This window comes from Salmo salar, chromosome ssa18 (genome assembly GCF_905237065.1).
Source record: "Salmo salar chromosome ssa18, Ssal_v3.1, whole genome shotgun sequence".
Lineage (NCBI taxonomy): Eukaryota > Metazoa > Chordata > Actinopteri > Salmoniformes > Salmonidae > Salmo > Salmo salar.
The window spans coordinates 66,656,230-66,728,318 of record NC_059459.1 but is presented as its reverse complement, the minus strand read 5'-3'; the positions used below and the strand labels follow the sequence as shown (position 1 = coordinate 66,728,318).

The 72,089-nt window shown below is 46.5% G+C and overlaps 1 protein-coding gene across 3 annotated transcripts; it reads left to right on the top strand.

The window, feature by feature from the left end:
• The first annotated feature begins 22,676 nt into the window (after positions 1-22,676).
• Positions 22,677-41,098, top strand: LOC106577772 (T-complex protein 1 subunit theta). Of its 3 annotated transcripts, none has more exons than XM_014156103.2 (4): positions 23,065-23,148; positions 23,670-23,772; positions 38,837-38,933; positions 39,024-41,098. In XM_014156103.2, exon 4 carries the CDS (start codon positions 39,031-39,033, stop codon positions 40,996-40,998), a length of 1,968 nt encoding a protein of 655 aa, XP_014011578.1. In that variant the 5' UTR covers positions 23,065-23,148; positions 23,670-23,772; positions 38,837-38,933; positions 39,024-39,030; the 3' UTR covers positions 40,999-41,098. The 3 variants fall into 3 exon arrangements, with proteins under 3 accessions (XP_014011577.1, XP_014011578.1, XP_014011579.1); XM_014156104.2 differs by having other exon boundaries at positions 23,079-23,161; XM_014156102.2 differs by lacking the exons at positions 23,670-23,772; positions 38,837-38,933 and having other exon boundaries at positions 22,677-23,148.
• The last annotated feature ends 30,991 nt before the right edge of the window (positions 41,099-72,089 follow it).

The following is a 72,089-nucleotide window of genomic DNA, read 5'->3' as shown; positions in this document are numbered from 1 at the left end:
GATCAGGAACTAAGCACCATCTTTAATTGGGTGGATGGGGTCGATCGCCCATATGGACAGCAGGGGCCCTGAGAAGTATTGGAGATGTGTGTGTGTGTGTGTAAGTATATTAGAATCATTTGGCCTCTGCGCTACCAGTGAAATGAGCTGGGCCAGGGGCTCTCAGAGCAATCACACATCACACACCCTGCCGGTCATAATGAAGTGACGCTAGCCTAGTCTGGTGTGTGCGTACATACAGCATGCATGGGTGTACAGTGTGTGTGAGCGTACGTACAGCATACAGTTGAAGTCTGACGTCTACATACACCTTTGCCAAATACATTTCAACTCAATTCCTGACATTATCCTAGTAAAAATTCCCTGTTTTAGGTCAGTTAGGATCACAACTTTAGGATGATTTATTTCAGCTTTTATTTCTTTCATCACATTCCCAGCGGGTCAGAAGTTTACATACACTCAATTAGTATTTGGTAGCATTGCCTTTAAATTGTTTAACTTGGGTCAAACGTTTTGGGTAGCCTTCCACAAGCTTCCCACAATAAGTTGGGTGAATTTTGGCACATTCCTCCTGACAGAGCAGGTGTAACTGAGTCAGGTTTGTAGGCCTCCTGGCTCGCACACACACGTTTTCAGTTCTGCCCACAAATTTTCTATAGGATTTAGGTCAGGGCTTTGTGATGGTCACTCCAATACCTTGACATTGTTGTTCTTAAGCCATTTTGCCACAACTTTGGAACTATGCTTGGGGTCATTGTCCATTTGGAAGACCCCATTTGCGAACAAGCTTTAACTTCCTGACTGATGTCTTGCGAAGTTGCTTCAATATATCAAAATAATTTTCCTGCCTCAAGATGCCATCTATTTCATAATTTTCCTGCCTCAAGATGCCATCTATTTTGTGAAGTGCACCAGTCCCTCCTGCAGCAAAGCACCCCCACAACATGATGTTGCCACCCCCGTGCCTCACAGTTGGGATCGTGTTCTTCGGTTTGCAAGCCTCCCCCTTTTTCCTCCAAACATAACGATGGTCATTATGGCCAACCTGTTCTATTTTTGTTTCATCAGACCAGAGGACATTTCTCCAAAAAGTACAATCTTTGTCCTTATGTGCAGTTGCAAACTGTAGTCTGGCTTTTTTATGGTGGTTTTGGAGCAGTGGCTTCTTCCTTGCTTTCAGGTTATGTCGATATAGGACTCGTTTTACTGTGGATATAGATTCTTTTGCACCTGTTTCCTCCAGCATCTTCACAAGGTCCTTTGCTGTTGTTCTGGGATTGATTTGCACTTTTCGCACCAATGTACGTTCATCTCTAGGAGACAGAACGCGTCTCCTTCCTGAGCGGTATGACGGCTGCGTGGTCCCATGGTGTTTATACTTGCGTACAATTGTTTGTACAGATGAACGTGGTACCTTCAGGTGTTTGGAAATTGCTCCCGAGGATGAACCAGACTTGTGGAGGTCTACAATTTGTTTCTGAGGTCTTGGCTGATTTCTTTTGATTTTCCCATGATGTCAAGCAAAGAGGCACTGAGTTTGAAGGTAGGCCTTGAAATACATACACAGGTACACCTACAATTGACTCAAATTATGCAAATTAGCCTATCCGAAGCTTCTAAAGCCATGACATCATTTTCTGGAATTTTCCAAGCTGTTTAAAAGCACAGTCAACTCAGTGTATGTAAACTTCTGACTCACTGGAATTGTGATACAGTGAATTATAAGTGAAATAATCTATCTGTAAACAATTGTTGGAAAAATTACTTGTGTCCTGCACAAAGTAGATGTCCTAACAGACTTGCCAAAGTTTGTTAACAAGAGATTTGTGGAGTGCTTGAAAAACGAGTTTTAATTACTACAACCTAAGTGTATGTAAACTTCCGACTTCAACTGTATGTGTGCGCATGCGTGCGAGTAGACATCATGTATATGAGTATATCTAGCAAGCCAAGGTGTGTGTGTGTGTGTGTGTGTGTGTGTGTGTGTGTGTGTGTGTGTGTGTGTGTGTGTGTGTGTGTGTGTGTGTGTGTGTGCCTGTCCTACTCCTAACTTGTGGTGCAGCTGTGAGGCATGCAGGTAAAGCTCCTTCCAGGCCAGACAGCGCTGGATGCAGTCGTTGAGGGTCTACTTGCTGGAGACCACGTATCACTGGAAGATCCTGCCCAGGGAGATCTCTCGGCAGCACAGCCGAATGGTCGCATTGCTCATCAGTCATAACAATAACACAGAAAATATCGACAACAACAACAGAGAAAACATGCAAGACAACACATTACTAGAAGGGCTTGTGTAACACAGTGCATTCGGAACAGTTTGTTACGTTACGACCGTATTCTAAAATGGATTAAATTGTCCCACCCATCAATCTACACACAATACCCCATAATTACAAAGGGAAAACAGGTTTTTAGACAAATCACATTTACATAAGTATTCAGAACCTTTGCTCAGTACTTTGTTGAAGCACATTTGGCAGCAATTACAGCCTTGAGTCTTCTTGGGTATGATGCTACAAGCTTGGCACACCTGTATTTGGGGAGTTTCTCCCATTCTTCTCTGCAGATCCTCTCAAGCTCTGTCAGGTTGGATGGGGACCGTTGCTGCACAGCTATTTTCAGGTCACACCAGAGATGTTGAATCAGGTTCACGTCCGGGCTCTGGCTGGGCCGCTCAAGGACATTCAGAGACTTGTCCCAAAGTCAATCCTGCATTGTCTTGGTTGTGTGCTTAGGTCATTGGAAGGACCTAAGTGCTCTGCAGCAGGTTTTCATCAGGGATCTATCTGCACATTAATCTTTCCCTCAATCCTGACTAGTCTCCCAGTCCCTGCTGCTGAAAAACATCCCCAAAGCATGATGCTGCAACCACAATGCCTCACTGTAGGGATGGTGCCAGGTTTCCTCCAGACTTGACTCTTGGCATTCAGGCCAAAGAATTCACTCTTGGTTTCATCATCTTGTTTCTCATGGTATGAGTTCTATTGGTGCCTTTTGGCAAACTCCAAACGGGCTGTCATGTGCATTTTACTGAGGAGTGGCTTCCGTCTGGCCACTCTACCATGATTGGAGGAGTGCTAGAGATGGTTGTCCTTCTGGAAGGTTCTCCCATCTCCACAGGGGAACTCTGGAGCTCTGTGATCATCGAGTTCTTGGTCACCTCTCTGACCAAGGCCATTCTCCCCTGATTGCTCAGTTCGACCGGGTGGCCAGCTCTAGGAAGAGTCTTGGTGGTTCTAAACTTCTTCCATTTAAGAATGTTGGAGGCCACTGTGATCTTTGGGACCATCAATGCTGCAATAATGTTTTGGTACCTTTCCCCAGATCTATTCCTTGACAAAATCCTGTCTCGGAACTCTACGGACAATTCCTTCGACCTCATGGCTTTGTTTTTCCTCTGACATGCACTGTGAACTGTGGGGCAGTATATATACAGGTTTGTGCCTTTCCAAATCATGTCCAATCAATAGAATTTACCACAGGTGGACTCCAATCAGGTTGTAGAAACATCTCAAGGATGATCAATGGAAACAGAATGCACCTGAGCTCAATTTCGAGTCTCATAGCAAAGGGTTTGAATACTTATGGAAATAAGGTATTTCTGTTTTTACATTTTTATACATTTGCAAAAATGTAATGTAACAAATGTGGAAAAAGTCAAGGGGTCTGAATACTTTCCGAATGCACTAAATTAACATTTTATAATGTATTTAACCTTTATTTAACTAGGCAAGTCAGTTAAGAACAAATTCTTATTTACAATGACGGCCAACCCCAGCCAAACCCTCCCCTAACCGGGACGACGCTGGGCCAAATTGTGTGCCGCCCTATTGGACTGAGTACACGTGTGTTATGTATACAGGACCTTCAAATCTGTCTTGGTCAGGTGATTACTAGACCTACAGGGCCACTACTACAATGAAGTAGCCTCAGCAGGAGAAACTCAGGGCCCCTACCACCATGACGTAGCCTCACCAGGAGAAACTCAGGGCCTCTACTACCATGAAGTACCCTCACCAGGAGAAACTCAGGGCCCCTACCACCATGACGTAGCCTCACCAGGAGAAACTCAGGACCTCTACTACAATGAAGAAGCATCACCAGGAGAAACTCAGGGCCCCTACTACCATGATGTAGCCTCACCAGGAGAAACTCAGGGCCCCTACTACCATGAAGTAGGATCACCAGGAGAAACTCAGGGGCCTAGTTACCATGATGTAGCCTCACCAGGAGAAACTCAAGGCCCCGACTACCATGACGTAGCCTCACCAGGAGAAACTCAGGGCCCCTACTACCATGAAGTAGCATCACCAGGAGAAACTCAGGGCCCTAGTTACCATGATGTAGCCTCACCAGGAGAAACTCAGGGCCCCGACTACCATGACGTAGCCTCACCAGGAGAAACTCAGGGTACTAGTTACCATGACGTAGACTCACCAGGAGAAACTCAGGGGCCCTACCACCATGAAGTAGCCTCACCAGGAGAAACTCAGGGCCCTAGTTACCATGACGTAGCCTCACCAGCAGAAACTCAGGGCCCTACTAACCTTGACGTAGCCTCACCAGGAGAAACTCAAGGCCCCTACTACCATGACGTAGACTCACCAGGAAAAACTCAGGGGCCCCGACTACCATGAGATAGCCTCACCAGGAGAAACTCAGGGCCCTAGTTACCATGACATAGCCTCACCAGGAGAATCTCAGTGCCCTAGATACAATGACGTAGCCTCACCAGGAGAAACTCAGGGCCCCTACAACTATGACGAATCCTCACCAGGAGAAACTCAGGGCCCTAGATACCATGGCGTAGCATCACCAGGAGAAACTCAGGGCCCCTACAACTATGACGTAGACTTACCAGGAGAAACTCAGGGCCCTAGTAACCATGACGAAGCCTCACCAGGAGAAACTCAGGGCCCCTACTACCATGACGTAGCCTCACCAGGAGAAACTCAGGGCCCCTACTACCATGACGTAGCCTCACCAGGAGAAACTCAGGGCCCCTACCACCATGACGTAGCCTCACCAGGAGAAACTCAGGACCTCTACTACAATGAAGAAGCATCACCAGGAGAAACTCAGGGCCCCTACTACCATGAAGTAGCTTCACCAGGAGAAACTCAGGGCCCCAACTATCATGAAGTAGCCTCACCAGGAGAAACTCAGGGCCCCGACTACCATGAAGTACCCTCACCAGGAGAAACTCAGGGCCCCTACTACCATGAAGTAGCCTCACCAGGAGAAACTCAGGGCCCTAGTTACCATGATGTAGCCTCACAAGGAGAAACTCAGGGCCCCAGTTACCATGACGTAGCCTAACCAGGAGAAACTCAGGGCCCTAGATACCATGACGTAGCCTCACCAGGAGAAACTCAGGGGCCCTAGTTACCATGAAGTAGCCTTACCAGGAGAAACTCAGGGCCCTAGTTACCATGATGTAGCCTCACCAGGAGAAACTCAGGGCCCTAGTTACCATGACGTAGCCTCACCAGGAGAAACTCAGGGCCCTAGTTACCATGATGTACTCTCACCAGGAGAAACTCAGGGCCCTAGGTACCATGATGTACTCTCACCAGGAGAAACTCAGGGCCCCTACTACCATGAAGTAGCTTCACCAGGAGAAACTCAGGGCCCCAACTATCATGAAGTAGCCTCACCAGGAGAAACTCAGGGCCCCGACTACCATGAAGTAGCCTCACCAGGAGAAACTCAGGGCCCCTACTACCATGAAGTAGACTCACCAGGAGAAACTCAGGGCCCCTACTACCATGATGTAGCCTCACCAGGAGAAACTCAGGGCCCTAGTTACCATGATGTAGCCTCACCAGCAGAAACTCAGGGGCCATACAAACCTTGAAGTAGCCTCACCAGGAGAAACTCAGGGCCCCTACTACCATGATGTAGCCTCACCAGGAGAAACTCAGGGGCCCCGACTACAATGACATAGCCTCACCAGGAGAAACTCAGGGGCCCTACCACCATGAAGTAGCCTCACCAGGAGAAACTCAGGGCCCTAGTTACCATGAAGTAGCCTCACCAGGAGAAACACAGGGGCCCTACTAACCTTGACGTAGCCTCACCAGGAGAAACTCAGTGCCCTAGATACCATGACGTAGCCTCACCAGGAGAAACTCAGGGGCCCTAGTTACCATGACGTAGCCTTACCAGGAGAAACTCAGGGCCCTAGTTACCATGATGTAGCCTCACAAGGAGAAACTCAGGGCCCTAGTTACCATGACGTAGCCTCACCAGGAGAAACTCAGGGCCCTAGTTACCATGACGTAGCCTCACCAGGAGAAACTCAGGGCCCTAGTTACCATGACGTAGCCTTACCAGGAGAAACTCAGGGCCCTAGTTACCATGATGTAGCCTCACCAGGAGAAACTCAGGGCCCTAGTTACCATGACGTAGCCTCACCAGGAGAAACTCAGGGCCCTAGTTCCCATGACGTAGCCTCACCAGGAGAAACTCAGGGGCCCTAGGTACCATGATGTACTCTCACCAGGAGAAACTCAGGGCCCTAGTTACCATGATGTACTCTCACCAGGAGAAACTCAGGGCCCTAGTTACCATGATGTAGCCTCACAAGGAGAAACTCAGGGCCCTAGTTACCATGATGTAGCCTCACCAGGAGAAACTCAGGGCCCTAGTTACCATGACGTAGCCTCACCAGGAGAAACTCAGGGCCCTATTTACCATAACGTAGCCTCACCAGGAGAAACTCAGGGCCCTAGATACCATGACGTAGCCTCACCAGGAGAAACTCAGGGGCCCTAGTTACCATGACCTAGCCTTACCAGGAGAAACTCAGGGCCCTAGTTACCATGATGTAGCCTCACCAGGAGAAACTCCGGGCCCTAGTTACCATGACGTAGCCTCACCAGGAGAAACTCAGGGCCCTAGTTACCATGATGTACTCTCACCAGGAGAAACTCAGGGCCCTAGTTACAATGATGTAGTCTAACCAGGAGAAATTCAGGGCCCTAGTTACCATGACGTAGCCTCACCAGGAGAAACTCAGGGCCCTAGTTACCATGATGTAGCCTCACCAGGAGAAACTCAGGGCCCTAGTTACCATGACGTAGCCTCACCAGGAGAAACTCAGGGCCCTAGTTACCATGATGTAGCCTCACCAGGAGAAACTCCGGGCCCTAGTTACCATGACGTAGCCTCACCAGGAGAAACTCAGGGCCCTAGTTACCATGACGTAGCCTCACCAGGAGAAACTCAGGGCCCTAGTTACCATGATGTACTCTCACCAGGAGAAACTCAGGGCCCTAGTTACCATGACGTAGCCTCACCAGGAGAAACTCAGGGCCCCAACTACCATGACGTAGCCTCACCAGGAGAAACTCAGGGTACTAGTTACCATGACGTAGACTCACCAGGAGAAACTCAGTGCCCTAGATACCATGTCGTAGACTCACCAGGAGAAACTCAGGGGCCCTACCACCATGAAGTAGCCTCACCAGGAGAAACTCAGGGCCCTAGTTACCATGACGTAGCCTCACCAGCAGAAACTCAGGGCCCTACTAACCTTGACGTAGCCTCACCAGGAGAAACTCAAGGCCCCTACTACCATGACGTAGCCTCACCAGGAAAAACTCAGGGGCCCCGACTACCATGAGATAGCCTCACCAGGAGAAACTCAGGGCCCTAGTTACCATGACATAGCCTCACCAGGAGAAACTCAGGGCCCTAGTTACCATGACGTAGCCTCACCAGGAGAAACTCACGGCCCTAGTTACCATGATGTAGCCTCACCAGGAGAAACTCAGGGTCCTAGTTACCATGATGTAGCTTCACCAGGAGAAACTCAGGGGCCCTAGTTAACCATGATGTAGCATCACCAGGAGAAACTCAGGCCCCCTACTACCATGACGTAGCTTCACCAGGAGAAACTCAGGGCCCCTTCTACCATGAAGTAGCCTCACCAGGAGAAACTCAGGGCCCCTACTACCATGAAGTAGCCTCACCAGGAGAAACTCAGGGCCCCTACTACAATGAAGTAGCCTCACCAGGAGAAACTCAGGGCCCCTACTACAATGAAGTAGCCTCACCAGGAGAAACTCAGGGCCCCTACTACCATGACGTAGCCTCACCAGGAGAAACTCAGGGCCCCTACCACCATGACGTAGCCTCACCAGGAGAAACTCAGGGCCCCTACTTACCATGACGTAGCCTCACCAGCAGAAACTCAGGGCCCCTACTACCATGACGTAGCCTCACCAGAAGAAACTCAGGGCCCCTACCACCATGACGTAGCCTCACCAGAAGAAACTCAGGGCCCCTACAACTATGACGTAGCCTCACCACGAGAAACTCAGGGCCCTAGTTACCATGATGTAGCCTCACCAGGAGAAACTCAGGGGCCCTAGTTACCATGATGTAGCCTCACCAGGAGAAACTCAGGGCCCTAGGTACCATGATGTACTCTCACCAGGAGAAACTCAGGGCCCTAGTTACCATGATGTACTCTCACCAGGAGAAACTCAGGGCCCTAGTTACCATGACGTAGCCTCACCAGGAGAAACTCAGGGGCCCTAGTTACCATGATGTAGCCTCACCAGGAGAAACTCAGGGCCCTAGTTACCATAATGTATTCTCACCAGGAGAAACTCAGGGCCCTAGTTACCATGATATATCCTCACCAGGAGAAACTCAGGGCCCTAGTTACCATGATGTAGCCTCACCAGGAGAAACTCAGGGCCCTAGTTACCATGATGTAGCCTCACCAGGAGAAACTCAGGGCCCTAGTTACCATGATGTAGCCTCACCAGGAGAAACTCAGGGCCCTAGTTACCATGATGTAGCCTCACCAGAAGAAACTCAGGGCCCCTACAACTATGACGTAGCCTCACCAGGAGAAACTCAGGGCCCCTACTACCATGACGTAGCCTCACCAGGAGAAACTCAGGGCCCCGACTACCATGACGTAGCCTCACCAGGAGAAACTCAGGGCCCTAGTTACCATGATGTAGCCTCACCAGGAGAAACTCAGGGGCCCTAGTTACCATGATGTAGCCTCACCAGGAGAAACTCAGGGCCCTAGGTACCATGATGTACTCTCACCAGGAGAAACTCAGGGCCCTAGTTACCATGACGTAGCCTCACCAGGAGAAACTCAGGGGCCCTAGTTACCATGATGTACTCTCACCAGGAGAAACTCAGGGCCCTAGTTACCATGATGTACTCTCACCAGGAGAAACTCAGGGCCCTAGTTACCATGACGTAGCCTCACCAGGAGAAACTCAGGGGCCCTAGTTACCATGATGTAGCCTCACCAGGAGAAACTCAGGGCCCTAGATACCATGATGTAGCCTCACCAGGAGAAACTCAGGGCCCTAGTTACCATGATATATCCTCACCAGGAGAAACTCAGGGCCCTAGTTACCATGATGTAGCCTCACCAGGAGAAACTCAGGGCCCTAGTTACCATGACGTAGCCTCACCAGGAGAAACTCACGGCCCTAGTTACCATGATGTAGCCTCACCAGGAGAAACTCAGGGCCCTAGTTACCATGATGTAGCCTCACCAGGAGAAACTCAGGGCCCTAGTTACCATGACGTAGCCTCACCAGGAGAAACTCAGGGCCCTAGTTACCATGACGTAGCCTCACCAGGAGAAACTCACGGCCCTAGTTACCATGATGTAGCCTCACCAGGAGAAACTCAGGGTCCTAGTTACCATGATGTAGCTTCACCAGGAGAAACTCAGGGGCCCTAGTTAACCATGATGTAGCATCACCAGGAGAAACTCAGGCCCCCTACTACCATGACGTAGCTTCACCAGGAGAAACTCAGGGCCCCTTCTACCATGAAGTAGCCTCACCAGGAGAAACTCAGGGCCCCTATTACCATGAAGTAACCTCACCAGGAGAAACTCAGGGCCCCTACTACAATGAAGTAACCTCACCAGGAGAAACTCAGGGCCCCTACTACAATGAAGTAGCCTCACCAGGAGAAACTCAGGGCCCCTACTACCATGACGTAGCCTCACCAGGAGAAACTCAGGGGCCCTACCACCATGAAGTAGCCTAACCAGGAGAAACTCAGGGCCCTAGTTACCATGACGTAGCCTCACCAGCAGAAACTCAGGGCCCCTACTACCATGACGTAGCCTCACCAGAAGAAACTCAGGGCCCCTACCACCATGACGTAGCCTCACCAGAAGAAACTCAGGGCCCCTACAACTATGACGTAGCCTCACCAGGAGAAACTCAGGGCCCCTACTACCATGACGTAGCCTCACCAGGAGAAACTCAGGGCCCCTACTACCATGACGTAGCCTCACCACGAGAAACTCAGGGCCCTAGTTACCATGATGTAGCCTCACCAGGAGAAACTCAGGGGCCCTAGTTACCATGATGTAGCCTCACCAGGAGAAACTCAGGGCCCTAGGTACCATGATGTACTCTCACCAGGAGAAACTCAGGGCCCTAGTTACCATGATGTACTCTCACCAGGAGAAACTCAGGGCCCTAGTTACCATGACGTAGCCTCACCAGGAGAAACTCAGGGGCCCTAGTTACCATGATGTAGCCTCACCAGGAGAAACTCAGGGCCCTAGTTACCATGACGTAGCCTCACCAGGAGAAACTCAGGGGCCCTAGTTACCATGATATATCCTCACCAGGAGAAACTCAGGGCCCTAGTTACCATGATGTAGCCTCAAGGCTCCTAGTTGTAGACTACATATATTCCTGGTCAAGTAATTTTGTCAAGAAAAACCCACACCTCATGGTTTTCATCAAAAAGCTCAGCAGTGGAATTGATCAAAAAAAATATACAGATGTAGCTCCCCCCTCTCCCCCCCTCCTCCTCCTCCCCCCCTCCTCCCATCCTCCCCTCCCTTTCAACTCCAAGCCTCCAGTCCAAGTGTAACATTTTCTTCTGCTTGGTGTATGTACTGTATGGTTTTAATATTCATAATGTTAAAACGCCAGGTTGAAGTGTTTAGTCCCTGGTATCCCCCTCCAGGGGTGGATCACACCAGATGTATGCACATCTACATCTGTTCAGGCTGCATCCTAAATGCCCATAGGGCTCTGGTTAAAAGTAGTGCTCTATATAGGCAATAGGGTGCCATTTGGGTCTCAGCCTCAGACTCCTAATGCAGGTGTGGTTGGCATTATAACCAAGCAGAGAGAGAGAAGAATTCCCTAGGCTTTAGAGGGGTAGAGTTTAATTCAACCAGGCTCACATTTCAATTTTTAATAAATCCCCCAATATAATGACATGTGCTGGGTGTCAGTCGACCATCGCCATCCTGTCTGTCACACAGATAAACACAGGTAGGATAGAGGGAGAGAGAGAGGGAGAGGAGAGGGAGATAAGAAACAGGAGAAAGAGAGAGAGAAATATAGAGACAGAGCGAGTCAAAGGGAGGACCGTGTCATTATTGGGGATGATGTAATGTATATAGTGGGATATGTGAAATGACAGCTTCCCTTTCATTCCTCTGATCAGTGGTTTAATCCTGACAGAGGAACAGCGGGCTGGGGAGCTGAGCCGCCCTGCTCTGCCTCACTGATATGTGTGTGTCTCTCCTTTACCTCTTCTTCCTTGTTTTGTGTGTGTGTCTGTGCGTGCAAATGGATGTGATTGCGCAAGACAAGTGTGTGTGTGTGTGTGTGTGTGTGTGTGTGTGTGTGTGTGTGTGTGTGTGTGTGTGTGTGTGTGTGTGTGTGTGTGTGTGTGTGTGTGTGTGTGTGTGTGCGTGTGTGCGTGTGTGTGCGTGTGCGTGTGTGTGCGTGTGCATGAGTGTGCGTGTGTGCTCGAGTGCTCACGGCACCAGGAAAAAGTGTTCTACAGGCTGATTACACCGCCAAGCAAATGCCGCTTTTAATGAAGGAGGGGGAGAGAGAGAAAAACACAGGACATTTAATTGATATGTAAATGACAGAAATTCGCATTTGGGCTGAAGGTGGAGAGTGCTACAGCATTAACCAGCTTATGAGTTAATACATACAACATCTCTCTCTCTCTCTCTCTCTCTCTGAGAAGAAGAAGAAAGATGAATACAACATATGTCTCTTGAATCTTAACTGATTTCCTGAGTTCTTGTGTAATCAGGCAGTTTCCTGAGAATCTGCAGCTCTTCAAACCCCCGGCGCGGCGCTGAGACGAAGAGGCACGTCTTGACTTAAGAGTAAAATCCACTGGCCTTTTCTTCTGTCTTCCAGACAGACAGAGACTGGGAGGCTTTGTGAAATACACCAGATGGTGTTGAATATCTGGGAAGGACGGGGAGAGAGCCTGAGTGTGCGTGTGCGCGTTGGAGTTTGTGTTGGAGAGTGTCCGACAGCTTGTTGTAACAGTGTATCTCTATGTACCATATAAAATTGCAGAGTAGGTCGACAGAAGACAACAGCTGCCGCTAAAGGGCTCGCTATGCTTGAATAGAAACGCACTTTGTGACAACTGCCGATGTGTGAACATAAACCAAGGTTCTGTAACGCCTTCCACCACTACTTCATTTCACCCATCACTGGCAGCGGCTCGGCAGATATACTATTCAACATGAAGATCACTTTATTGATCAATTTAAACACAAGGTGCAACCCAAATTTGACTTCCGCTTTTAACCCAACACCTCCGAAAGACACACAAACGCATAAATATACAGGTTTTTGGAGAGGAGTGGGGCGCTGCCACACTGGGCGCCCCGGGGAGCTGTTGTTGTAGGGGGTTAAGCGCCTTGCTCAAGGGCTAAACGACAGGCAATGGAATCTAAGATTTGATACCAGCAACCCTCCTGGTGCCAGATCACTTCCTGATGGATTTTTTCCCGTCAGACCTGGGATTCGAACGGGCAACCCTCCGGTGGCCGGCTCACTTCCTGATGGATTTTTTCCCATCAGACCTGGGATTCGAACGAGCAACCCTCCTGGTGCCAGCTCACTTCCTGATGGATTTTTTCCCGTCAGACCTGGGATTCGAACGGGCAACCCTCCTGGTGCCAGCTCACTTCCTGATGGATTTTTCCCCGTCAGACCTGGGATTCGAACGGGCAACCCTCCGGTGGCCGGCTTACCTCTCTAACAGCTCGACTACCTGCCGCCCCAGTTGGAAAGGTAAGAAAATGTTGGTTGCAAAGAGAAAGTTCTAACAGTTTGCATGTTCTGTTCACTTCCTTTTGTCTGCCTGAACTGGAGACATATCGCTACATACCAGGGACAATTATCATTTTCACTACGGCCAATTCTTTTTTGGCTTAATCCAAAATGGCAACCTGTTCACTACTGTACTACTTGACCTGTGTCCATTGGGATACATTGTAAATACTAGTAAATCATGAGAATGTGTATATTCAACAACAACTGCTCCCCGCATCTCTCTGATTCAGAGGGGTTGGGTTAAATGCAGAAGACACATTTCAGTTGAATGCATTCAGTTGTACAACTGACTAGGTATCCCCCTTCCCTTCCACATTATTATCACTAGGCTATATTAAGGGGTTTATTGTTATGTTATTTTTCGCTCTGGGCATTGGATGGAACAGGGTCTGTTTGATTGGAAAATGATATTAAACAAGTTGTTGTGTTGTGTTCTCTCTCCAGCACGAAGCAAATAAAAGCCAAAACAAATGGTTGGTTAGGCCCCTGCAACGCGGAGGCAATGGTAGACACACACACACACACACACACACACACACACTGCTGCTACCGTGAATCAAATGGACTCTGATTAGAAATGATTGGCCCAAAAATCACACACAGCGGAAACCACATTAGACAGAGCTGGTTCTGCTCCAGCTTTCAGAGGGAGAAAAAACAGATCGAATCTTGAATCCTTCTCTTACCAAAATAAACACAAGATGTTTCTTTTTTTGATTATTTTACGCCACTGGAGGGAGAAAAGCCTCTCAACTATGAGACCAGAGAAAATGTACTGAGAGTAGTGGTGGACACAGTAGTAGCAACACACACACACACACACACACACACACACACACACACACTGGTGGCCATTGGAGTTACATAAAACCAATGACTGTATATATGAATGGACAAAACCATCAATCACATGACCATTAATTCATAATATGAAGATTCAATAACGCATTGAAGACAACTGAGCTACTCCGGGAAATGACGTTGCAGACTAGCTCAGTGCTGCCCCCTCTCATTGAGTAAGTCAAGTTGAAGGCCGACTGAGGACTGCAGGTTGCCATTAGCAACTAATCTATCCTTATAACCTCTTCTGTGTGCGATTAAAAAATAATTGGTTCAAGGACATACATCTGGTGTATTAGAAGCAATTACTGGTACCATGATTTGTCTTCAAAACATTTTTTTTAATTAACACGAAGATTACAATTTTTCCATTGACTATAATGGAGATTCTCTTTTCTGCTAACAATGCCTGCAGTACCGCGGTCGGCCTTGAACTTCCGTGGCTTCAAATGAGAAGGGGCAGTGGTTCTCCGCTGCGTAAAACAATCATACTTTCCCTGTTCCTCCTCAGCCAATTACAACAGTGGTGGTTGGGGTTGCTGAGCGGTTGCCGAGCCAGGTCTATGAACCAGGTAGTGTGATCCAGGTCACTGGTCACAAACGATGCCTTCAGACTCCTGGCCTGCTCTACACAGAGTGCTTTTATGCACACTGTACAGTCAGCACTGAGCAGCAAAACAGTTGTAAAAACCCTGCTATCCATTCACAGGTGTTTAGAGGAATAATAAACAGGAAAATAAACAGCGAGGCTTGGAGGGCAGATAAAAAGCCAAAACACACAGTGAAATCACAGAGAACTAGTGGGAAAAGAAGCCAAAAGGGCGCGTGGACATAAAAGCCCACCTGTGATACTTGGAAAGAGGCACTGCTCCAGTCAGTGTATGAACTGATGACAGTTATGCTGTTCCTCAGCATATTATACTACAGCAAACAGAGAACAATCCTGCTCAAACAAACTGCTATTGAAAAATAGGCACTCATTTTCCCAAAAGTGATTGAATAGAAGGTCCACTACTCCTGCTTTGTAACACTAGGAAGAGTAGCTGCTGCATGGGGATCCTGATCAACTCAATTCAACTTCATTTCTAGATGGTGAAACCGTGAGAACAGAACAGACTTGGGGTTGAATAAGCCATGGCCTACTCTGTCTCTCTCTCTAGGACTCTCTCTAACTCTCTCTGAGCAGACGTGACAGGAGCTATAATGAATGGAGAGAAGAGAGAGAGCAAGGGCGAGGGAGTGAGAGAATTAGAGCAAGAGAGACCCAGTCCTTTTGGCTGAGGCTGCGGAGGTGTTGGATGAAGGAGCTTGATCCGACCCAAGCGCAGTACCCTTTGAGCGGGTTAAAGGTGTCTTTGGACCCTGTGTGTGTGTGTGTGTGTGTGTGTGTGTGTGTGTGTGTGTGTGTGTGTGTGTGTGTGTGTGTGTGTGTGTGTGTGTGTGTGGAGCTGAAGGATGAAGGAAGAAGTGAGAGAGGGAGGAGAGATAGAAAGGGTCTCCTTTGAAAGCTCCGTGGCTGGAAGGCCTTTGAGCTAGGTTACGTTGCTCCCCTCCCCACACCGCCACTAACCCAGAGGAAACAATTAGACCAAATGTTTTGTGCCAGTCAGTCTCTTTCCCTGATGTATTATCAAAGGGCCGGAGAGAGAGACAAGAAAAGAAGGGAGAGAAAAAAAAATGAACTAGAAAAGGAATACAGTTGGTGGGACGGCAACAAACGATTCCAGCGACGAGAGGGGAAGGTCAGAGCGTAATTATGAGAGGTTAAACGCTTTTCCCGGCTTCGCCTCTCGAGGAGATTGAAATAAAAACGACTGGATAATAAAACGAGTGTGGTCCTCACTGCTCAGCTAACATAGAAGGGGTGTTGTGGCTGTGATCTCTCTCTCTCTCTCTGTTACTACAAGCTGATGCCTTATCAGAGGAACAGAGGAGCAGTAGTACACTCTGATTGGAGTGCAGAGATACCTGAAAGAAGACCTGAGGGCCAGCTGATAGGCTGAATATTGAGCAGGGGGAGACAAGATTGGTTGGAAATAAATTCTTAGAAGGAGAGGTAAGCGGTAAGAGCTGAGTTGATAGGGAGGGATATGAGTGGGTGGCTCAGTGAAGCAGAGTTAGGGTCAATTCCATTTCAATTCGTCAGTCAATTGACTCAAGAATTGAAAAGTGGCATTCATTCATTTTCAATGGCAATTATCCCATTGTAATTCAACTTTCAATTCCACTCCCAAATTTACTGAATCAAAATGAAATTGACCCCAACCTTTCACCAGAGTGAATTTGACAGAGAGAGGGTCCAGTCCCATACAATACAATCTGGTAAAACACATTCTCTTCCTTTCTGAAGAGTGCAGTGAGCCTCTCATGGGTGTTGTAGAAGACAAGTAGTTGACCAAGCTGAGGCAGATGAGGTTGAGGATAAGGGTGAGGATGTGGGCCTGCTTGGGAGACACCTCTGGGCTCGAGCTAGGCCATCGCTGCACAAGGCTCCCTGAGCAGGGAGGACAGGATGGGCTCGGAGAGAGCCGTCCCGGAGGGGACACAACAGATGGATGGGTGAGTGAGTGAGTAGCAGTGGGGGAGAGAGGGGGTGGGGTGGGAGCGAAGAGGACAGCAGAGGGTAAGGCAGTTAGATGAACAAGGATAACAGAGGACAACAGAGTCAGGAACATTTTAGGGTAACGTGAATTTCGCTCATGAATTGGAACATGAAGATGCTGCGATATTTATGACAATAGACCACCATCACCAGCTTCACACACCCCTACACCCCAGGCTTACTCGCCAGTCTCTGCACCAGCTCCTTGTTCTTACTGGTCACCTCCGGGCTGTGCTGCAGGGCCTCCATAGGGATACAGCACTGTGTTGTCCACCAGCTTGAAACTGGTTTCTGCATGCACACACATACGACTACATTAAACACCACATAATCATATTATGAAGCATTTGTATTATTTTTATATATTATTTTTTATACTGCAAATACAGCCAAATGTATCCAGTTGTTCAACAAAGGTAGATAAGTAAAGATTGATTTGTGTAACATATTCCCCTACACCTGTCACGCCCTGGCCATAGAGAGGGTTTTGTTCTCTATTTTGGTTAGGCCAGGGTGTGACTAGGGTGGGCATTCTATGTGCCCTTTTCTATGTTTTGTGTATTTCTTTGTTTTGGCCGGGTATGGTTCTCAATCAGGGACAGCTGTCTATCGTTGTCTCTGATTGGGAACCATACTTAGGTAGCCTTTTCCCACAGGGTTTTTGTGGGTAGTTAATTTCTGTTTAGTGTTTGCACCTTACGGAACTGTTTCAGTATTCTCTTTGTTATTTTTGTTTTAGTGTTCAGTTATTAAAATAATCATGAACACTTACCGTGCTGCGTTTTGGTCCGATGATTCATCTTCTTCAGATGACAAATTTTGTTACAACACCATTCAGATGAAATACAATAATATTGACTATATGCACACCAGGGGAAACCAATGTTCACTACTCTACTGTAGGCCACTGATTAACACAGAGTGAAAATAGTTCTCAGCTTCTCTCCAACCTACTGCACCATTCACCTCAAACATTACCCACCACTTGAGTGAGAAGTGCAGGAATGAAAACTATAATACAGAGCAACATGAAAGAGAAATGGTTTGAATGAAAGAAGAAGAGGTGGAAGGAGGAAGGGGAAAAGCGGATCCAAACAGAGTGTATTGGGCTGATGAGAAATGAAGAGATGAAAGAGAACAAGGTCAGAGTATCAGTGAGAACCAGAGACTCTGGTGGCACTGCCTCTGACTGGGAGGCTAGTTAGGAGACAGAGACACACACACACACACACACACACACACACACACACACACACACACACACACACACACACACACACACAGAGACACACACAGATAAACACAGAGCAAAGAGAGAGTGAAATAGAGTGACACAGAGGGAGACGGAGAGAGAAAGACAGAGAGGAGAGAGAAAGACAGAGAGGAGAGAGAAAAACAGACACACAGACACAGCCAGACGGGAGACACAACAAAGAGACTCTGACCTTTATGGGAAGAGAAATAACACAAGGACAGAAAGAGAGATAATGAGACAACTCCGAGCAGCAAAGCTGAGCAAAACAGCTGAAGCGCAATGTTGTTTTAGGTGGTTGTGTCTGCTTGCATCCGTATGCATGTTTGAGTGTAAACCTTTTCTGTATAAATATCTATACATATGTACGTTTATGTGTATGTACTTTGTGTGTATTTGCGTATCCAGGGAGCAGTTAGTTAACCTTCGGCAGATTGAAGTGAACGGATGAATAAGCAGTGGATGAGGTAAGCCTTTGCCTTCCAGCCAAATGGATCCGCTCCTTTATGACTGCAACTGCAGAAGGCCAGGCGTGGGTGAAACCTGTGTACCAGAGGCCCTATTACTTGGGCTGCCTGCCCTCCGCTTGCAACTTACTTACACATTTATGTAGTCACTGTAGTAAAGGCCTCAAACACACACACACTGCAGTCACAGTGGACGTATAATGACTTCATTGTTTTTGCCACAGTGAGTTCAGAATAAAGTTTCAATATCTCGCAGAAAGAAGAATGCTGTTCAGTTTACCCTGGAGGCATGGTGATGTGCCTTTCTTAAAAAGTTCTGTATCCTTGAAATGTTTCGTTTTTTTTCTTAAGATGGCGTGCACATAATTGACTGAATATGATCCACAAAATGAGAGGGGGAAACAAAGAACGTAAAGTGCTACTGTCACTATTTAGAATTACCCAAATCGTTGGCTGATTATCCCACGAGTCTGACTGAGCTGCTGCTTCAGGTGAAGAGTGTGTGTGTGTGTGTGTGTTTGTGTGTTCTGATTGTGCAGTTTATGTTTACCGACAGAGTGTAAAAAGTGGCATACTCTGTGGTGATTGAGCAATTAGCATAAATGAACCATCACAGCGCACAATTGACTGCACAGTACTGGTGTGTGTGTATGTATGTGTGACTGAGTGACTGCATGATTATGACTACGTGTCTCATCAAAGGTCGCTTTTTCTGAGAACTTCTACCTTTTTAAAGGAGAAGAAGAGGGTAGGAATAGCACAATAACACTGTGTAGTCTGCTAGAATTTTCTCCAAAAGCCTCAACAACAGTGAAGCATGAAACAGATCAATGGTTTTCTGTCAAAGCTGCCGTTTTGTCAACTGTGTAACCTTCATTGTTGTTGGGTTTCTCTCTCAGAAAATAGTTTTTCAGGTCTGAGCCTGGCAGCTTTTTAGACAGCTACGTGTAATTGATATCAGAGGTTGTTCATGAAGGGTTGTGGTTAGTAAATGGGACCTCATGGGGAGGGAGAGGGGGATGAAGAAGACGGGAAGCGGATGTGAAGGAGAGGTGGGATGAGGAGTGGAGGGTTTACAAGATGAGAGAAAGAGGGACTCCTGCTGAGTTGGGGAGGGAGAAGGGCAGGAACTGTGCACCTATTCTGGGTGGCGGTGCTGTGCAGAATGGATTTAAGGCTAGCACTAGGTGGCGCTGTGACGATCCGAGGAGCCTACCTGCGAGGTTGGTAAGGAAGCGGTGCATGTGGGTAGAGTAGTTTTTCTTGATGCTGTCGGGCCAGGCGGTGCTGAGGGTGAACTGGGGGCCTGCACACCGTACATCATCCTCAACAGTTTCTCGGTGGCGTTGCCCCACACCATGCCAAACTGCACAACGCTCTCAAACAGCACCTCACCGCCATCAGAGCGGACGAAAAAAGCCAGCTGGTCTACCACCATAGGGAAGAAGGGGACACTTATGCAGGGCCTTCTCGTTCTCTTCTGACCAAGGCAGCTCAGACATGTCGGTCAGAGCCACACAACTTTTTAACAGCACCCTCTGGATGGAGGGAGGGAAAGGAAGGGGAAAACCTTAAAATCAATCAATCAAATGTTCTCATGAAGATGGGAGTTTGGAGCCGATGGGAGATTGCAAGAAAAGCATTGACATTAAGACTTTTAGCCCTTTTGACATGTTTATTTTGTTGTCTAAATGCTCACGGATTTAAGTTTGTATTAACTGATACAGTATGTTAGTATAATAAAACTTGAACATCAACAGTTGTCACAAAGGCGCTAACTAATTCCACATACCATCCCCCCATCTGACCTCCCTTTACATGCAATTCTAAACTCACAGTCTTTCAGATAATACACAGTATTCTACCTCCATTTCTTTATGGAGGACAGAGAATAAAGAGTTTATTATTACCCAAATATGTCTTAGTCATATTACTATGCAGATATATACAGGGCTGAGGTGCTCTGCTCTGCTGTCTGGTAATGTAGAATATGTTAGCAGGCAGAGTGTGTAGCGGATGGGAGTCTGATTACAAACACTGTAGTTACACCACCCACCACCAGCTCTGCTCGACAGCTGCTGCCATCTTCCACAGGATGACACTGTGGGGGGTATGGGTCACTGCATGGAAATGCCAGCTCTCTGTGTGTGTGTGTGTGTGTGTGTGTGTGTGTGTGTGTGTGTGTGTGTGTGTGTGTGTGTGTGTGTGTGTGTTGCTACTGCTGTGTTCTTCCCTGGGCTTCAGAGTGGTAATAAATTATATTAATTCATTTGATGAGAGGGACAGTGACTGCGCAGGTACACTGACCAGCCGCTCTATAACCTCCTCCTCCTGCTCTCCACATTTAGACCATTGTGTCCGCCAGACTTTTGCACAATAAAAGTTTTCTACTTGGATTATGGATAGAACAGAAAATGGGCTTTTGACTTTTTCTGGAGTGTTGTTTGTGTGTTCATCTGCAATGGAGATACAGTGTCATTTGATCCCATCATTTGTATGTCTGCTGGTGGTATATTGAGTTTGACAATCAATTCATTACTGTTGACAGGACTATAAGGAAATATCATGATATTTTTACCAGGCCTATCATCAGGGGCATTCCTCGGCTGCTTTCCTCTTGAATCTCCTCTGTGAGTCACACACACACACACACACACAAAAGTATTAATAATTACAGTGATAGACACTAAAATGTTCATAATTACATTTTATTCACTGCGTTGTCAAGATAATCTCTGCCATTCTCTTTTCTGTCATTTTGTGAGAGCAGGGGGGGTCGTCATTGCTTTCCGCAGTGGTTATGAGTTCAATGCTGATATGATATAATTATGCTGAGTACCACTGAATGCTATGAAGTTACAAGAGGACTGGAAACTCCAGTCCCTAGAGAACCCATGGGTAGGACTATTTGTCAAACGTCTGCTCGTGTAATAACTTAATTACATCATTTTGACATTTTGGATAAAAGTATTGTTCATAAAGTCTAATTTATGCCTTGTCAATTGAATAGCTTTTTGGCAACTGAATCAAAGAGAGTATAAAAAGCTAATTTAGTCATTTGAACTATGACGAAAATAAGCTGAATGATGTCAGTCTCAGGGTGAGGTTTGCTGGGTCATGACATGTTCAGCAGGACACAAGCTTATCAGATAGAAATACATTATGGAGAACAGACATGCTTCCAGATCATGAAGAGTAAAGGAGGCATGTCAGCTCTATACATAATATTTCTATCTGCAACTATCAGAACATTAATTAGGCCTCCTTAACACATACCCTGGTGGTGTGACAGTATTTAGAGCTAAGGTTTGCTTATGTTAGCCTGGTCCCAGATCTGTTTGTGCTATCATGCCAACTCCATTACTGAGCCTTTAGTTCCCTCCATACCTTATTCCACAGGATAGTCTAGTAGCCCAGGGAATAAATGCTTGCAAATTAGTTTGAGACAGTCCTGATGTCTGGAGGACATATCTGCAAAAAAAGTTATAAAATCAAAAAGGCAACAGGTTCGTGAACTATTTTTTTAATGTATTTTTTTTTATCTCAGGCTGATATCTGCTCGTCAGCCACCTCACTTGTCAAAGCTGGCAGGGGGACCTGCTTTATTGAAACTTTGATTTAGTTCCCAAGTTGTCCGTTTCTAAGGACTGTATGTAATAAAGGAGACATGTTATTAAAGAAAGGGAGTAATAAAGAGAAAGTTAAAAGAAAACCCTTCGAAATGCCCCCTCACTTGAGATCAGAGATGGGAGGCAGCAGGTTGACAGTGAAGGTTGACAGTGAACAATAACATTAATATGGTCTGGAGAACAGTCCGCTTCAGGCAGAGATGAACTGTTAGAGGGTCACTTGCTTTGAATGTCGGACGGTTTGTTTTTGCAGAGGATAGCCACCAATAATTGTTCCAGTTGGAGTGAAGTGGGAATTAAAAAAGGCTAATAAATTATTGAACATAGCTAGCTAACGTGATACACATTTTTCTGTATAATTTATTTAACATACAGTAACGTTAGCTAGCTAACGTAATACACTTTTTTTTCGTTAAAAGTTTGGCGTTATAACGCCTCTGAAGGAGTGCATAATTTCCTTTCCAAAATTGTATATTTGTACATCAGAGGTACTTAGCAACCCCATTTGACTAGCTAACGTTAGCTAGCTACTGGGAGCTGCAGACCAAATATCTTAGCTAACTAGCATGCAAGTTAAGCATTGCACTGTACTTGTGCATGTAACAATATAACTTGAACTAGTTGACAACCACCTTCCCTTTCGTAAGGTAATAATACTGTTGTAAATCCACGTTTGTAATGATTTAGCAGTTTATTCTTACATACTCTAAAACCACTAGATATAAAACGGTTTGAGTAAACTGGCTAGTAACTGTTAAGTTTCTTCTGTGTTGTTGCCCCCACTCTCGTGATTTGTAGAGGCACGCCTGTAAGACACGTCTCCATGCAAACGGCGCTTGCACCATTTTCAACTCCCTTTCTCGGTTGCACTCGGGTCCCACGAGAAGGCAAGCCGTCTACAATAATGTGAGCCTAATTCGCTCATAAAGCAAAAAGACTGATTGCCAATTGCGAAAATTAGGCCACCCCGATTTTGATGGGGAGGAAGAAAAGTTCATGAAAAAAAAGCTGGAAGCAGGTTGGCACATTTGTCATGTGCGTACACATTTTACACTCCCACATTGATGCATCAAGTTCCCTAGCTATAAGTGATAAATTCCATATAAATAATACAAAATAAACAGTAGTCAGAAATGCAGCACGTGAACACAGCTGGGTCCCCGAGTCCGCGTGCCAGGTTTGAGCGAATACAACCAACTGTCATCTACACAATTTACAAAATCATTCTTAACCGAGGACTACGGTAAGTCAACAAAGTGAGTGATATTGCGAAAATTATAAGCATATGTTACACATTCTGCACTGAAATTGACATATTACATTCCTGCTGAAAAATATCTTAATTATAAAAAAAATATGGATTTAAAAGAGCGTCCCTGACTCACTGCAGAGTGCCTGAGCCTGGATGAGTAGGATTAGGTCAATGAAACGTTCGCATTATGAATGTGAAACTAAACTGGACATGTCATTAGTAAACACTTAACAAACTCGAGAAAATCAAGGCCATGGGACAATTTTGCATTTACTCATTTAAATATTAACAAAATACATCCTTAGTAAGCCTATTCACTATTGCATCCCTCAGTTAGCTCTCCTCCAAATGATGGCGGAGCATGAACAAACTGTAGGCCAAACGTTACCTACAGAGGTCCCTCACATGTCGACATGACTAAGAGGCTGAAACAATTTTGAAACATCAAACATTTTCTAACCTAACACATCTCTTTCACTTTTCACCATTTCCACTTCTCATGCTTTTAAAAGAGACAAGGCGAAAATGGACAGGCACCTGTAAGATTCCTATCTGCCCGTTGACCCTTGAGGATCACACAGCCATAGTGAGCAATTGGCCTTTTTACTCAAAAGGGTAAGTACCGCGGCTGGGATTCTCCTCGACTAGGAGAGGAGAGAGTGCACTCTTTCAACTCTCTGTTGTGCATCCGATGGCACAGGCCGCTCAGAGCTGAACCTTGACAAACGGCAGCAGGGGAGATTTAGTTCAAGGCCAGCTTTTTGTAAACTTTTATTTAAAAACAGAGATGCAACCAGAGATTCCCTTAACCCCTTTATATGGTGGAAGCTATATTGGAAGCTTTTGGCTGTGATAATGTAGCTCTGTCATTCAACCCCTAGCCCCCATAATGTATTCAACTCAATTACCTGTCTATTCCATAGACAGACTGTGTGTGTGTGTGTGTGTGTGTGTGTGTGCGTGCATGTGCGCATTGACCTTCAGGGAGAGAGTAAACTTTACTCTTCATGCCATCTTGTAAACATCTACACAAAATGTTCTTGAGTGTGTAATGTATCTATTGGTTAATAGTTCTGTAGCCGAGGACCAGAGTAAATGGTGGAGTAAAATCTCAAGACACGTCGACATAAACAGAATGATATAGAGATACATTTAGAGCTGTGTTTGTATTTCACTCTGTCTTGAGATTTGACTGCGTCTCAGAAGGAAAGTAAATACTCTCTTTTGCAAAGCTCTCTGCTAGCTGCTTTTGAGCTAAATAGAAAATGAATGTGAGTCAGCAGGAGGGCTGATGCTGTGAGCAAGATTGATGTATGCACACACAGAACAGCAACAGCCTGCATGCTCATCAGTCTGCTGTCAATGGGGCTTTGTGTTTACTCAGCCACTACTCTTTATACCTTATACTGTACATTACTACTGCAGTATGGCTTAGTCAGCACACACACAGCCAGAACAACAGCATATTGTTACCTAGTTCACTAGCTGATCTAGTACTGTGTAGTCCTGTACTTTGGGATTAGTGTTTTAGTAGCAATGCTGCTTATTAAATAATAATAATAAATAGTGTTGTGATAGTTGGTACAATATCAGAGACTTCAAGAATGTGCATTAGCAGTCTACAGGCTTGTCTCTGGGCAGCATATTCCATAGTTCCTAACAGGACAGATGTTGCAACCCATTTACACTTTAACCCACTAAGAAACTGTAACATATTTCTATTTTGGTCACAAACATTGCAGGTCCTGCAAAAGTTATGACATCTGGACGTCTGTGCGACTAGCAAAGCATTAAGGCATCCATTGGAATCAGCCAAAAAAAACTAGAGACTAAAACATTTGAATAAAACATGTCCATGCAGGGACACTTATTCTTTTTTAAGATTAATGGCAAAGAGTGACCCCCCCCCCTCCCGTTTTTATTTCTCAATAATTCATTTGTGGAGAACAAACGGTCATATTTCCTGTCTTGCTTGTTTTGTAGCCTTCTGGACGGAAAGTTTGTTGGGTAAGTTTTAGGGCAGCCATAACTGTCATGGGGGCTGTGGGTCCTGCTAGGCCCCCATCAGTGTGCAATTTGTCAAGACTCAAAGCTCAATATCTTGATGTGTGTTCTGGCCTCTAAATCTAGTTTCATAGACCTCTGAGGCTCCAGACGAGCCGATCCATTTTAGTGCGAGGAGGAAGTATTAAAAAAGCAGCACTCTGTCTTTATCACTGCTGACTGCTGTCAAGGGTGGACAGTTATTGTGGTCTCAACTGAATTGGCAATAATCTGTCTGTGTTCTCTCAATTATCTACTCTATCGTCGCTAAATGTAGGTGAATGGATTGAGAAATGCAACGCAAAATTTAAAAAGAACAGCTTTATTGACATAGAAAATAAGTAGATGTCTTGCTGAAGCGTTGAAAAAAAAAATATCAAAAAGCTTACAATATAGTGCAGCAATGTTTCATATCATGCTATAAAAATAAAACCTCCCACTCAATCGCATACAATGAACACAGTCATTTTCAGAGGTTGGTACTATTCAGTCGTACACTAACTGATCCCTCCAGCATTGTAATACATCTTAAGACAAATGCAAATCCATAACGTTGACATTGATAGCCCATAATAATGAAATTAGCTACATTAAAGTCAATGTGTCCAGTCGGGTGCCATAGATTAGTTACAGCTTTGTAAGTGGCACAACAAAAGTCCCTGGCCTCATTGATCCCTGATGGAATTACAAGGTACCTGGTCCGTATGTGTTGTTCTGAGACATTAACATTAAGCCAGTCCCATCAATAACTACTTGGCTTAGCGATTGCTCTTCTCAGGAGACACACACACACACACACACACACACAGGAGCGCAAGCATGCAGCACACACACACAACGATCGTTCCTTCAGTAGACACCCAGGGGGCCAGGGGAAGGGGGGCCTCTAGCCAGCTTATCAGTCCCACAGAGAGCACCCTTCATCTGCCCGCCACGTCACATAACTGCCTACCTCCGCATGTCTCCTTGAATGACTCGGTGTCTGTGTCTCCGTCCGTGACTGTTAGTCTTGTTGTTGTTCTCGTTTTGTCAACTGGTGCCAGATTGGTTTGTCAGAACGTTAGTGTTTGTCGGTGTGCAAGTTTGTTTGTTTGTTTGTCATTTTGTTACTGTTGTTGACTCTCGCGCCAGTGCCAAGAGAGGACCTGTGTGTGTCAGTCCCTCTAAATTAGCGTTTCAGTGTTTCTGTTATGTGTGGTAATGTATTATACTTCCATTCATGTGTGCCGTAAGTGTCAGACAGTCTGTGTGAGCGTGCCAGTGTCGGGGGGAGGGGGGGAGGGTGTTATTGTCAGTGTAAAGACGTGGCAGCCTGATAGTGTGTCATAGTGAGTGGCAGTGCCAGTCTCAGTGGGCCAGTTAGTCAGCCTACGAAACACAATGTCTAACTGTCTGCTAGTCCGCTAGGTTTTGTGAATGTGTGTCATAGAGAGAGTCTAAGAGGGGCCAATGATTGTCAGTCTCAATGGCTTCAGCATGTGTGTGAGTACAGAGAGCGAATGTGTAGTCTCCAGTGGGGTGGTCCCACTACAGCACATCATGCAAGGCAGTCCCCCTCAGCCTGGTCCAGAGCCCCAACAGTAGCAGGGCCCCTGTAGTGTTATCCTTCACAAGGACAATGAAGGAGTAGTCGGCGTAGAACAGCTTGGGCTTCTCCACCTTTTTCATCCCCCAGCTCAATCGCCCCCTCCCCAGCCTCGGAGCCCAGCTCCAGGGAGGCCCAGTGGTGGACGGTCCTTAGGTGGAGCCCCTTGGACGCTGAAGCCCAGGAGAAATCGTCTGTCTCTGGTCCCAGGCGTCAGTCAGGCCCAGCGCAGACAGCTGGTTCTGTGTCCAGCATGAACAAGAGACAAAGACAGCCAGTACTTTGGACATGGACAGACACAAACTCAATTAAATTCCCCAGCCACAACCTCCCAGCTCTCCTCGAGTACACGTCCCATGTCAGGAGACACCATCTAGGCCGTCTGCCTCCCTCGCTGCTTAATTATGTAAGCAAAGAAGTACAAACAATGACAGGGGAAGGCAAATTTTAAAATTTCATGATGCGATGACATTCGGGGAGTGGAGAAAAAACACTGCCGTCTTCCAAACTCGCAAATTATCAACTCAAATATAAGCAAATCTAAACCTACAGTCTATCAATAACATTTCGAAAGTAATTTTCAAAATATTGTCTCCCAAATTCAATCAAACGCTGACGGGTGACCTTGTTGCGACGTGACAGTACAAACTCAGCTGCTGTGTGTGTGTGGCGGACAGGGAAGTGGCCCATGAATAATGTAGGAAGGATGGTTGTGGCCCGTGACCTCGCCATGCAGCCACCTCCTTTGTTGTGTCTGATATGAATTCCAACAGGAAGAAGCAGCATCGGTGTGGTGACAGCTAGTTTATACTCTTACACGCCACGCATATGGCAGAGGAGAAGACCACTCACACTCCACATGACAGCCTACTTCAGAGGGTAGCTGGGGAGGCAGAGGGGAGGGAAGGAGGTAGACGGAGGCAGACGTGTGTAGGAGGAAGGCAGAGGGCAGGGGGGTACAAGCCGAGGGAGGGCGACGACTGAGAAGTGAGTGATGACGCTGTCTTGTTTCAGTGCGTTTTTACTAGGTAGCCTGTGGTGTGAATGAGGCCACCTTTGTTGATAATGATTTGCTATCTAATCTTTTCCCGTCTGACAGCACAGACTGTTCGATATTATTCCCTTAAGGCACTTCAGATATGACTTCTAGTAGTTAGTTAGTTAGTTTTAAGGTGTCTTTTCATGCTTCCATGTTACAGACTCAGTGACTCAATAGAAAGGAGGTTGCTCTATGTAAGGTAGATGTACCAGTAAGAGAGAGGGCTAGTTATTTGTAGGACGGGGACCATGGCAGTTTGTCACCTGCTATAACATGATACAACTGGATCCACTGCGTCCACTTTGCACTGCGTGTCCCCCTGTCTCCTGTCCTCTCATGGTAGTCTGAGGACGCACACACGGACATGCGCGTAGCCCCCTTCCCACCGCTCTCTAATGCACTTCTATTGTCATCTATTATTCCTCCTTCTTTCCCTCTCTTCCGCTCTCCACCACTTCATCACTGTCTCTCTCCGCTGCTCTGCCTCCTCCATGGCATCCTCATCTGCCCCTGGCACCTCTCTCTATTTTCTCCTCCTCTGTCTCGCTCACTCTTTTTCCCCTCCTCAGCTCATCCTTCTCTTTTTGGATGTGCACTCCCTTGAATACATCACTCTCTCTCCCTTTCTATCTCCATTGACAATCATTTCAAGGTTTTCTGGTGCCCTATCTTCCAGTAAACAGAAATAGACTTAAACTTCATGAAAAGTCACTCTTCTAGGAGGACAAATATTCTTCACCCCAAGAGAAACAGCCTTAACAGCGGCAACATTCTTTAGCATGTTTGTGCTGTTTTGCCAACTCCTATGGTCATTGTCAGCCATTGGCAAGACAGCTCAAAACAGATCAGTCTACCTCTCCTCGTCCTCCTTCCAAGCTGCATGTGAAGTTCTCTCTCTCTGAGGAGGAAGTCAGTTGGTCCTTGTTGACCTTAAGCAGCCTGTTACCACGGCAGGTGCTAACATGGTACCGTGTCTCACCACAACCGTACTGTCACCAGAAATTACAGTCACACTGTGATATTAGCAGGCAACTTCTAACCTCCGTTGTAACTACCATATGAATATAACATCACTTTCTCGATTTTCATCCCTCCGTCGTTTACGGCGCAAAAGCTAATTCGTGTGGAAGACGAGCTCCGAGCTAGGGGGCTCTGTATGTTGTTAATATTTTAAAAACAATCACATGTTTAAAAATGTAACCGTGACACTGGTGGCCCAGGGCAGGGCTGCAGCAGGCAGGTTATAGGGAGGTGTAGCACACTACAGCACTGGAGTTCTGTGGATCTTTCCCTGACTTTTCTGTACTTTAATGTACAACTAATGTACTGGAGGTGTCTATGAGTTGGTCTGCTGGGAACATCCCATGCCCGTTGTGTTCTGGTGTTTCAAGTTTTATTAGTCATGGTATGTACAGGATACACATGGTTCGCAACAACAATAAGAATTAATAAAAGGGCCCGCTTGGAGGGACGCCATGTGCGACTGACGTGTTTTCCGTTTACTCCCGCAGTATTCTTAAAGTTTATGTGAATTTTGCAGCAGAACCGTATTTATTTTCAAATATTAGTTTGGTGATCCCTTCCCGTAAAAACCAAGACTACTTTGCTTTCGAATGTCAGCATGTCTTTGAAACATAAGGCTAAAAACATGACTTTGAGAAAACCCGGCCTACAAGACCCACTCTCATCATAGCCCTCTCCTGAGACTGAGGGCCCGGGAACTCACACTTTACCCGCGGGTGCGGCTTGGCCTGGCGGCGCTAAAATGAACATTCTCGAGGCCATCAAACTACTACGCTCTGAGATAGTTGAAATGAAAACGGAGGTAGCTGCTACGATTGAGGCCCGAATACAGGAGGTTTCTTATTCTTTAAAAGCAGATCTAACCATCCTGCAGAACGAGACGGTGCCAGCAATCACATCACTCAAAACAACAACAGAGTTGCACACTACAGCAATTGCAGCACTGGAGACCTCCGCTACCAATGTCTCCGACTTAACTACCTCCCTGGAGGCTGACGTGAAACGCCTGGCTGCGGATTTGAAAAAGGTGCAGGAGAGTTGTGTGAGTTTAGAGGGATTCTTTCGCCGCAATAACCTGAGACTGGTATCGGTTCCAGAGTCAGCGGAAATCCCTCGCGCCACTGATTTCATTTCTGGGCTGCTGAAGGATGTTCTTGCCCTTGGATGAGAAGCCCCTGATTGATCGTGCCCACCAGTCGCTGCGCCCAAAGCCCCGGGATGGTGAGAGGCCCCGTGACATAATTCTTCGAGTGCACTTTTTCCATGAGAAGATGGAGATTCTCCGACGAGCCCGCAATACCACTCTGAGCTTTCAAGGACAGAGCTTCTCTATCTACCAGGACTACTCCCCCACTGTTTCCAGGCAGCGCACAGCTTTCGGGCAGGCCAAATGACTACTACGGGACCATCCATGTGTGAAGTATGGACTGCGATTCCCGGCCCGTTTATGGCTATCTCATGATGGTAAAGACTACAGATTTGAGTCTCCGGATGAGGCTATGGCTCACATTCAACGTCACATCAAGAACTCTTGAACTTGCTCATAGATCAGCAACTGTTGCTTGCGAACTGTGGATAGTAAGTAGCCCACCTGTGGTACAATTATGTTTAGTTATAACATACTAGTCTTGTATAGTTGGGGAGTTGGGGAACCCATTCAGGCTTATTCGATGTGATCTAATGTTTTGATCATCTAGTGTGCTTGCCTTACAAGCATTCAGTCATTTTAATTTCATTGTATTAAGGTTTTACTTAACTCCTTTGTTTCTAGGCTGTCTCATTCACCTATTCAGGTTGTTTACATAGTGTCTCAGTGACCGTCCGGACGGTTTTCCAACCGAATTTTACAGGAAGTTTTCTGGTCTGCTTTGCCCATTCTTGTCTCGATTATTTGCAGAGTGCCTTAATACCTCAAAGCTACCATCTAGTTTTTTTTAATCAGGCTTCAATTTCATTACTATTAAAGAAAAACAAAGACCCTTGGAATGTGGATCCTATCGCCCAATCTTGCTTTTAAACTGTGATTACAAAATCCTAGCCAAGCTCTTAGCCATCCGTACGGAAGGCCCGCTGCACCAAGTAATACACTCTGACCAGACTGGCTTTGTGAGAAATAGGCATTTGTTTTTCAATATTAGACGCCTTATGAATATACTGTACTCCCCAGCATCGGGGGACCCAGATGTGGTGGTCTCACTTGATGAGGAAAAAGCTTTTGACCGCATTGAGTGGGACTACCTAACAGCTGCCCTTTACAGATTTGGCGTTTGGCCCCAAATTCATTGCGTGGATAAAGATTCTTTATTTTTCCCCCATGGCTTCGGTACGGACTAACAACTTGTCCTCTGACTATTTTCCCTTGCACCGCAGATCCAGACAGGGTTGTCCACTCTCCCCCTTGTTGTTTGCTTTGGCAATCGAGACTCTCACCATTGCACTATGCTCTAATGATGCCATTCAAGGTATAATCAGGATGGGCTTAGAGCAGAAAGTCTCGCTATATGCTGACGACCTCCTTTTGTTTATCTCCAACCCTGATACCTCATTGCCATGTGCCTTATCTGTTCTTAAAAAGTTTGGATCAATCTCAGGGTACAAGCTGAATCTAGGCAAGAGTGAGCTTTTTCCTGTAAATAAGGCTGCTTTAAAGTGCTCTTTTACAAGTTTTCAGTTTAGGATTATCTGGGATCAATTCACCTACTTGGGTGTTAGTGACAAGGAAATATCAGGAAAACTTGCTTGTTGCTCTAGCAGACAGTTTCAAACAATCTTTTACTTTTTGAAATTCGCTACCTCTTTCTCTTATCGGAAGGATTAATGTCATTAAAATGAATGTGTTGCCCAAATTTTGATATTTATTTCAATGTTTACCCATTTTTATTCCAAAATCTTTTTTTAATTCACTAGATCAAACATTCATGTATTTTATTTGGGATGGCAAGGTACCACAGATTGGTAGAAAATATTTACAGAAGCCTAAGGCATTGGGTGGTTTAGCTCTACCAAATTTTCAGACATACTATTGGGCTGCAAATTTCAGAGCCCTTCTGTAGACCACTCTGGGTCCAGATGGAGTCTGAATTGTGTAAACCTGCTGCACTTTCTTCTGTGTTGTGCTTGTCTCTCCCAGTGTCCCTAGGCAAAAGGTGTGTCAAACCAATTGTAAAGCAGTCTCTTAAAATTTGGAATCAGTAGCCTCCGAGGCTTTTCTCTATCAGGCCCAATCAATCAGAACATTTTATTTCCTCCGTCTTTAAATGATGGGGCTTTTGCCATCTGGCACTCACTAGGCCTCTCCTCACTAGCCCAATTATTCTTTGATGATACTTTTGCCTTTTTTGCTCAGCTACTGGAAAGGTTCAACCTCTCCCAATCCCACTTTTTCCTCTATCTCCAGAATAGGAACTTTGTCAGAGCTAACACACCTGAATTTCCCCATAGGCCTGCGAGTACAGCTATAGAGAGCATCTTTGAGCTGAACAAGCTTCCTAGGGGCGCAATTTCAGATGTATATGCAATCATTAATGACTTACAGAACCCTTCTTTGGTGCCTTTAAAGACTCGATGGGAAAAGGATTTGGGGGAGGAACTTGGGGAAGACACCTGGGAATCTGTGCTGCACAGGGTGCATTTGTCCTCTTTTAGCACTAGACACAGCCTCATTCAATTCAAGGTGGTTCACCGTATCCACTGGTCCGGGGCCAAACTTGGAAGAATATTCTCTGATTTTGATCCTACCTGTGTCAGATGTAAAATGGAACCAGCCACGCTGTTGCATATGTTTTGGGGCTGTCATAAACTGTCAGGTTTCTGGGAATTAATATTTAAATGTTTCTCTGATATATATGACACTGTTATAGATCCGTCTCCCCTTACAGCCCTTTTTGGAGTACTGTCCATAGGTACCCCCATGTCAAGAATTCAGTTGGACACTGTTGCTTATACAACTCTTTTAGCTAGACGGCTAATACTACAGAACTGGAAGATGGCAGCTCCCCCATCTTATACATATTGGGTGAGAGATGTGTTGTGCTCTCTGAAACTAGAGGGGGGGGGGGGGGGGGGGGTGCATTAAGGTTGATGATGTGCTTTTTGATTGTGACCTGTGGATGCCTTGTTCATCTTGCCCGGTCAGAGACTAAAATGTGAGCTTGTTTTGCCCTGTTATTACATAACATTATTATTATAATTATTTTTCTTTTAAAGCATTGTAAACTTTATTTTTGGTCCAGTGGATGGTCGGTCTGTGGCCATGACTGTCTGTGAGTGGTTGCATTTCTCCACCCCTATCCCTTGACTGTTTACAGGAACAATGGTGAGGTGTCCGCTCTGTACCTGTACTACAGATTGCCCTTTAACCTTTGTAGCCTTCTGCCCGGTGTGTTTAACTTGTCTAAAGTACGGTATCTTTAAAGCTAATCTTTTTTTTTCTAGTTATTTTTCTAGTTGAGTATATTATTTATATTTTCTTGTGTTGTCTTGTGTGTAAAACTGAATAAACAGAGTTTAAAAAAAAAAAATAGGAAAAGATAAGAAATACAAACAGTAAATGTCTCAGTGGAATAGAATAAACATTTTAGCATAAGTATGTATTTTAGTCCAATATTTACATGTGTATCAGAGAAAGGGAGGATTGGAGGGTAAGTGTATAAATTGAGCACTAATGAGAGTCTGGCAGCGCGTGTGTGCCGTAGCATGAATGGGTGTGTGTGTGTGTGTGTGTGTGTGTGTGTGTGTGTGTGTGTGTGTGTGTGTGTGTGTGTGTGTGTGTGTGTGTGTGTGTGTGTGTGTGTGTGTGTGCCGTAGCATGAATAGGTGTGTGTGGGTGTGTGTGCCGTAGCATGAATGGGTATGTTTGTGTGTGCCGTTGTTTGTGTGTGTCATTGTCTGTGTGGGTGTGTGCATGAGTGAGTGCCTATGCTAAGGTGTGGAGTGTCAGTGCAGGTGGTCAGTCTAGTTCAAGTGTTCAGCAGTCTGATGGCTTGAAGATAGAAACAGTCTCTGAGCCTGTTGGTATCAGACCTGTGCTCCGATACCCTCTGCCCAACGGTAAGGGAGAGAACAGCTCGTGGCTGGGGTGTGTGGGGTCCTTGTTGATCCTGTGTGCCTTCCTCTGCATCGCTTCTAGTAGATGTCCTGTATGGGTGGGAGCATGGTCCCAGTGATTTACTGGGGCGTCTTCATCCCCCACTGGAGGCCATGACGTAACTGGTCAGGACGCTCTTGATGGTGAGGCAGTAGTATTTGGAGAGGACCGGGGGTGGCATACTGAATCTCTTCAGAGGCGTGTGTGTGTGTGCACATGCGTGGCGTCCATTTTATTAAGATCTGCTGTCGCCAAGCTATTTATGTCAGTTTATGCTAAAGGCATTGTCACTAACAGTTCACTATGCAGGCTGGGCTTCCCCTGTTTCCGTCATATTCCAGAGCTGTAACTTAGCCTTCAGAAATATCTGGGTCTTGGAAGTGCGGACACTCTCTCGTGTGGTGCACTCAGTATAAAAATGTATTAGTCGGAAGATTGAGGAGGGAAAGTAGCTGCTGGATGAACGTTTGGATGAAAGTTAAGAGGGAGGCGAGTCAGTCCTGGGAGGGAGATGGTATGGTGGGAGTAGTTGGATCATTCTCTAAAGAGCCATAGTACATCTCATGTTTGTAGATGCTTACGGAGTTGCTATGGGACTAACCTGATATAACAAAGGGGAAATAAATAAACATACACTCAGATCACTCTTTCATTTCCCCCCTTTCTCCCCCTCTCCTTCCCTCCTCTGGCATATTTTACCTCACCTTTATGTTTCTCCCTCTATTCGCATACTCTCTTTATGGTTATTAGCAGTATAAATAACAATGGCATCAAACGAAAAATATAAAACAAAAAGTTGCATTATGCATGAAAGAGAGCAGTGCAACACACACACATCCTGTGTTATGTACGTCTGTAATGGTGGAGTGCGTGGGAATACAACGTTATAGAACGTGTATCACTGTCGTCTATGTTATGTCTCAGCCTACAGAGAGATGTTTAATTCAACCCCGTAAAGTCAAAGCTCACTTCAGAACACCCTGAAAGCCTCAAAGCTACTCCACACCTAATCAGCTGCCTGCGCCTCCCTCCCTCCCTCCCTCCACCAATAATGTCTTATTTACATGGCCCTCCCCTCCCCTCTCCACCTAATTAATTCATATGGATTAATGCTTGACCTATGGTAAAAGGTACAGGGAGCGCTCCAGTGGTTGTGATACTGTACACAGCAGAGTGTGGTGCTGTAAATATTTGATGACCTTTTGACCTCATTAGACATGACTGGGCTCTCCTGTGTCTACTCATATGTCTTCATTATGGAGTGTAGCCCAGACTAGTACTCTGGGGAATGTGTGTCAGTGACCTCTAGGCCAGGCTTGTCAGAGAGGGCTCTCTCTCTGTGGCCTCCACCACTGTGCCATGGCTCCTCCATCACATTGTGCTCTCCACCAGGAGAGAGAACCAATAGTTATTTTTAGTCGCTCGTCCCCCAGTGCTCGACCCAGCACTCCTCCCTCTTCTCCATCCTTCTCTCCCTTCACCTTCTATCCCCTTGCCTGCTGAATGTCACTCCTATTTAGGTCAGCAGGGCCCTCACTTGGGTGGTAGGCAGGCTGCTGAGCGATGCCACATTAGCACACGTGTCATGTGATGGGAGCCCCGACCGGGACAGGACTAGGAGGACTCATCCTAATCAAGAGATAAGGATGACTACACAGGCTGGGGATGGGATGATGGGCCAGAAAGAATCATACATGAGTCAGGAGACGAGTGTGTGTGTGTGTGTGTGTGTGTGTGTGTGTGTGTGTGCGTGCGTGCGTGCGTGCGTGCGTACATGCGTGTGTGTGTGCGTGCATGCGTGTGTGCACTGTTTTTGTGTATGGCGCCTTAGGCCTGAATGGTTAGTCAGTGACAGGCTACCCTCGCGTGACAAGCTTTTAGGTTCTCTTCCTTATAATGATGCAGAGAGAACGCTAGAACACAACATCTAACTTACGCTACTAGTCTAGTGACAGAATGACAGTGAACGAATCAGCTCTCTGAGTCTGATCATAGAAAATGTCACAGTTGTTGTTTTCTGATGTTCTCCCGCTCCTCTCTCCTCCCTCTCTTAGAATCTGGGGCTGTCCTGACTGATGACAGGCGGAGAGGTAAACAGTATTAACGCGGTGTGATGAGCAATATTTACTCGACCCAATTTTTTTTTTTTGGGGGGGGGGGGTTGACTTCAATAACCTGCAGGTAGGAAATATACAGTGCCTTTGGAAAGTATTCAAACCCCTTGACTTTTTCCACATTTTGTTTCATTACAGCCTTATTCTAAAATTAAATTGAGGGGAAAAAAACTATCTACAAAAAATAGCCCATAATGACAAAGCAAATGTATTAAATATCACATTTACATAAGTATTCAGACCCTTTACTCAGTACTTTGTTGAAGCACCTTTGGTAGCTATTACAGCCTAGAGTCTTCTTGGGTATGTCGCTACAGGCTTGGCACACCTGTATTTGGGAAGTTTCTGCATTTGTCTTGGCTGTGTGCTTAGGGTGGTTGTCCTGTTGGAAGGTGAACCTTCGCCCCAGTCTGTGGTCCTGAGCACTCTGGAGCAGGTTTTCATCAAAGATCCTTTGCTCCGTTCATTTTTACCTCAATCCTGACTAGTCTCCCAGTCCCTGCCGCTGAAAAACATCACCACAGTATGATGCTGCCACCACCATGCTTCACTGTAGGGATGGTGCAAGGTTTCCTCCAGAGGTGACGCTTGGCAATCTTGGTTTCATTAGCTCAGGTCTGAGTCCTTTAGGTGCCTTTTGGCAAACTCCAAGCAGGCTGTCATGTGCCTTTTACTGAGGAGAGGCTTCCGTCTGGCCACTCTGTATCATAAAGGCCTGATTGGTGACGTGCTGCAGAGATGGTTGTCCTTCTGGAAGGTTCTCCCATCTCTACAGAATAACTCTGGAGTTCTGTCAGAGTGACCATCGGGTTCTTGGTCACCTCCCTGACCAAGGCCCTTCTCCCCCGATTGCTCAGTTTGGCAGTGCGGCCAACTCTAGGAAGAGTCTTGGTGGTTCCAAAGTTCTTCCATTTAAGAATAATGGAGGCCACAGTTTTCTTGGGGACCTTCAATGCGGTAGAAATCTTTTGGTACCCTTCCCCAGATCTGTGCCTCGACAAAGTCCTGTTTCGCAGCTCTACGGACAATTCCTTTTGACCTCATGGCTTGGTTTTTGCTCTGAAATGCACTGTCAAATGTGGGACCTTTTTATATAGACAAGTTTGTGCCTTTTCAAATCATGTCCAATCAATTGAATTTACCACAAGTGGACTCGAGTCAAGTTGTAGAAACATCTCAACAATGATCAATCGAAGCAGGATGCACTTGACATCCAATTTCGAGTCTCATAGCAAACGGTCTGTATGCTTATGTAAATAAGGTATTTTCATAACATTTCTAAACACCTGTTTTCGCTTTGTCATGGGGTATTGTGTGTGTAGATTGAGGTAAAAAAACATAGGCAATATGTTGCGTATTCGCTTTGCGTGAACTCCTAGCCCCAAGCAATGTGTAGCCTTCTCTGTTGGCTTCCTATTCCTATCCAAATAGCCATGGTCCCAGAGAGATGTTCTGGTCTTTAGTCTAGGACAGCCTCCGAAATTGCGGCACCCTACTTCCCATATCAAATTGTATTACACGCATGTAGGTACAGTTATTAAAGTGACTAATATGTACATGTACATATTAACTCGACTAACCGGTGCCCCTGCACATTGACTATGCATAGATAATAACAGAGTAGCAGTGGCGTAAAACAGAGGGTGGGGGGGCAATGCGTATAGTCTGGGTAGCCATTTGATTAGATGTTCAGGAGTCTTATGGCTTGGGGGTAGGAGCTGTTTAGAAGCCACTTGGACCTAGACTTGGCGCTCCGGTACCGCTTGCCGTGCTGTAGGAGAGAGAACAGTCTATGACTAGGGTGGCTGGAGTCTTTGACAATTTTGAGAGCCTTCCTCTGACACCGCCTGGTATAGAGAGGTCCTGGATGGCAGGAAGCTTGGCCACAGTGATGTACTTGGCCATACGCACCAATCCTCTGTAGTGCCTTGCGGTCAGAGGCCGAGCAGTTGCCATACCAGCCAGTGATGCAACCAGTCAGGATGCTCTCGATGGTGCAGCTGTAGAACCTTTTGAGGATCTGAGTACCCATGCCAAGTCTTTTCATTCTCCTGAGGGGGAATAGGTTTTGTCGTGCCCTCTTCATGACTGTCTTGGTGTGCATGGACCATGTTAGTTTGATGTGGACACCAAGGAACTTGAAGCTCTTAACCTACTCCACTACAGCCCCGTTGACGAGAACAGTGGTGTGCTTGGTCCTCCTTTTTCCTGTGGTCCACAATCATCATCTTTGTCTTGATCACATTGAGGGAGAGGTTGTTGTCTTGGCACCTCACGGTCAGGTCTCTGACCTCCTCCCTATAGGCTGTCTCGTCGTTGTCGGTGATCAGGCCTACCACTGTTGTGTCATCGGTAAACTTAATGATGGTATTGGAGTCGTGATTAGTGCACTACTTTTGGCCAGACTCTTTTGGGCCATGGTCAAAGTAGAACATTATACAGGGAATAGGGTGTTATGGGACGCAGTCTAGGACAGCCTCCTCTCCTGTGCCTGTCTGTCAGAGAGCCCGTCCACTCCATGTTAATGTCAAACCCTTGTTCCTCCAGGCAGAGCTGAGCAGAGGTACATAGCAGCCACGTTCTGTGGACATATGTTAGACTGGGGGGGTTGCGTGTGATTGTGTGTGGAGTGGATGGCCTGTGAGAGCTTTAGAGTTCACTCCTCCGTCACAGTGCTACGCTACACCACAGTCGTCATGATGGGATCCACTACCAGTTCACTCCAGGGAAAATGTTTTTTATTCGGCTTTCTCTAACTGTCAAACTAACCTCCCTCTCTATCTCTTTAGACCCCCCCACCCCCCACAACATGATCATTCTCCTCCCCTCTCTCTAACTTAAAATCCATCTGTACACTTCCTACCAACTCTTCTCTCTCTCTGCCTGGTGAGTTGAAGTTGAATACTTTTAATGGCAAAGTGGAGAACTATTAAAAAAAATGCCTGCTAACCTCTCGCTCTCTGTCCCTCTTTACAGACTCAACATGATAATTGACGACCACACCCCAGCAACAGACACTCCTAAAATCCGTAAGATCCCCAGTTGGCCCGGGATCCCTAAGCAACGTCCCCAGGAGGCCCTCCATGTAGAGCCCTGTGTGGCCCTGGGACAGCGTCTCCGCCCATGCTACGGTCCCAGGGGCTTAGACAAATCCCTTCTCTTCCGCTTCCCCCACGGCTTCTCCAGCTCCCCAGTCACCAGCCCTGACACCCTCTCCGTCCTAACCCACATGGCTCTGGAGGACCCCTCCGCCCTCACCCTGGCCTCCGCAGCCTCTACCCAGGCCAGAGAGCACGGTGATGGGGCAGGGATGGTCCTCCTCCTGGCCGCCTCTCTCCTGACCCAGGCCAAGGACCTACTAACCCTGGGGGTGACTGGGGCTGAGATCCAGGGGGGCTACCGCCAGGCGTGTGGCAGGGCCTTGGCTCTGTTAGAGGGGATGGCCTGTGGGGCCCTGAAGGACCCCAGGGAGGAGCTGGATGTGAGGGCCATCCTGGGACCCTTCCTCTCCTCCTGGCAGCCAGGGTTCGAAGCCCTGCTGTCGGGGGTGGTGGCCCGGTGCTGTGTTCACAGCTGGAGACCCATAACTTCTGGTGACCGAGGAGAGGTGTGGGAAGGAGTTACCTTTGACCCCAGCTGTGTCAGAGTGTGTACGGTGCTAGAGAAGGCTATACCAGACCAGGGTTCAGAGACCGAGGATGGACAGATAGAAACAGATGGAGAGGAGCTGATACAGATCACGGGAGAGGAGGAGAGGACTGGAGATGAAGAAGTTCAGATAATGAAGGAGGAGGGGAAGGAAAAGGGGAAAGAGATGGAGAGTGAAAGGACTGCAGAGGCTAGTGAAGTGGAGGAGGGAGAAAACGAGACAAACATCAATGAGGCACTCAGAGAGGAAGAAACAAAGGAAGAGTTAGAGAACCAAGTTAAACGGAGAATATGTCAGAAGATGGAGGATGCTATGAAACAAATGGATGATGAAGAAACGGAGGATGATGAAGGTAAGGAAGAAAATACGTTTGACGACTGGGTGGATCTGGGCCTGGAGATATGGAGAGCGAGGTCAGAAGGAGAAGGGGAGGTATGGAGAGAGGGAGAGACTGAAGGAGAGACGGTGGAGCCAGAGGTTCAGAAGGTCAGAGGAGAGGAGAGGAACAGAAGTGACAGAAGAGGTCTGTATGAGGTCTTGATCCATGGCAGCTTTGCCAAGCTCATGTCCCGCTGCTCCACTCAGAGAAAGATTTACAAGCATATCACCTTGGTCCGCTCTGCCCAGCGCAGGCGACGACTACACAGGCCTAAAGGGCATCTGACAAGCCCAACAACCCACCACCACCACTCACTCAAAAAGACCCGCCAGTCACCCAGGAAAACCCCCACCAGTATCCCTCTCTGGGCCAGCGTGGTGGTGGAGGAGCCCCTGGAGGAGGAGGCCTGCTGTAAGGTCACAGTGACTGTCCGTAGCCCAGACCAGGCCCTGCTGATTAGCGCAGAGGCTGCTTTACGTGCCTCCCTGCGGGTTTACTGCTCCCTCCTAGCAGAGCCCAGGGTGGTCCCCGGGGCTGGAGCCTCTGAAGTGGGCTTGGCCACGGGGCTGACCCAGAATGGGTTAACCCTGGTGGGCATGGAGCAGCTGGCCGTCCATGCCTTCGCCCAGGCCCTGCTGGAGCCAGTCAAAGCCCTGGGAGAGAATGCAGGGACCCCCCCGGACCTGGCCGTGCTGAGAGGATACAAACGACGATGGAAGGGCAAGATGGATGGGACCAAGGGAGCGTATCGAGGTGTGTTGGACAGGCTAGGGTGTAAGGCTAGTGCCATAGAGAAAGCTACAAAGGCCTCACTAGCTGTCCTCACTGAACTCCTGAGCGAGATAGCAACGGAGGAGGACAAGACCAAAATCTTCTTCCCAGTTACCACAGAACAGGCATGGCTCCCTTCACTGCCTCCATAGACACTGCACATACAAGACTTCTTCAGGGATTCAGAAGTAGACGATTAAAGTTTAGATTCACCAATAAAACAAACATAAAGAAACCTGGTTCAGCTAATATGTAATTGTGTAGGTTAACACATTATATTGTCCTAACATTATATTGTCCTAACTGAGTCTCTGGGTAGAAGTAGGCACAGATCCAGTATCAGCTTATTCTCTCACCAATCCTAACATGAATCACTGAACCATTAACGCTAAAACACAACTGACTTGATCAACATCTAGACCATAACTATACTCCATAACTACAGCATAAATGTATGTGTTAGATCTCCAGTATTTACCTGTAGGCTGTGCGTGCTCCTCATTATTGGCAGTAGGAGGACCATGCTGGCTCTGCCTCCCCACAGTCCCAGCTCCAACACCGTACTGGCCCTGCCTCCCCGCAGTCCCAGCTCCAACACCGTACTGGCCCTGCCTCCTCACAGTCCCAGCTCCAACACCGTACTGGCCCTGCCTCCTCACAGTCCCAGCTCCAACACCGTACTGGCCCTGCCTCCCCGCAGTCCCAGCTCCAACACCGTACTGGCCCTGTCTCCCCACAGTCCCAGCTCCAACACCGTACTGGCCCTGTCTCCCCACAGTCCCAGCTCCAACACCGTACTGGCCCTGCCTCCTCACAGTCCCAGCTCCAACACCGTACTGGCCCTGCCTCCTCACAGTCCCAGCTCCAACACCGTACTGGCCCTGCCTCCTCACAGTCCCAGCTCCAACACCGTACTGGCCCTGCCTCCTCACAGTCCCAGCTCCAACACCGTACTGGCCCTGCCTCCTCACAGTCCCAGCTCCAACACCGTACTGGCCCTGCCTCCCCACAGTCCCAGCTCCAACACCGTACTGGCCCCTGCCTCCTCACAGTCCCAGCTCCAACACCGTACTGGCCCCTGCCTCCTCACAGTCCCAGCTCCAACACCGTACTGGCCCTGCCTCCCCACAGTCCCAGCTCCAACACCGTACTGGCCCTGCCTCCTCACAGTCCCAGCTCCAACACCGTACTGGCCCTGCCTCCCCACAGTCCCAGCTCCAACACCGTACTGGCCCTGCCTCCTCACAGTCCCAGCTCCAACACCGTACTGGCCCTGTCTCCCCACAGTCCCAGCTCCAACACCGTACTGGCCCTGCCTCCTCACAGTCCCAGGTCCAACACCGTACTGGCTCTGCCTCCCCACAGTCCCAGCTCCAACACCGTACTGGCCCTGCCTCCCCACAGTCCCAGGTCCAACACCGTACTGGCTCTGCCTCCCCACAGTCCCAGCTCCAACACCGTACTGGCCCTGCCTCCCCGCAGTCCCAGCTCCAACACCGTACTGGCCCTGCCTCCCCACAGTCCCAGGTCCAACACCGTACTGGCTCTGCCTCCCCACAGTCCCAGCTCCAACACCGTACTGGCCCTGCCTCCTCACAGTCCCAGCTCCAACACCGTACTGGCCCTGCCTCCTCACAGTCCCAGCTCCAACACCGTACTGGCCCTGCCTCCTCACAGTCCCAGCTCCAACACCGTACTGGCCCTGCCTCCCCGCAGTCCCAGCTCCAACACCGTACTGGCCCTGCCTCCCCGCAGTCCCAGCTCCAACACCGTACTGGCCCTGCCTCCTCACAGTCCCAGCTCCAACACCGTACTGGCCCTGTCTCCCCACAGTCCCAGCTCCAACACCGTACTGGCCCTGCCTCCTCACAGTCCCAGCTCCAACACCGTACTGGCCCTGTCTCCCCACAGTCCCAGGTCCAACACCGTACTGGCCCTGCCTCCTCACAGTCCCAGCTCCAACACCGTACTGGCCCTGCCTCCCCACAGTCCCAGCTCCAACACCGTACTGGCCCTGTCTCCCCACAGTCCCAGCTCCAACACCGTACTGGCCCTGTCTCCCCACAGTCCCAGGTCCAACACCATACTGGCCCTGCCTCCCCACAGTCCCAGGTCCAACACCGTACTGGCCCTGCCTCTTCACAGTCCCAGCTCCAACACCGTACTGGCCCTGCCTCCTCACAGTCCCAGCTCCAACACCGTACTGGCCCTGTCTCCCCACAGTCCCAGGTCCAACACCGTACTGGCCCTGCCTCCCCACAGTCCCAGGTCCAACACCGTACTGGCCCTGCCTCCTCACAGTCCCAGCTCCAACACCGTACTGGCCCTGTCTCCCCACAGTCCCAGCTCCAACACCGTACTGGCCCTGCCTCCTCACAGTCCCAGCTCCAACACCGTACTGGCCCTGCCTCCTCACAGTCCCAGGTCCAACACCGTACTGGCCCTGCCTCCCCACAGTCCCAGCTCCAACACCGTACTGGCCCTGTCTCCCCACAGTCCCAGCTCCAACACCGTACTGGCCCCTGCCTCCCCACAGTCCCAGGTCCAACACCGTACTGGCCCTGCCTCCCCACAGTCCCAGCTCCAACACCGTACTGGCCCTGTCTCCCCACAGTCCCAGCTCCAACACCGTACTGGCCCTGTCTCCCCACAGTCCCAGCTCCAACACCGTACTGGCCCTGCCTCCTCACAGTCCCAGCTCCAACACCGTACTGGCCCTGTCTCCCCACAGTCCCAGCTCCAACACCGTACTGGCCCTGCCTCCTCACAGTCCCAGGTCCAACACCGTACTGGCCCTGCCTCCCCACAGTCCCAGCTCCAACACCGTACTGGCCCTGTCTCCCAACAGTCCCAGGTCCAACACCGTACTGGCCCTGCCTCCTCACAGTCCCAGCTCCAACACCGTACTGGCCCTGCCTCCTCACAGTCCCAGGTCCAACACCGTACTGGCTCTGCCTCCCCACAGTCCCAGCTCCAACACCGTACTGGCCCTGCCTCCTCACAGTCCCAGCTCCAACACCGTACTGGCCCTGTCTCCCCACAGTCCCAGCTCCAACACCGTACTGGCCCTGTCTCCCCACAGTCCCAGCTCCAACACTGTACTGGCCCTGTCTCCCCACAGTCCCAGGTCCAACACCGTACTGGCCCTGCCTCCCCACAGTCCCAGCTCCAACACCGTACTGGCCCTGCCTCCTCACAGTCCCAGCTCCAACACCGTACTGGCCCTGCCTCCCCGCAGTCCCAGCTCCAACACCTGCAACATGTTCACCATGTCCTCATAGTGATCGTACACACCTGGGGAGGAGAGAATGGATGGGTGGGTGGATGAATTAATAAATGAAAGGAATAGGAGAGTGTGGGCACATAATAATGGGTTGTGAGAGAATGGCTTATTAGCATGTTTGGGGTTAATTTTATTTTTATTTTGTCCTTTCAGGAAAGGGAATTGCCATGAACTTAATTTTAAATCGCACATTGAATAAATTGAAGTAGAATGGAGAAGTAGTTGTGAACTTGTGGGTATTGATGAGTTAGTAGTGTGGACAGTGCACCTGCGTGGTGCAACATGGACTACTCGGTGTGCTTAGTTGCAGGGAAGCTGTGTAGGCCAGCTGCCTCTTCTATGAAGTGTCTTTCCCACAGTCCTACGGAGAGGAGCATGCTTACTTCCTTGTAATGTTTTTTTTATAAGGATATGCACACAAAAAATCCTCAAATATGCAAACAATGCACTGTGGAGTCCCAAAATATTAAGTCAAGACTAAACCCTACACACAAACAGTCATGTGCTGTAAACCATTGATCCATAGTCCATTGAACATTTCTTGGCTCTCCTCATCACAGCAATGTCATTAGCTCACATCTCAGAGTCATTGAGGTTGCATCTCAGAGTCATTGAGGTTGCATCTCAAATTGCACCCTATTCCCTATATAGTGCACTACTTTTGATCAGAGGCCTTTGTCAAAAAAAAGGTGCTATCTAGAACCTAAAATGGTTATTTGGCTGTCCCCATCGGAGAACCATTTGAAGAACCCTTTTTGGTTCTCAAAAGGGTTCTACCTGGAATCTAAAAGGGTTCTCCCTGGAACCAAAAAGGAATATCTTATGGTGACAGCCAAAGAACCATTTTGGAACCCTTTTTTCTAAGAGTGTATAGTGCACTAATTAAGGAATAGGGTGCCATTTGGGACACAAAAGGAGAGTCTGTTATAGAGTTCAGAAGGTCAGTCTCCCATCACTTACACTTCTCATTCATTCTATTCAGCTCCCCTTACCTCACCTTCTCTCATCTCACCAACTCACACACACACCATTCAGCTCACCTCACTGCTGTCAATTTAGGACAGGCCAGAACTAGCATTGCACCACCACAGTAATAAACTACACTGTATATGATATAACGAGACATTCCCGACCCTTTCCATAGAGGCTGTTATTTGATAGAGGGGAGCTCTGTTCTCTAGAAAATAAACAAGGTAATGACTCAGGGTTTTGTCACTCATGGTGAAAGACACCTATCTGATCATGGTGGAGTTCAAAAACAAATTGCGGTGTGGACACCTGGGGTGGCACAAGTCTATGGAATGACAGTATCATGGTGTTATGGGTAAATTCCCCAATGAGCGTGTATGTGTGTGTGCATTTGTTTGCCTGTGTGTATGCCTGCATGCCGTGTCTGTCATCAGTGTTATCAGGCAAACCTAGGGAGGACACTGAGATATGAGTGAATCTGTAAGTGTGTGTCAAGACAAGTAGTCCTCCTCTGAACTTAGAGGGAATTATCCTATATCTATACACACACAGTTTATAACCAGCCATTCATATCAATGAAAAAAACGAGACATGTGTGCAGCAGTGAAAACAAGTCAGTCCCTTCTGATTCATAGCCAAAACATCCGAGTGAAACTGAGAATCAATTAAATCAATGAAACTGTCTACCTCCTCCCACCACCAAAAACTCAGGTATGTGATTACAGGTCGTTGCGGTATTCTATTCCAGAAGATATTAATAGAGGTTAAATGTTCATTTTATTTATTTATTTATTCTTCCTTTTGTTGCCTTATCTGTGTACATGTATGTGTTTTTTTTTTTTTTTTGGCTGTTTTGAGATCAGATTTTTTTTCACCCTCTCTCCCCACCCACCTCGCTCTCTCTCATTTGTTTAATGTCAGGAACAAAGGCTGAATGAACATGTGTGGACTGGAACTCCCTAGGTAGACCTTTTCTCTCTTTTTCTCTAAGCAGGCCACCACTTTTTCCCCTTAATTTACTTTTCTCACTCCCTCACTTCCTTGTGCCTTCTCTTTTTACTGTTCCCTCTCTTCTTCCTCTACCCCCCCTCCAAACCCATCATCTCTACATTTCCCTAACTCTTTACTCCTCTCTGTATTCTCTTTGCCCTCTCCCACTAATTGCCCCTCTCCCTCCTTCCTTTCCCCATCTCGTTCTCCCCCTCATTCAGTTCTCTCTCTCTTTTGTACAGAACAGAGAGGGAGGGCTGCCGGGAGTGCATTCAATAATTAACTAAAAGGAACCAAATGGAAACTAACAAAAACAAGGGAGTTACAAGCAGATGCTGGTGCCACGCCAACGGATTCCTCCTGCAACAATGACAGAGGAACTGTTTTGGAGACCATTACATTACCAGACGGTAAGAAAAGCCCCGGGCCAGAAAATTACAGACAAATAAATGAATTACTAAAGAACAAGAACAAAACTGTGGCCAGCACAAAAACATTGACTACTTTTCAAATTATAAATCAAAACTAAGAATCCAATTTGCGTAATCTAATTGATTTGCTGTTATCTATTGTCTAATCTAATTTGTGTATTTCATCCCCCAAATTAATGAACTAACCAACGAGGGATTAACATAAAAACGAATTTCGTAATGAAGTCAAAACATCAAACAAAGAAAATTAATTAGACTGCTTATCAATCTACCGTCAGTCAGGAATGTGTTTTTCTGACGGTAGGCTGTCTATAAGCCCTTTTTTTCTGACAGGCCCCCTTCTCCCCTCACCTGAAAAAGACAATAACTTAGCGAGGAGGAGGAGGAAGAGAGAAAGTAAGGAAGAGATGGAAAGCGTGAGAGGGAGCTTGAATTGAATAAGACAGAGTAGGCATATAAAGTGTATTCGGAAGTTTACAGCCTTATTCTAAAATTGATGAGGATTATTTTCTATTTAATCAATCTACACACAATACCCAATAATGACAAAGTGAAAAAAGTTTTTTATATATTTTAGCAAATGTATTAAATAAAAAAATGGATACCTTATTTACATAAGTATTCAGACCCTTTGATATCAGACTATAAATTGGGCTCAGGTCCATCCTGTTTCCATTGATCATCCTTGAGATGTTTCTACAACTTGATTGGAGTCCACCTGTGGTAAATTCAATTGATTGGACATGATTTGGAAAGGTACACACCTGTCTAAATTATTTCCCACAGTTGACAGTACATGTAAGAGCAAAAACCAAGCCTTGAGGTTGAAGGAATTGTCCGTAGAACTCCGAGACAGGATTGTGTCGAGGTACAGATCTGGGGAAGGGTACCAAAAATTGTATTCAACATTGAAGGTCCCCAAGAACACTGTGGCCTCTATCATTCTTAAATGGAAGAAGTTTGGAACCATCAAGACTATTCCTAGAGTTGGCCGCCCTGCCAAACTTAGCAATCGGGGGAGAAGGGCCTTGGTGAGGGAGGTGACCAAGAACCTGATGGTCACTCTGACTGAGCTCCAGAGTTATTCTGTGGAGATGGGCGAACCTTCCAGAAGGACAACCATCTCTGCAACACTCCACCAATCAGGCCTTTATGGTAGAGTGGCCAGACGGAAGCCTCTCCTCAGTAAAAGGCACATAACAGCCCGCTTGGAGTTTACCAAAAGGCACCTAAAGGACTCTCGGACCATGAAAAACAAGATTCTCTGGTCTGATGAAACCAAGATTGAACTCTTTGGCCTGAATTCCAAGCGTCACGTCTGGAGGAAACCTGGCACCATCCCTATGGTGAAGCAGGGTGGTGGTGGCAGCATGCTGTGGGGGATGTTTTTCAGCGGCAGGGACTGGGAGACTAGTCAGGATCGAGAGAAAGATTAACGGAGCAAAGTACAGTGAGATCCTTGATGAAAACCTGCTCCAGAGCACTCAGGACCTCAGACTGGGACGAAGGTTCACCTTCCAACATGAGCACGACCCTAAGCACACAGACAAGACAACGTAGGAGTCGCTTCGGGACAAGTCTCTGAATGTCCTTCAGTTGCCCAGCCAGAGCCTGGAGTTGAACCCAATCGAAAAACTCTGGAGAGACCTGAAAATGGCTCTGCAGCGACATTCCCCATCCAACCTGACAGAGCTTGAGAGGATCTGCTGAGAAGAATGGGAGAAACTCTCCAAATACAGGTGTGCCAAGCTTGCAGCGTCAAACCCCAAAAGACTCGACGCTGTAGTTGCTGCCAAAGGTGATTCAACCAAGTACTGAGTAAAGGTTCTGAATACTTATGTAAATCTGATATTTCGGTTTTCTATTTAATACATTTGCACACATTCCTAAACTTGTTTTTGCTTTGTCATTATGGGGTATTGTGTGTGTGTGTGTGTGTGTGTGTGTGTGTGTGTGTGTGTGTGTGTGTGTGTGTGTGTGTGTGTGTGTGTGTGTGTGTGTGTGTGTGTGTGTGTGTGTGTGTTGATTTTAATAAGACTCTAATGTCTCAATGTGGAAAAGTCAAAGGGGTCTGGATACTTTCCAAATGCACTGTATAAAGAGGAAGAGAGAGGTAACAGTGTCGAGTGTGAATCCTAGGTGTTGAGACCTAGCCAGTGCTTCTCCACTGCAGAATCTGAGACACACACACACCAAGACTGGTTACTTGTTACTCAATTATTTAGGATGACATCACCACCAACCGGTACATAAATAAGCTTTCGGTGATGGACCACAGAATCATCCTTTATCTGCTGCGACCACCAGCTCTCTCTCACACACACTGGTACGTGCACACACACTCTGAAACATGCATGCTCATGCTCACACACACTCACAGGTGGTCATGCTGGCACGCACACACACACATAAACGCACATAATCATAAATTATAATCAAATGTTGTCATGGACAACCAACCACATGGTTTAACCAATCTAAAGACCTCCAGCAGGTTTGCGAGTGTACCAATATAAATGAGCGTTTGGCAGATCCAGTGTGATTCTAAATGATGCCCCACACAAACCTAATTTAAATCTCAATCCATCTCCATTTATTATGAATTAACCGCTATTACCATGGTTACTACCCCAATAATGAATGATATCTCCATATTATAATTTCTTCAGCACCTTTAAAGTGTAGGGTGTTGGTTAGGATCAGACCTTAGCCTGGATGTCACCCTCCAGCGGTGTTCCCTCCAACCCGCCAATGCCCCCCTTGGCCTAGCTACAGTTTGTACAACTAATAATGTGATATAGCCAAAGATTGTTGGTGTCAATTATTGGATGTTACAGGTTCGGAGGCAGACAAAACGCTGCCATAGATTCTTCAACTAACCTGGTATTGGCGATACTCTCTTCATTCTCGATTCTGAAAAAAATATGTATCTTATAAATGTTGGTTGCAGGTGGTTCTACAAACACCAGAGAGAACTCAGACAGTAAATCCATGTTTTTGTACCGCATGAGGAGGTTCTTCATCTTGGCTGCAGCACATCTAGAATTTCCCAGCATCTTTGCTGGAACTAGTCGTTTCTATGCGACGTGGAAGTAGATGACAGAGCGTCACACAGTGCGACCGAAACAAAGAGCTACATACATGCGAGAGGCATATCTCATTCGATACATGGAATTACTATATTTCTGTGGTGTTTATAGAAGACAAACAAAAGCTCAAACAGAAAGTACCAGTGATGTGCTCAATACGGAAGTGCGATGAAGCTGATACTAAGCTACAGGACGGTTTTGCTAGCACAGACTGGAATATGTTCTGGGATTCATCCAATTCCACTACCACATCAGTCACCGGCTTCATTAATAAGTGCATTGATGATGTCATTACCACAGTGATCGTACGTACAGTACATATCCCAACCAGAAGCCATTGATTACAGGCAACATCCGAACTGACCTAAAGGCTAGAGCTGCTGTGTTCAAGGAGCGGGGCACTAATTCGGACACATAAGAAATCCCATCAAACAGGCAAAGTATCACAACAGGACTAAGATCGAGTCCAACTACAACGGCTCTGATGCTCGTCGGATGTGGCAGGGCTTTCTGAGAGCTGCCCAGTGACAAGAGCCTACCAGACGATCTAAACGCCTTCTATGCTTGCTTCGAGGCAAGCAACACTGAACCATGCGTGAGGACACCAGTTGTTCCGGGCGACTGTGTGATCTCGCACTCCATAGCTGACATGAGTAAGACCCTTTAAACAGGTTAACATTCACAAGGCCGCAGGGTCAGACGGATTACCAGGAATCGTACTCTGACCAGCTGGCAAGTGTTTTCACTGACATTTTCAACCTCTCCCTGACCCAGTCTGTAATACCTACATGTTTCAAGCAAACCACCATAGTCCCTGTGCCCAAGAGCTCCAAGGTAACCTGTCTAAATGACTATCGCCACATAGCACTCACATCTGTAGCCATGAAATGCTTTAAAAGGCTGATCATGTCTCATATCAACACCCACAAACCCTGGAACCACTGAAATTCACATACCGCCGCAACAGGTCCATAGATGATGCATTTCGTATTGTACGCCACACTGCCCTTTCCCACCTGGACAAAAGGAACACTTACGTGAGAATGCTGTTCATTGACTACAGCTCAGCGTTCAACACCATAGTGCCATTCAAGCTCATCACTCCGCTAAGGACCCTTGGACTGAACAACACCGTCTACAACTGAATCCTGGACTTCCTGGCGGGCCATCCCAGGTGGTGAGGGTAGGCAACAACACATCCGCCACGCCAACCTTCAACATGGGGGCACCTCAGGGATGCGTGTTTAATCCCCTCCTGTACTCCCTATTTACTCACAACGGCGTAGTCACGTACAACTCCAACGCATTCAAGTTTGCTAACAACATGAAGGTGGTACAGTAGGCCTGATCACTGATGACAATAAGACAGTCTATAGGGAGTGTGGTGCCAGGACAACAACCTCTCCCTCATTGTCAGCAAGACAAAGGAGCTTATCGTGGACTACAGGAAATGAAGGGCTGAACATTCACATTGACAGAGCTGTAGTGGAGCGAGAACTTCAAGTTCCCCCGGTGTCCACATCACTAAGAACCTATCATCGTCCAAACACACCAACACAGTTGTGAAGAGGGCACATCAATGCCTCTTCCCTCCTAGGCTGAAAAGATTTGGCTTGGGCCCTCAGATATTCAAAGTTATACAGCTGCACCATTGAGAGTACCTTGACTGGCTGCATCCCCTCTTGTTATGATAACTGCCTGGCATCCGACCGCAAGGCACTACAGAGGGTAGTGCGTACGGCCCAGTACATCTCTGGAGCTGAACTCCCTGCCATCCAAGACCTCTATACAAGGGGGTGTCAGAGGAAAGATCTACAAATAGTAAAGACACCAGCCACCTAAGTCATATACGGTTTTCTGTGCTACCGCCCGGCAAACGGTACCGGCACCCCAAGTCTGGGACCAAATGGCTCCTGAACAGCTTCTATCCCCAAACCATAAGACTGCTGAACAGTTAATGGAATGGCTACCCAGACTATTTACATTGACATTATTATAACTTTTTCTCTTTGCACCGACTCTTGCACTGGCTCTATGCACCATCACTAGACTCTACCCAAACACTCAAACAAACTACACTGTCACACACGCTCACTCTCACACACACACACACACACACACACACACACACACACACACACACACACACACACACACACACACGCATATTGACGCCACGCACACACACAGACTTTCACACACTTTAACACTGTTCACACACGCTGCTACTACACTGTTGATTATCTATTCTGATTGCGTAGTCACTTTCACCCCTACCTACATGTACATATTACCTCAACTACCTCATACTCCTGCACATTGACTTGGTACTGGTGCTCATTTTATATAGCCTCGTTATTGTTATTTTATTACTATTTTGTTTTTTGGGGGGCAAATATTTCTCTTATTTTTAACTCTGCATTGTTGGGAATAGGCTCGTAAGTAAAATCTACACCTGTTGTATTCTGTGAATGTGACCAAGAAAAATTGGATTGACATAAACCTGTAATTATGCAATTACTAAAATCTGTTTAATTAGCTTTCTTACGAACATCTTTTATTGAGAAAGCGCTCCTTTTCTTTGAACACAAAACCACAGTTCATTATCAGCCTATGGAGCAGATAAAAGAATGACGCCAACATCTGTTTGTCTATGCTGATGTGAATTGAAGGGCAAAAGTGAAAGTGAAAAGTAATTTGTTTGATTTTTACAGCAAATTAATTAGTTTCTTTCGCTCTCTCTCCACCACTTTCCTCTGGCTTGTATAACTGTGGCTTTTTCTCTTTGCTCAGACATGGCAAGGAAAGTTCTGGAAGTCTGTCTGTTCATCATTTGGATAGTTTGTTTCCAACCCAGAGCAGCACACTCAAGTCCAGGCACTTTCCCTTTTCCAGTAATGTCTAACATTCCACAGTGGCAATGGCAATGAAGACGCAAGCAAACAATCAACAATTGTTTCAAGGTTTGGGAAGTTATGTCTGTCTGTAGGCTATAAATGTAGCCCATGTCTTAAAACACATACAGTACCAGTCAAAAGTTTGGACATACCTTCTCATTCAAGGGTTTTTCTTTATTTTTACTATGTTCTATGTTGTAGAATAATAGTGAAGACATAAACTATGAAATAACAAATATGGAATAATGTAGTAACCAAAAAAGTGTAAAACAAATCAGAATATATTTTAGATTTCAAAGTAGCCACCCTTTGCCTTGATGACAGCACTCCATCACTCTCCTTCGTGGTCAAATAGACCGTATACAGCCTGGAAGTGTGTTGAGTCATTGTCCTGTTGAAAAACAAATGATAGTCCCACTAAGTGCAAACAAGATGGGATGGAGTATCGCTACAGAATGCTGTGGTAGCCATGCTGGTTAAGTGTGCCTTGAATTCTAAATAAATCACCACACCTCCTCCATGCTTCATGGTGGGAACCACACATGCGGAGATCATCCGTTCACCTACTCTGTGTCTCAAAAGACACGGCGGTTGGAACCAAAAATCTCAAATTTGGACTCATCAAACCAGAGGACAGATTTCCACCGGTCTAATGTCCATTGCTCGTGTTTCTTGTCCCAAGCAAGTCTCTTCTTATTGGCGTCCTTTTAGCAGTGTTTTTTTTGCAGCAAACCAACCGTGAAGGCCTGATTTCACGCAGTCTCCTCTGAATAGCTGATATTGAGATGTCTGTTACTTGAACTCTGTGAAGCATTTATTTGGGCTGCAATCTGAGGTGCAGTTAACTCTAATGAACGTATCCTCTGCAGCAGAGGTAACTCTGGGTCTTCCTTTCCTGTGGAGGTCCTCATGAGAGCTAGTTTCATCATAGCGCTTGATGGTTTTTGCAACTGCTCTTGAAAAACCTTTCAAAGTTTGAACTCAACTTTAAATTTTCCAGATTGACTGACCTTCATGTCTTAAAGTAATGATGGACTGTCATTTCTCTTTGCTTATTTGAGCTGTTCTTGCCATAATATGGATCTGGTCTTTTACCAAATAGGATTATCTTCTGTATACCACCCCTACCTTGTCACAACACAGCTGATTGGCTCAAATGCATTAAGAAGGAAAGAAATTCCACAAATGTACTTTTAACAAGGCACACTTGTTAATTAAAATGCATTCCAGGTGACTACCTCATGAAGAGTGTGCAAAGCTGTCATCAAGGCAAATGGTGGCTACTTCGAAGAATCTCAAATATAAAATATATTTTGATTTGTTTAACACTTTTTTTAGTTACTACATGATTCCATATGTGTTATTTCATAGTTCTGATGTCTTCACTATTATTCTACAATGTAGAAAAATAGTAAAAATAAAGAAAAACCCTTGAATGAGTAGGTGTGTCCAAACTTTTGACTTGTACTATACATTCATATTCTGTGTTCTTATGCATTTCTATTGCACATATCTGCAGAACAACTAGCTAACTAATTTCGAAGCATACAGGCTACAGTCAACTTTATTGAAGTAGATGAATAAAATGAAATCCATAGCCTACGATAAATTCCCAATGGGTCTCCCAAGTCCGAACACAGCTGGAGCTGCAGTTCCGGTCCCAGTCGTGCGGGGTCGCTAACGGCCTTTTCTGCTTCATCTCACTTAAGTTGCCCCATGTGCCCATGTCTACATCTGCCTGCTGAGAAACCCAAGCACTGTTTTATAGTGCTGTTTCAGCCCGACCTCCCAAACCTCGTCCTTCTGTATTTTCTTAACTCTCTTTTTCCCCCCACTGGCCTCGATTTCCTTGTTCTTACCACTGTTTAACGCCAGACAGCAAGGAAAACACGGGTACATAGATTTGACTTGTATCCGTCAATATGGAGACGACATAGTAACCATAGCTTGTCGTCAAACAGGAAATTGATAAATGGATGTAGGCTTCAAATATAGGTGTAAAATCGATAGATCTGGAGATGATCTAAGAAGGAGAGAAGTGGTTGAGGGGCATGGAGATGGAGGATGATAGTGATAACAGCGGATCTGCCTGCCTGTTGACAACCATGGCAGAGCAATCAGCCTGGACATGACAGCCTGTAGAACCCAGCCAATTATTTACCTCTGTCTAATCAATAGAGCACTCCCCGAGATAGCCATCAGCAGCACAATCACTATACCACACACACACAAACACTCTGGAGCACGCTCACATCTATATCAGAACCGACCGCAGGCACGTATTGTTACTTGAAGATAAACTACCGCTACAATTTATAGATCCAGAATCTCCTCGCACGTCTAGGATGGTTTAGTGTCACCTGACTTAGCCTCACAGGCACACATATGACAAGATATCATCCAAACGTACTGCTGCTTACACTCAGCCTCATGACATGTATGACACAATATCATATGCATGACCACACAGACACACACACACACACACACACACACACACAACATGAACACCCTAATGATGATGAGCCCACCCTGTGTGGCGGAAGATGGTTTGTGTGTGAGAGAGAACCCACAGCCCGCAGGTGGGATGAGTTGTAACATGAGAGGTCTTAACCCGCCATTGGGGACCATCCAGCGGTGCCTGGGGACCTCCCACCTGATCACGGTCAGCAATGTTCATAATGAGCGCCGACGCACATTTGAACACCAGGTGATTCATAAAGGGTCAGGCCGCGCCATGCTTAAACGAGTCCCCAGGGAAACACAGATGGAAACCCGAGAGTGCTCGCTCAGTCAGCGGGAACTAAAGATCAGGCGATTGACATCCTTTAGAGCCCTATAGGGGGTTAAACTTTGACCACCAGTGTACCTTCATGCCCACCTTTACCGCACACTCTGCCCTATACACTCCTGTCCATGTGTCTGTCTCCCGCTGCCTCCAGCCCTGTTCTTCCCTTACAAGGTGTTATTCTTTGGGGAGATGGAGAGCTCACTCTTCACATTTAGAAGGCTGTTAAGTATACTGTTCTTGGCTGTAACTGGGGTTAAATGGAGCTATAGCTGAGGGCCACAATTGGTAGAATGTAAATCTGAACGTCAGAATGACGTCTATTACTGGTAATGTCAACTGGGCCTTTAGCTGTAGTACCCCTCAGTGTCCTTTTCCTTTCTTTCTTTCTTTTTCTCTCTTCTTGCGCTCTCTCTATTTCTCTCTCCATTTCTCCCTCCCTCTCTCTTCTTGCGCTCTCTCTATTTCTCTCTCCATTTCTCCCTCCCTCTCTCTTCTTGCGCTCTCTCTATTTCTCTCTCCATTTCTCCCTCCCTCTCTCTTGCGCTATCTCTATTTCTCTCTCCATTTCTCCCTCCCTCTCTCTTCTTGCGCTATCTCTATTTCTCTCTCCATTTCTCCCTCCCTCTCTCTTCTTGTCTCTCTCTATTTCTCTCTCCATTTCTCCCTCCCTCTCTCTCCCTCTCTGTAGAGCACACAACCATTCTCTCCAGCTTCCCGCTGTCATCTTTCTCCAGTGAATCTGTTTCTCCACTCCTCCCTACAGTCTAGCCCCATCTCTCATCACCTCGTCCACCACCTCCCTCCATTCCTTTGTCCCTCCGTCACTCCATCTCAGTGCACCTGAAGTCTAGTTCTCTCTGACCTCCCAAGCTACAGGGACCCTCCACTACTCCCTCCATTTCTCTCAATCCATCTTTTTTCTCTCTCTCTTTCTTGGTGGCAAATCCAATGTCATAATCCAGCGTAGCCGCATGCCATCGACACGAGACATAAAGCAGGTAAAAGACCTTCGCCATAAAACTTAATTGAGTTTCCCTATGAATACATAAAAAAATCCCTACACCACCATCCCTCTCTCTCTCCCTCTGCTCCCCTCTCCACTCCTCCCTCCATCCCTTACTCCTGAGGCTCATAGGCGGCTTTTTGGAGTGTGTAACAGTGTGTGTGGGTGTTTGTCCATCTGTCTGTCTGTCAGCAGCTGCCCATATAGAAACAACTGGGTCTAGTTTTACACATCTATCTGGACAGAGTCAACGATTCAATCCCCCCTAGTGGCTGATGTGTAGTGGGCCCGCCTCCCAGGTTGTCTTCAATCAGCCAAACCTGAAAACCAGGAGCTCTGGTATTTCTGCTCTGACTTGCCAAAGAGCTGGTCCAAGAGAGGGGAGAGAAGGGGGACAGGGAGAGCTTGTTTAGTGGTGCTGAAATCAGACACATCTGCTGTACGTCTCAAATGTTTCCTGCAGGCCTGTACAAGAGGACAGAGTTAACCGTGTGTGTGTGTGTGTGTGTGTGTGTGTGTGTTTTGGGAGAGGGGAGTGGGGTACGAGTGTTTTTCTTTTGTTTTTATATCAGTGTTCATAAGCCACACTTCCCAAAAAGGGGCATTAATTGTGTCCAATGAGTCAGCCACTATTGCAACAGCCAGAAAGCTCCTAGCACATAGCGTTGACAGCTGTCTTCATAGAAATAAAATATAACTCTCAACCTCACCCCCAAAAAAGTATCACTCAGGCGTGACTCAGATCTCGCAGGGAACAGACGTTATAACATAAAATAAGCACGTCCGCCCTACCTTCTCACCCCCTCACCTCTCCTCTACCCATTTTCTCCTCCCTCCTTCCCTCTCTCTGCCAGCCGCCCAGCTGGTACTGTCATGTCAGATAGGCTGGAACAGACAGAGAGAGAAGAGGCTGGGAGCAGACAGAGGAGTAGTCCAATAGTCATTCCATGTCATTTCAGCAAGCCATGACACCCACCAGATTGTTCTGAAATAGTTTATGTAGTTAGAAAAAGGTAAGATTAGCATTCCTGAAACATTATTTGTTGAAATGTAATTTTATCTCAGAAAAATCTAGATAAATGATTCCACCCAAATTGTCAATTTAAATGTGTAGGATTCAGATGATATTTGATAAAAAGTAATACCCAACATCTGATTTGTACCAAACCAAATGCCAACCACAGACCCCTCATACCAATCCAACCACAACAATCAGTATATAGTATCAGTTATTTATGCTTGACAAGTAGTATGAAGCTGTGGCTTGGAGTATAGCTTCTCCATACTATGTAATGTATTCAATGTGAATGTAGAGATGTTTTTTCCCCCTGTAAAGATACATTTGTCACTGAAGTCACTTGCTTTATTACCATAAAGTTATGTAAAAGTATCCGGTTTTGACCACTAGATGCCTCTGTTGCAACAATACCGCCACACTCTTTTACCCATTTTGCTGGTCTCTTGTGTGTATTAAATATATCACAACATTTCCTTTGCAACTTTGGGTAGAAAACCAATAGATTTAGCTCATGATTCAAATACATTGTGTGGTCATCATCAACACAATTCAAGCCAGTCCTCCATAAAAGCAATTCAGTTTGTCATTCTTTCACGCTTAATGTGTCCAGGAAACGGCCCCCTTGTGTGTGGTTTATTTCCTTATAAAAAGGTCTGTATCAGTTACTGTTAGAGCAATCGGAAACCGTGCTTCAAGTTTTGTTTTGATCACGTGGACTTGGATATGTTCCGGGTTGCCTCTGAGAATAAGATTGACGTATGCACAGACACGGTCACTGAGTTCATCAGTAAGTGTATAGGGGATGTTGTTCTCACTGTGACTATTAAAACCTACCCAAACCAAAAACCGTGGATAGATGGCAGCATTCGCGCAAAACTGAAAGCACGAACCACCACATTTAACCACGGGAAGGTGACTAGGAATATGTTTGAATACAAAAAGTGTAGTTATTCCCTCCGTAAGGCAATCAAACAGGCAAAATGTCAGTACAGAGACAAAGTGGAGAAGCAATTCAACGGCTCAGACACGAGACGTATGTGGCAGGGTCTGCAGGCAATCACGGACTACAAAAGGAAAACCAGCCACGTCGCGGACACCGACATCTTGCCCCCGGACAAGCTAAACACCTTCTTCACCTCCTTTGAGGATAACACAGTGCCATGGAAGGACTGTGGGCTCTCGTTCTCTGTGGCCGACGTGAGTAACACATTTGGGCGTGTTAACCCTCGCAAGGCTGCTGCCCAGATGACATCCCTAGCCACGTCCACAGAGCATGCGCAGACCAGCTGGCTGTAGTGTTTACGGACATATTCAATCTCTCCCAGTCTACTGTCCCAAGATGTCCACCATTATTCCTGTACCCAAGAAAGCAAAAGTCATTTAATTCAGTTACCATCGCCCCGTAGCACTCACTTCTGTCATTATGAAGTGCTTTGCGGCTAGTTAAGGATCATATCACCTCCAACTTACCTGACACCCTAGACCCACTTCAATTTGCATACCGCCCCAATAGATCCACCAACGATGCCATCACACTGCACACTGCCCTATCCCATCTGGACACCTACAGTATGAAAGAATGCTGTTCATTGACTACAGCTAAGCCTTCAACACCATAGTACCCTCCAAGCTCATCATTAATATCTGGGCCCTGGGTCTGAACCCCGCCCTGTGCAACTGGGTCCTGGACTTCCTGACGGGCTGCCCCCAGGTGGTGAAGGTAGGAAACAACACCTCCACTACGCTGATCCTCAACACTGAGCCCACAAGGGTGCATGCTCAGCCCCCTCCTGTACTCCCTGTTCCCCCATGACTGTGGCCACGCACGCCTCCAACTCAATCATCAAGTTTGCAGATGACACAACAGTAGTAGGCCTGATTACCAACAATGACGAGACAGCCTACAGGGAGGAGTTGAGAGCCCTGGCGGAGTGGTGCCAGGAAAATAACCTCTCCCTCAACATCAACAAAATGAAGGAGCTGATCGTGGACCTCCGGAAGCAGCAGAGGGAGCACCCCCCCATCCACATCGATGGGACCGCAGTGGAGACAGTGAAAAGCTTCAAGTTCCTCGGCGTACACATCACTGACAATCTGAAATGGTCCACCCACACAGTGTGGTGAAGAACGCGCAACACCTCTTCAACCTCAGGAGGCTGAAGAAGTTCGGCTTGGCCCCTAAGACCCTCACAAACTTTTACAGATGCATAATTGAGAGGATCCTGTCGGGCTGTATCACCGCCTGGTATGGCAACTGCACCACCCACAACCGCAGGGCTCTCCAAAGGGTGGTGTGGTCTGCCAAACGCTTCCGTCTGGCCACTCTACCATAAAGGCCTGATTGGTGGAGTGCTGTAGAGATGGTTGTCCTTCTGGAAGGTTCTCCCAAACGCACACTGCCTGCCCTCCAGGACACCTACAGCACCCGATGTAACAGGAAGGCCAAAAAGATAATCAAGGACATCAACCACCCGAGCCACTGCACTTTCACCCCACTACCATCCAGAAGGGGAGGTCAGTACAGGTGCATCAAAGCTGGGACCGAGAGACTGAAAAACAGCTTCTATCTTAAGGCCATCAGACTGTTAAATAGCCTTCACTAGCCGGTCACCACCCGGTTACTCAACCCTGCACCTTAGAGGTTACTGGCCTATATACATAGCCATGGAATCACTGGTCACTTTAACAATATTGACATACTGTTTTACTAATTGCATATGTATATACTGTATTCTACTGTATTTTAGTCAATGCCACACCGACATTGCTTGTCCTAATATTTATATATTTTTTTATTCCATTCTTTTACTTTTAGATTTGTGTGTATTGTTGTGAATTGTTAGATACTACTGCACTGTTGGAGCTAGGAACACAAGCATTTCGCTACACCCGCAATAACATCTGCTAAATATGTGAATGTGACCAAGAACATTTGATTTGATTAGGCTACAGCAGTTGTAATGTTTTCAATGTTATGGTCTCTAATTGTCTTCAGTGGTAAAAGTCCCAAACAACCATAGTGTTTTGCATTGGTAATAATGGTACTGGGTTCTATTAGGGTTGTCACAACATTTTAGTCCCTTTCCAATTTCCCCATAAAAGTTTTGGGCTTGTAGGAAAAGTCTTCATATGAGAATTGCACCTTCTCAGAGAGCTGCCACATGTTGGACTATTCAAGGAGAGTTGGGTTAAACTATTAGGTTACTAAGAGATGGACAAAACAGTCAGTAACCTACTTAAGTACTAGTTAGACATTTAAAATGAATAAGTACATTTTTTATACCTGGTAAATTAAGACAGCAAACAAAAATAACTAAAACGTAGTGCAATTAAAGCCCTTTACACAAAACTCCCACTGTACCTAAAACATCATTACTAAACTTTAGATTTCTGCGTTATCACACCCAGTCTCAGGGATGGCTAACTCTGGAAATGACATTGGTCTCCACTGAGTTAAGTAAATCAGCTTTTAGTTTTCTTGCACCTTATTTGTGGAACAATCTTCAAAATGTTCTTCAATTGGACGTTTTGGTGCCTTTAGGGCAATTCAGAAAGCAGATTGAGGACTTATTACTGATGAATGTGTTTGTTTTTTATGACTGTTTTCTTTCTGCTTGCATTTTGTATTTATATTTTGATTTGTGTATTTTCTGGTATTTCTGTAATAAAGGGCTAATCTGTAAAAGAGACCTTGGTCTCAGTATGACTACCAGATAAAATGAAGGTCAAAAATAAATAATCAGACACATTCAGCATGGAATTAAACATCAAGGTAGGTATTCAGTTAAGAATCATGTAAGTAATAAATAATCAAACGGTGCAGACATGAATTACCATAGTCAACTCAATCATCTTTTTCCTGCCAAGGTATGATTTACCCTCCATCTTTCTTCTCTTCCAAACCTCTCCTTTCAACTTTAAAGTGTCTTTTCATTTCTTGGCTGGCCCATTCTCCTCCCCCTCGGATGTGCCGCTACAAGCTGTAAATAATCAAATAACTAGTTCTTCTTCTAGTAGCTACATGACACAAAAGCTTACTGAGATGTTTCATTATATGACAGATGTGCTTATAAAGTGCATACGTTACAGCCTTATTCTAAAATAGATTAAATACACATTTATCCCCATCAATCTACACACAATACCCCATAATGACAAAGCAAAACAGTTTTTTAGAAATGTTTGCATATTTATAATGAAAAAACCCCAGAAATATCACATTTACATAAGTATTCAGACCTTTTACTCACTACTTTGTTGAAGCACTTTTGGCAGCGATTACAGCCTCGAGTCTTCTTGGGTATGACGCTACAACCTTGGCACACCTGTATTTGGGGAGTTTCTACCATTCTTCTCTGCAGATCCTCTTAAGCTCTGTCAGGTTGAATGGGGAGTATCGCTGCACAGCTATTTTCAGGTCTCTCCAGAGTTGTTCGATCGGGTCCAACTCCAGATTCTGACTGGGCCACTCAAGGACATTTAGAGACTTGACCCGAAGCCACTCCTGCTTTGTCCTGGCTGTGTGCTTAGGATCGTTGTCCTGTTGGAAGGTGAACGTTCGTCCCAGCCTGAGGCCCTGAGCAGGTTTTCATCAAGGATCTCGCTTACTTTGCTCCGTTCATCTTTCCCTCAATCCTGACTAGTCTCCCAGTCCCTGCCCCTGAAAAACATCCCCACAATATGATGCTGCTACCAACATGCTTCACCGTAGAGATGCCAGGTTTCCTCCAGACATGACGCTGGCATTCAGGCCAAATAGTTCAATCTTTGTTTCATCAGACCAGAGAATCTTGTTTCTCATGGTCTGAGAGTCTTTAGGTGCCTTTTGGCAAACTCCAAGCGGGCTGTCATGTGCTTTTTTACTAAGGAGTGGCTTCCGTCTGGCCACTCTACCATAAAGGCCTGATTGGTGGAGTGCTGTAGAGATGGTTGTCCTTCTGGAAGGTTCTCCCATCTCCAGAGGAACTCTGGCGCTTAGTCAGAGTGACCATCGGGTTCTTGGTCACCTCCCTGATCAAGACCCTTCTCCTGCGATTGCTCAGTTTGGCTGGGAGGCCAGCTCTAGGAATTGTCTTGGTGGTTCTAAACTTCTTCCATTTAAGAATGATTGAGGCCACAGTGTTTTTGGGAACCTTCAATGCTGCAGAAACTTTTTGGTACCCTTCCCCCGATCTGTGCCTCTACACAATCCTGTCTTGGAGCTCTACGACTATTCCTCATGGCTTGGTTTTTGCTCTGACATGCACTGTCAACTGTGGGACCTTATAAAGACAGGTTTGTGCCTTTCCAAATCATGTCCAATCAATTGAATTTACCACTTGTGGACTCGAGTCAAGTGGCAGAAACATCTCAATGATGATCAAAGAAAACAGGATCCACATGAGCTCAATTTCGAGTCTCATAGCAAAGGGTCTGAATACTTATGTAAATAAGGTATTTCTTATAGTTTTTATACATTTGCAAAAATTGAGAAATACCTGTTTTCGCTTTGTCATTATAGGGTATTGTGTGTAGATTGATGAGGAAAAAAATTATTTAATCAATTTTAGAATAAGGCTGTAACAAAATGAGGAAAAAGTCAATGGGTCTGAATACTTTCCTAATGCACTGTAGACCTTGTCATGAAAACAGAAAACACACACACACACACACACACACACACACACACACACACAGAGTGAAAGAGAGTAATGCACCCACAGTGAGAGAGAGCAGTGGAGTGGGAGGATTCTGCGCTCGGCTGACCAGTTGATCTAGCTAACGTTACTTAGCTAGGTAGCTACATGGTTTACACATCAGCTAGCTTAGCCAGTTTATCTAATGGCAACCTAATTTGATAGCTAGCTAGGTAGCCATTTTCACACGCATCTGATTAATCTGTTCACTCTTTATGCTAAGATGGCTAGTTAACTTTGCCAAAAAGCAGAGATCATATGGGGAGCTAAAAAGAGGAGATTAAACATTGTCAGATTCTGGGTTAGCCAAGCAAACTAGCTAGCCATTTAATTTGCACTCACCCTCAAAACACAATTTCAACATTAGAATTATATCAGAGAAATATTTATCTTACTCCAGAAATATACTGAACAAATATATGAACACAACATGTAAAGTGTTGGTCCCATGTTTCATGAGCTGAAATAAAAGATCCCAGAACTGCTCCATATGCAAAATAATATTTCTCCAAAATGTTGTGAACAAATGTGTTTACATCCCTGTTAGTGAACATTTCTCCGTGGCCAAGATAATCCATCCACCTGACAGGTGTGGCATATCAATAATCTGATTAAACAGCATGATCATTACACAGGTGCACCTTGTGCTGGGGAAAATAGTAGGCCACTCTAAAATGTGCAGTTTTGTCACGTTAGCTCTCTATGTACTTTTAAGGACCAGCCATGCTGCCCTGTTCTAAGCCAATTGCAATTTCCGTCTTTGTGGCACCTGACCACATGACTGAACAGTAGTCCAGTTGCTACAAAACTAGGACATGTAGGACCTTCCTTGTTGATAGTGCTGTCAAGAAGGCAGAGCAGCACTTTATTATGGACAGACTTCTCCCCATCTTAGCTACTGTTGTCTCAATATGTTTTGACCATGACATTTTACAATCCAGGGTTACTCCAAGCAGTTTAGTCACCTCAACTTGCTCAAATTCCACATTATTCATTTCGAGATGTAGCGGAGGCTTAGGGTTTAGTGAATATTTGTCCCAAATACAATGTTTTTATTTTTTGTAATGTTTAGGACTAACTTATTCCTTGCCAACCATTCTGAAACTAACTGTAGCTCTTTGTTAATTGTTGTAGTCATTTCAGTCGCTGTAGTAGTTGACGTGTAATTTGTAAGTCGCTCTGGATAAGAGCGTCTGCTAAATTACGTAAATGTAAGTGTAAATGTATACTTTTACCCCATACGTGTATAGTGTTGAGCCATCCACAGTCACACTGGCTTTACTCAAAGCCAGGGGCATATTGTTAGTACAGATTGAGGGACATAGTCAGCTGCCCTGGGGAATTCTTGATTCTACCTGGATTATGTTGGAGAGGCTTCCATTAAAGTACACCCTCTGTGTTCTGTTAGACAGGTAACTCTTTATCCACAATATATATATTTTTTTATTTTTAACCTTTCATTTAACTAGGCGAGTCAGTTAATTTAAGAACAAATTATTATTAACAATGACGGCCTACACTGGCCAATCTCTGACGACGCTAGGCTAAATGTGCACCGCCCTATGGGACTCGCAATCACGACCGGTTGTGATACAGCCTGGATTCGAACCAGGGTGTCTGTAGTGACGCCTCAAGTACTGAGATGCAGTACTGCTGCTCCACTCGGGAGCCCCCCAAAAAAATATAGCAGGGGGTGTAAAGCCCTAACTCATAACTTTTCCAGCAGTAGACTATGATAATAATAATAATGTCAAAAGCCACACTGAAGTCTAACAAAACAGCCCCACAATCTTTTTATCATCAATTTCTCAGTCATTTGTGTAAGTGCTGTGCTTGTTGAATGTCTTTCCCTATACGTGTGCTGAAAGTCTGTTGTTTATTTGTTTACTGTAAAATAGCATTGTATCTAGTCAAGCACAATTTTTTCCCAAAGTTTACTAAGTGTTGGTAACAGGTTGATTGGTCGACTATTTGAGCCAGTAAAAGGGGCTTTACTATTCTCTTTACTATTTAGCTTCCCTCCAGGCCTGAGGGCTCACACTTTCTAGACGGCTTAAATTGAAGATGTGGCAATATCGTCCGCTATTATCCTCAGTCATTTTCCATCCAAATTGTCAGACCCCGGTGGCTTGTCATTGTTGATAGACAACCATAATTTGTTCACCTCTTCCACACTCACTTTACAGAATTCAGAATTACATTGCGTGTCTTTAATAATTTGATCACATGTACTTGGATGTGTAGTGTCAGCGTTTGTTGCTGACATGTCATGCCTAAAGTTTGCTAATCTTGCCAAATGAAAAATTCATTAAAGTAATTGGCAATATCAATGGGTTTTGTGATTAATGAGCCGTCTGTTTCAACGAACGATGGAGCTGTTTGCGTTTATCCCCAAAATGTCAGCTTTTTACTATCATTCTTTATTCAGATTCAGAAAACTTTAATGTTCTCAGAGAGGAAATTCATTTTGCAGCATAAAACATCACATATATATTTTTTTAAAGGAAAGGACATTTACAAGCAAATAGGCAGGGTAAGTGCAATTTCATAGTGCGAGTGCTAAGTGCAATTAGTCCAACGTTTTGTTAAGTTGCACAATTGCATTCGGCCACAGGTAGTCTACCTGCGGCCAGAGGGAAGGAGCCTGAATTCGGAGTGATGTGGATAGGAAGAGTCAACTGCTATTTTATTCACCTTCTGGAGGGCTATGCCCAGGTACAGAAATTACAGTTTTTGCTGTTGCTGCCTCATGATTTTCCCGCAAGTCCTGACTATCTTGCCCAACCTATTTTTCTGTGCAAACTTGATATTCCCAAACCAGCATGTCAAGCAGTAGGACAGAATGTACTCAATTAATGATTTGTAAATGAGAACCTTGATGGTTAGATCAACATTAAAAAAGTGTAGTTTCCATCGGAAATACAGTCTCTGTTGGCCTTTCTTAAAAATAGCATCAGTACACTGATCCCAGTACAGCTTGTTGTCAATGATTAGCCCAAGGTATTTGTACTCCTCTGCTATTTCAATGGGCTCACCTGTTATCAATGATGGTGTGTGCATGGTAACTACCCTGGTAGGTTCACTGATTGATAGCCTGAACCAGGTTTCAGGCACTTTCTCTTGAGTGGGCAGTCTGATGATAGCCCGCCAATATTTAAATCACCCAGAAAATATACCTCTCTGCTGATATCACTGACATTATCAAGCATTTCATATGTTATCCAGATACTGACTGTTAGCACTTGGTGGTCTATAGCAGCTTCCCTCCAGAATGGGATTTCGGTGTGGCAGATGAACCTGTAGCCATATTATTTCAACAGCATTTAACATTAGATCCTCTCTAAGCTTTACAGTAATCTGGTTCTGAATATAAACGGCAACACCTCCACCTTTGGCATTTCTGTCTTCTCTGTAGATCCTATAACCATGTATTGCTACCACTGTATTATCTACGTGAGTTTCAGAGATTTGTCAGAATATGAATGTAATCTAGCAAATTATCGATTTCATGGACCTTGTTTCTTAATGTTAATGTGGGCTATTTTTAGCACTTTCCTAGGATGCTTGATTGTTTTTTTCTTTACTGGGAAGCTTAGCAGAAGTAGATATGCTAATGTTATTTATGTTAGTGCAGGGTGAGCTGCACACGGTGGACTTCCTACTAGGTCACACCGCCTCAGTGCTAACAGTATCACTCTGGTTCATAGGCACATGATTACTGCATACATTAGTTGTAGGATCAGCAGAGGCATTCAGGGCAGGTAGAGGGGAAAAAATTTGGTTACTTACATTGTGTCCAACGTCATTGGGATAATGTATTTGTAACGGCTGTCTTCTGTAAAAATGGACCAAGGCGCAGCAGGTATGTGAATACTCATCTTTAATTAAAATAAAGGAGTAGAGCATCCACTTAATAATTCAAACAATATATAAGACAGGAACAGTTTTGCAGGCACACAACACGCAGTGCAAAAACAACTACCCACAAAACCAAGTGACAAACATACTCCTACATATATGACTCCCAATCAGGAACAACGATCCCCAGCTGTTCCTGATCAGGAGTCACAAGACCAACACAGAACAATCACACACACAAGACTGCCACGTCCTGACCCCAAAACTACAACAACAGCTCCATCTGCTGGTCAGGACGTGACAGTACCCCCCCCTCAAGGTGCAGACCCCGGAATGCACCTAACAACGAAAAAACACCAACAAACAAAATCCCCAACAAAACCCATAAACAATAACCCCTAAACAATAAGGGAGGGAAGGGAGGGTGGCTGCCGTCAACGACGGCACTGTGCTACACCCTCCCTCCCCAACCCACCTATCCTGGAGGTGGCTCCGGTGCAGGACGTGGACCCTGCTCCACCCTCGGCGTCGCCCACTTCGGTGGAGCCGATAGCTGCGCCAGGCAGACGGACCCCTCGAGCCGGGCCGGAGGACAGGAGGGCCCCTCGGGCCGGGGAGCAGGAGGGCCCCTCGGGCCGGGCCGGAAGGCATGCGGGCCACTCGGGCCGGGCCGGAAGGCATGCGGGCCACTCGGGCTGATCCTGACAGGCCGGGCACCCTGGCAGAACAGGGCAGTCCGGCCACCCTGGCAGAACAGGGCAGTCCGGCCACCCTGGCAGAACAGGGCAGTCCGGCCACTCTGGCAGAACAGGGCAGTCCGGCCACTCTGGCAGAACAGGGCAGTCCGGCCACTCTGGCAGAACAGGGCAGTCCGGCCACTCCGGCAGAACAGGGCAGTCCGGCCACTCCGGCAGAACAGGGCAGTCCGGCCACTCCGGCAGAACAGGGCAGTCCGGCCACTCCGGCAGAACAGGGCAGTCCGGCCACTCCGGCAGAACAGGGCAGTCCGGCCACTCCGGCAGAACAGGGCAGTCCGGCCACTCCGGCAGAACAGGGCAGTCCGGCCACTCCGGCAGAACAGCGCAGTCCGGCCACTCCGGCAGTTCAGCGCAGTCCGGCCACTCCGGCAGTTCAGCGCAGTCCGGCCACTCCGGCAGTTCAGCGCAGTCCGGCCACTCCGGCAGTTCAGCGCAGTCCGGCCACTCCGGCAGTTCAGCGCAGTCCGGCCACTCCGGCAGTTCAGCGCAGTCCGGCCACTCCGGCAGTTCAGCGCAGTCCGGCCACTCCGGCAGTTCAGCGCAGTCCGACCACTCCGGCAGTTCAGCGCAGTCTGACCTCTCTGGCGACTGTTGACTGGCGGGCAGCTCTGACGACTGTTGACTGGCGGGCAGCTCTGACGATGACTGTTGACTGGCGGGCAGCTCTGACGATGACTGTTGACTGGCGAGCAGCTCTGACGATGACTGTTGACTGGCGAGCAGCTCTGACGATGACTGTTGACTGGCGAGCAGCTCTGACGATGACTGTTGACTGGCGGGCAGCTCTGACGATGACTGTTGACTGGCGGGCAGATCTGATGATGACTGTTGACTGGCGGGCAGCTCTGGTGACTGTTGACTGGCGGGCAGCTCTGACGACTGTTGACTGGCGGGCAGCTCTGGCGACTGTTGACTGGCGAGGCTGGGTTGACACACTAGACTCCTGATGCGTGGGGCAGGTATTGGACGTACCAGCCTGGAGACACGCACCTCCATGCTAGTGCGTCTGGCGGGAAACACCGGACCGAAAGGGCGCACTGGCGGTCTTGAGCGCAGGGTTGGCATCACCCCTTCCGGCTCGATGCTTACTTCGCCCTGGCACATGCGGGTCGCTGGTACCTTGCCTACCGGCCTGAAAATCCCAGGCCTCACCACAGCCCCAACCCCAAAGCACGGGACCTGTCCAGTCTGCCCTACAAGGGTACGGGGAGCTGGCCTGGGGCTGTAATCTCGCCCCGCCAAATAGCCCTTGTGCCCCCCCCTAAAAAATTATTGGGGCTGCCTCCAACATTCCTCCCTCACTTGCCTCTGTCCTCTTCTCCGCTGCTTGGTCCTTTGGTGGTGGGTAGTTCTGTAACGGCTGTCTTCTGTAAAAATGGACCAAGGCGCAGCAGGTATGTGAATACTCATCTTTAATTAAAATAAAGGAGTAGAGCATCCACTTAATAATTCAAACAATATATAAGACAGGAACAGTTTTGCAGGCACACAACACGCAGTGCAAAAACAACTACCCACAAAACCAAGTGACAAACATACTCCTACATATATGACTCCCAATCAGGAACAACGATCCCCAGCTGTTCCTGATCAGGAGTCACAAGACCAACACAGAACAATCACACACACAAGACTGCCACGTCCTGACCCCAAAACTACAACAACAGCTCCATCTGCTGGTCAGGACGTGACAGTATTTTTGCTGAAGCATTATGACAACTCAGCGACACAATGGTAGGGATTAAGTAAACTGTGCTTGGGTCATTGTTAAGTAATTGTCTCAACGGAGCCTTATTATGCTGTGAAAGGATCCAGGAACCCATTTGATTACCTGTTCAGGAGTCTTATGGCTTGGGGGTAAAAACTGTTGAGAAGCCTTTTTGTCTTAGATTTGGCATTCCGGTACCGCTTGCCATGAAGTAGTAGAGAGAACAGTCTATGACTGGGGTGGCTGGGGTCTTTGCCAATTTTTAGGGCCTTCCTCTGACACCGCCTGGTGTAGAGGTCCTGGATGGCAGGCAGCTTAGCCCCAGTGATGTACTGGGCCGTACGCACTACCCTCTGTAGTGCCTTGCGGTCGGAGGCCGAGCAATTGCCATACCAGGCAGTGATGCAACCAGTCAGGATGTTCTCGATGTTGCAGCTGTAAAACCTTTTGAGGATCTGAGGACCCATGCCAAATCTTTTCAGTCTCCTGGGGGTGAATAGGCATTGTCGTGCCCTCTTCACGACTGTCTTGATGTGTTTGGACCATTCTAGTTTGTTGGTGATGTGGACACCAAGGAACTTGAAGCTCTCAACCTGCTCCACTACAGCCCCGTTGATGAGAATGGGGGCGTGCTCGGTCCTCCTTTTCCTGTAGTCCACAATCATCTCCTTAGTCTTGGTTACGTTGAGGGATAGGTTGTTATTCTGGCACAAAATTTAAATTGCCAATTTGAGTGCAATCAAATACCTTTTATTACTCATAGATCAAATTCTATTTCATCTTATCTGTTACTAATTACAGTAACAATTTCATAACAATTTGAGATGGTGGTTGTCGAAATCCTCTTTCTTGTGCTTTTTGAGGTGGAATGGCCCGGAAGGTAAAATGGCTACAGCAGAATGCATTAGGTAGTGTTGCTGCTGTGTTTGGATGTGTGTTAAAGTGTGCAGTGGAATATCACACAGCCACCAGGCCTAAATGTACTGTATCCTCTCCGGCTGGTTGGTTTGTAGCTGGAGCTATGGAATGACAGGGGTCTATTTTCAAGCTTGTCCTGAAATGACTTTAGAATAAATATATGGTGCAGTCACAAAAATGCATGCGTGCACACACACACACACACACACACACACACACACACACACACACACACATATATACATACACAAACACTTATAACAAATATGTATCACCCAGATACCACATACACAATACCCTATTCACACTCATACGAACAGACATGTATTACACATACGCACATACATACGCACACACATACGCACACACACACACACACACACACACTACAGGTTCCCTGGGGGCTGGAGTTGTCATTGCATTGCAGACGGTCCTTCACAGCATTTACTGTACGTCTCCCACACAGAGAGATTCAGTGTTTGTGTTTCCGAAAAGCAAAGATTGACTGAATCAGTAGCTGATGACTGGGGGGCAGGTGGGCCGGTCATTCCTGGGTGTTCAGAAGAGAGGAGGAAGTAGCATCACTTGGACATTATGATGCCAAGGAGGGGAGGTAGCTAGACATTGGGCCTGCATCCCACATGATACCATTTTTTATTAGGGTGTCATTTGGTACACACCCTGGGTTAGACAGATAGGCCGCTAGTCCCTTTCAATGTAAAATGGAAATGGGCTAATGCAGGCCTGCAGGCCTCAAACGCAGACATGTGGGAGAGAGTGTGAAAGTGAGAGAGGGAAGTAAAGAAATAAATACTTAGAAATCAAAAAGGAATGAGAGAGAGCTGGAGAGAATCCGGAGGAGAGTCAACAGGTGATGTCATTTACCCAAATAATGACATCAGCAACTGTAAAGATGGAGGTCCCAAACGTGTTTTCATGGCATTAGCTCCCCTCATAAAGGAGAGGGAAACCAGCTCTCTCTTTCCATTATCTCTCCCTCCCTCCCGCTCTCCTCTCAACCTCTCCATCCCTCCATCACCTCCCTAAGCTGCTCTGCTATTTGCTTCGTCGCGGCTTAAGATGGAGAATTGAATCCCTATCAGACTCACTTCATTTCCAGTGCAGTGTTATGTACTGTATATGTAATATATAATAGTGTTATATGCAGTGTTATTAGTAGAATAGATTTAAGCTGTTCCACATGTCAAGAGGTCAACTTAACTGATGCTCTTATTATTCTGGCTCTGTTAATGCTGTGGTGTTTAGTGGATCTAATTCAGCAGGAAATGACTGCTTAGAGGAAGTCATTATGTGTGGAATATGATATGGGATGTGATCATGTGTTGCCGGGAGGTCTCTGGACCATCATATCTATCACACAATGCAACACAAGATGATGGTACTACAGCCTCTGTGATAAAATGGCTTCTATAACATACTATGATCAAAATATTGTCATGAAAGGCTTTATATAGAATCACCTAAACTGTACAGCACATTATATGACTTTGGCAGATTCAGTAACTTTAAGCAATAACGGTATAGTCTGTGTACTCAGTTGAAAAGGTCAGACCCGAAGAGAACATCTAAGTTTGCTTTGACACCGACACAAATATAAACGCAACATGTAAAGTGTCTGTCCCATGTTTCATGAGCTGACATAAAAGATCCCATAACTTTTCCATATGCGCAAAAAGCTTATTTCTCTCAAATTCTGTGCACAAATTTGTTTACATCCCTGTCAGTGAGCATTTCTCCTTTGCCAAGATAATCCAGCCACCTGACAGGTGTGGCATATCAACAATCTGATTTAACAGCGTGATCATTACACAGGTGCACCTTGTGCTGGGGGGAC

Coding starts and splice junctions, on each gene's coding strand:
- LOC106577772 (XM_014156102.2), top strand. CDS start 23,039: ATGCAGCACGTGAACACAGCTGGGTCCCCGAGTCCGCGTGCCAGGTTT. Junction 23,149..39,023: donor ATTCTTAACCGAGGACTACG/GTAAGTCAACAA, acceptor CCCTCTTTACAG/ACTCAACATGATAATTGACG.